The sequence below is a fragment of the Myotis daubentonii genome, chromosome 1 (assembly GCF_963259705.1).
Source record: "Myotis daubentonii chromosome 1, mMyoDau2.1, whole genome shotgun sequence".
NCBI lineage: Eukaryota > Metazoa > Chordata > Mammalia > Chiroptera > Vespertilionidae > Myotis > Myotis daubentonii.
Genome location: NC_081840.1, coordinates 120,679,873 through 120,751,961, shown reverse-complemented (window position 1 = coordinate 120,751,961; position 72,089 = coordinate 120,679,873). Strand labels below are relative to the sequence as shown.

The 72,089-nt window shown below is 39.3% G+C and overlaps 1 pseudogene; it reads right to left on the bottom strand.

Annotated features, from left to right (window-relative positions):
* Positions 1-48,423: 48,423 nt before the first annotated feature.
* Positions 48,424-49,983, bottom strand: LOC132213201 (succinyl-CoA:3-ketoacid coenzyme A transferase 1, mitochondrial-like; annotated as a pseudogene).
* Positions 49,984-72,089: the final 22,106 nt, after the last annotated feature.

Below are 72,089 nucleotides of genomic sequence, written 5' to 3'. Positions count from 1 at the left end.
CATTGTCCATATAGGACAAGGGCTTAGGGTATTTGGCAGGTGTGGATTGGTGGTCCAATGTATAGTCCATATAAGGTACCTGGTTAGTCACTCAGGTATTTCCTGGCTGTAGGCTACGTCATACTCCTCCCACCAGTTGTAGGGGAAGGGAGGATCTATCAATTTTAACTTTTTGTTAAATTGATAAAAAAAAAAAAAAAGAAATATATTTTGTAATGTTTCTACATTTTTCATTTTTTAGAAAATATTTATCATTCTACTTTAACTTCAAAAGACCTATTGGTTTTCTAAACCACTCCCAAAAGGCAGAACAGCACAGAGGTCTAACTTTTTTTAAATTGGAAAATAATCATTTATTCCTTGACTATTTTGATCCTGCAAACAGTGTAACTGAAGTGGTTATGATTCTAAGAGTAAAAATGCTAAGGATCCATATATATAGTATTTCCATTATCCCATTAAAAAAAAAACACCTTTATTGTTGGAAGTATTACGTATGTTTCCCTTCCCTCCCCCCTTAACTCTTTTTATCCCACCCCTGCTCCCTGCCCCAACCCTTCACATCCCTATTGTCTGTGTCTATGGGTTACAAATATATGCATACAAGTTCTTTGGTTGATCTTTTCCCACCCACCCACTCCCACTTTCCTCTGAGATTCCACAGACATGCTTCTATGTCTCTAGTTCTACTTTGTGCTCATGAGTTTATTTTGTTTATTAGATTCTGCATATGAGTGAAGTCATGTGATACTTGCCTTTCTTTGACTACCTTATTTTGCTGTGGACAAAAGGAGCCACATGCTAACCTGACAAGCTCAGGGGAGGCCTGCATGGCAGTCTTGCAAACTCAGAGACCTAGAATAACCACAAAAGATGGTCTGAAAATTAAATATTTAACTACAAACAGGTTATAGTGGGTAGTCATGTCCTAGGCTACCTGACAAAGATCAACTTAGATCTTTACTGAGCCATTTACCTTTTTGCCTCTAAGATAACATATCTGTGAGATATCTGAGTAACTTGTAACTTCCTTCCCCCCAGCCCCTTGCCTGACCCCTCAGGGCACAACAAATGGCACCAGGACATTCCCTCATTGTTATTGTTATCAACTGTTAATTATGTTAAACTATCCTGTACCCATCTATGTAAAAGAAGCACATGTCCCTCATTTCACTTTTTACCCTATCCCAGAGGTTTCCCCCCTTTGCTTTTTCCCACCTCATTAATTTATCACCAGTGGGTTTCATGTAACCCACCTACATTACATCCCTTTCTTTTGATTACATTGTATAAATACAGATGTAACCCGCCATCCCCTGGAGCATTATCTCAATTCATTGAGGTTCTGCTTCCTGGCATGAACATGTCGACAGTTTGGCTCAAATAAATTCACGAAAATTCTTTACAGGTCTGAATTCTCTTTTTACATTAACATTGCTTAGCATAATACTCTCCAGGTCCCTCCAGGCTGTCTCAAAGGAAAAGAGATCCTTCTTATTTACTGCTGCATAGTATCCTATGATGAAAATGTACCACAGCTTTGTTATTCACTCATTCATCTACTGATGGGCACTTGGGCTGTTTCCAGATCTTAGCTATAATAAATTGCACTGCTATGTATACACAGGTGCTTAGATTTTCTTCTCATTGGTGTTTCGGGTTTCTTAGGATATATTCCTAGAAGTGGGACTTCACCACACTTACTCAAGGTAGTACTGGAAGTCCTACCTACAGTGATCAGAGAAGAAGAAAACATAAAAGGCATCCAAATTGGAAAGGAGGAACTAAAACTCTCATTATTCACAGGTGACATATTATACATAGGAAATCCTAAAGACTTCACCAAAAACCGACTAGATTTAATAAGTGAACTTGGCAATGTAGCAGGATACAAAATTAACACCCAGAAGTCAATGGTATTTTTATACTGCAATAATGAATTCTCAGAAATAGAAACTAAAACACACACACACAATCACACACAATAATCCATTATCCCATTTTTAAAAGAAAGTTCCTGAACATTTAGCCAAATAGGGTTTCTTCCTGCTGTTACATGTCTCAATGATAAGTAGAGCATAATAAAAAAGGATGCATGCCAAAGAAGTCACCTGCTTTTCATGTCCAAGAACAAATATTGGTGTTATTTTATGGAATCTTTTACTATCTCATGTCATCTTGAGAATTTGGGAATTCCCTTGAAGACCACTGACTAAGTTAAAAGCAAGAAATCTTTAGTTCAAAATATCTTTCTTCTGGGTACTAAATACAGGTAATATATGTGCTTATATATAAGTTCTGACATTTGGTGGGAGGGGCAGTTTTAATAATGAAGCATCCATCTTTTATAAAAACTGCTGTTTGAAATTTTAACCTTGCTATTTCTGGCTACTGTAAATGCTTGCTGGCTTAAATAATAAGGAAAATAAGACTACTCCCATTTCAGAGAGGCCATTAAACCTTCCCCAGAGGAAGTTATCAGTGCTGGCACCAGGCAAAGCCTTTGGTTGAGGTCTCAAAGCCCCAGCACATAGGGGCCCTTTAAGAACTTGCAAAGGGAACTGGAATAACCCCATATTTGGGAGACAAAGAAGATAAAATATTATAAATATGGGAAAATTTGTGTGTGCTTACATTAACATTGCTTAGCATAATACTCTCCAAGTCCCTCCAGGCTGTCTCAAAGGAAAAGAGATCCTTCTTATTTACTGCTGCATAGTATCCTATGATGAAAATGTACCACAGCTTTGTTATTCACTCATCTATTGATGGGTAGTTGGGCTGTTTCCAGATCTTAGCTATAATAAAACCCAGAATTTGAGAGACATTTTCTTCTGGGCCCTTGCATAATAAATGTAACTCCATCTCTCTAAACATTGCTTAGTTCTTCTCTGGTTTTTCTGTAACAATAAAACTGAAAATTATTGATTTTGTATTTTTCATAAGTTGGTCTAGGCAACAAAAAAGGGGAGAGGTACAAAATAACAGCATGAAAGAGTCACTGGAAATTTCCTACAGTTAGCAAGATGTATAGGTTGGGCCACATTAAATTACCAATATTTACTAGTAATTGTTTTTAATCAGATAAAAATAATTTTATATTATTCAACCTAAAATATTAGTAGATATTTCTCTTAAGGAGATGATTATTAATGCCAACTATGTGGGCAGGGAATCTAATCTAATGAAAGAGAAACATGCAAATTGACCGCACCAACATTACACCCCAAGCAACGCCCACCAGCCAATCAGAGTGACTATATGCAAATTAAACCAAAAAAGATGGTGGCCGGAATCCACGGAGCTGGAGCAAGCAGGAGGCTTGGTTGCCCTGGCAATGAAGAAAGCCAAGCTTCCTGCCTGCCTTGCTGGCCCTGAGCTCTGCTCAAGGCTACAAACTTTCAATTATAGAAGATAAATAAATCCCAGATACCTGCTTACAGCCAGCCTCCACTGGGAGTTTGGGTGGCTGGGGGCCGTGGCCAACCAGAAAACAGCCATCAGCCCCTCACCCAGGCTGGCCAGGCACCCCAGCAGGACCCCCGGCCCTGAAGAAGGTGTGGTGAGCCTGAAAACAGCCTTCAGGCCCTCACCCAGGCTAGCCAGGTACCCCAATGGGGACCCCCACCCTGAAGGCGCAGTGGCCAGCCTGCAAACAGCCATCAGCCCCTCACTCAGGCTGGCCAGGAACCCCAGGGTGGACCCCCTCCCTGAAGGGGATGTGGCCAGCCTGCCAACAGCCATCAGCCCTTTACCCAGGCTGGCCACATCTTTATGGGGTAAGGGTCCCCACTGGGGGGCTTGGCCAGCCTGAAAACAGCCATCAGCCACTCACCCAGGCTGGCCAGGCACTCCAGCAGGACCCCCATCCCTGACGGGGGTGTGTCCAGCCTGAAATCGGCCCTCAGCCCCTCACCCAGGCTTGCCAGGCACTCCAGCAGGGACCCCCACCTTGAAGGGCATGTGGCCAGTCTGAAAACGGCCCTCAGCCCCTCACCCAGGCTGGCCAGGCACCCAAGCGGGACCTCCATACTGCTCCAGGACACCCTTCAGGGCAAACCAGCTGGCCCCCACCCATGCACCAGGCCTCTATCCTATATAATAAAAGGGTAATATGCAAATTGACCCTAACAGCAGAGCAACTGGGAATGACTGGTCACTATGACACACACTGACCACCAGGAGGCAGACGCTCAATGTAGGAGCTGCCCCCTGGTGGTCAGTGCACTCCCACAGGGGGAGATCTGCTCAGCCACAAGCCAGGCTGATGACTGCCAGTACAGTGGTGGTGGTGGGAGCCTCTCCTGCCTCCTCAGCAGCCCTAAGGATGTCTGACTGCAGCTTAGGCCTGCTCCCCGCTAGCAAGTGGACATCCCTCGAGGGCTCCCGGGCTGCCGGAGGGATGTCTGACTGCCAGCTTAGGCCCAATCCCCCAGGGAGTGTCCCAGACTTTGAGAGGGCACAGGCCGGATTGAGGGACCCACTGTGTGCACAAATTTTGTGCACCAGGCCTCTAGTCTACACTAATAAAAGAGAAACATGCAAATTGGTGTCACTCCACTACACCCACCAGCCAATCAGTTGAGTATGAAATTAACCCAACAAAGATGGTGGTTAATTTGCATATGCAGGCATGGAGTGAAGACTGAAGACTGTTGCCCGCCGCAGTGGAGAAGCCAAGCCTTTCTGCGGCCCGAGGTGAGAAGCCTAGCCTGGAGATTGGCTTCTCTGCTGCGTCCAGACCAAAGGCCTGGGTTCCGGGTGCCAGAGGAAAACCGGTGCTGGCAGCCGGGGAAAGAAGGCCTATTGCGTGAATATTTGTGCAACAGGCTTCTAGTCATTATATAACAGCAATATTATATGTTGCATCATTATCACTAGCAATTATTACTAACTATTGTATATTTAGAACTTTATAAAGTTAAAAGCACAGTTTTCAATAAAAGATAAACAAGTATTACTTCTAGTTTGATTCAACGTTTAACTGTCACCAAAAAAAAAAAATGATTATTGAAACTGTCCCTTCACTTATTCCCTGAGCCCTGGTCTTGGACATGCACCATTTGCTCTGTTAGGTGCTATATTTTCTTTTTTACCTGACTTTTTATTGCTCTTATCACTGTAAGCTCTGAGGACATGCCCAGGTCTTCCATGCCTCACACTTTCTCAAGTGACAATAAGGCTCAATTATTTTTTTTTTGAAAATTGATATGTTGATAGAAACTAGAGAAATAATTTTTTTGTCCTAAATTATTTTTTTGTACTATTTATTTTTATGGAGATAATTCATTCAGTTTAGAATAAAAAGACTTCAGTTGACAGAATGAAATCTAGGTTTCAGTTAAATATTAAATTATAGTATGCAACAATGTAGCATCTGTGATTCAATAAAATATGGCAAGTACAGTTAAAAAATTTTATTGTGATAAAAATGAATCCACCACACCCTTTTAGGTGCCTGAAGACACACTGTCTATTGATGTCATTTCCGAACAATCCTTAGTTATTTTTTTAAAATTGATTTTATAGAGAAAAGGAGAGGGGGAAAGAGAGAGTGAGAGAGAGAGAGAGATAGAGAGAAAGAGAGAGAAACACCAATCGATTGCCTCCCCTATGCACCCCAACAGGGGCCTGAACCTTCAACCTGGGCATGTGCCCTGATGAGGAATTGAACTGGCAACCCTTGGGTGCATGAGACAGGCTCAACCAACTGAGCCATTAGTTCTTTTAAACTCTCATACTTAGGCTGTTTGCAATAAGGCAATGGTGCTTTGTCTCTGCAAATGTGGAGAATTCCTATATTACAAAGAAATAAGCCAATATTTTTAGTCTCTTATTTCTATAGCATATTTTTGTTTTAAAAGATCTTTTCTGTTAGGCTATAACATCAGCAATGTCATGCGTATTAAATTTCTTAAACTAATCCAGTAACAAGAGTGAGTCAAAGAATTCTAATGATCACTTCTCTCAAGATTATTTATCAAATATGTACCTTTTTGTTTATTGTGGCACAAATGGTATGGATAGCATTTTCTTTGCTTAAGAGTGAAGCAGAAAAAAAAAAAGAGTGAAGCAGAAGGCTCCAGCTGAGCAGCTCAGTTGGCTAGAGCATCGTCCCCATACACCAAGGTTGTGGGTTCGATTCCCAGGGCACATACAAGAGTGAACCAATGAATGCATAAAGAAATGGAACAACAAATCAATGTTTCTCTTTTTCTCTCCCCTGTTCTCTCTCTCTCTCTCTCTCTCTCTCTCTCTCTCTCTCTCTCTCTCTCTCCTCTCATTAATTTAAAAATTTTTAAAAGAGACAAAATACCTCCTTGCTCTAAATATAAAATGAGTATTTAAATAAAAAACTCAGAAGAGCTAAACCTCCCCCAAATATCATTACTACACTATTATTTCTAGTTTTTATTGGGTTCTAGTTTTTATTTCTAGTTTTACTGTATTTTATAAAGAGTCATCAATCCTGTGTTGCAAAGAGAGTCACCTGTAGAATGAGATATGAGATCATATACTCTCTAAATTGTTAGTTCAGAATTTTCTTAATTCTGGTTTCTACATATCTGGTGAATATCACAAAGACAAAAAAACACCGAATTCTTGACTGAATGTTTTAGCTTTCAAATGTTTGCTACAAAGCTTTCGGTTCAAATATATGAGAAGATAGAATAAAAATGAAGGTTTGGAGTCTATAGCTTTCAATAATGTCTGATCATTTCCTGGGACAATTAACATTTTATTAAAGTGAAACAGTCATCATTTTGGATTCAAGAGTCATGGGTTAGAGTCATGGGTTAAAAGTAAAACTCTTGGTGTTTTCACACTCACTAGCTAAGTAAATTTAGGAAAGAGGGAGTAATTAGTTAAGCCTATTTCACAGGTAAAGAAAAGTGAGATTCATTGAAATTAAGGAACTTAATTACTCTATTATTTATTCAGAAATTTAGTAAATTAATTATGTCACTATAATAGTATCTATACATTAATGTAAATATTATTATTTGTTTTCTTTTACTTGTTATTTGTTTTTACATTGTTAATATAAATAATGTTAACTGTAAATATTGATATAAACATTATCAAACACACATGTGTGATTGCCTCCAGTGAAGTATAATCATTATTTAACTACACCTATACTAAGCTAAAATCAGATAACTGACCACTTTGAGAATCTGAGAATCAGATATAAGAAAAATTCTTAGTCCTGGCTGTTAATAAATGTTTATATGATTAGCATGTTACTATAGCTTTCTGCCCATGCATGACAATACATAAGATCACATTGCAAAGCTCCAGGAGGTGGTACTGAAAGACCCTCAATCCCATATCATTAAAGAAAAATAATAAAGAGCAGACATTAACTCCAAATAAATGCCATGAGCTTTCTAGAAAACTATTCCCACTCAAGAGATTTTTGAGAAAAATAAAAAGTGCAAATTTTACTGTTCCATCAAAATGTCTCTTAATAAAGTTCATTAACTGTAGAGACAATATTTATAAAAATAATTATTAAACATATTATTTTGCCTCAAATATTTTTTTCACCCTAAAATTTTTCACCTTATTATATTTTTCCTAGCATATTATCTGTTTACAACCTCAGGAAAATCTAGTTTAAGAGTTTTACTTCCTAGATATAATAAAAAGAGAAATCAGCAGCTGTGCAAATCTTGAGTTCATTTCCCCAAGCTATTCCTTTGGTATGACACATATCTTATTAAAATATTCCCCTAAAATTATATGTATTTATGGCAGTGAATAATATACATAGGAAATTCCAATGCACACACAGAAAAGCAGAAGTGAAAAAGATCTTATTGATATGGAAGATATATATTTTGGTAGTAACATCATATAGAGTGCCTCATCAGCAATGAACATCTGCTTTCTTTCATTATGATTATCTTTTACTAGAGGCCCAGTGCATGAGTTCGTGCATGGGTAGGGTCCAGCTGACCTGCCCTCAATGGGGGCCAATCTGGGCTGGACCTGCAGAGGGGAGGGGAAGTGGGAGATTGGCTGGCTGGCCCCACCTCCGATTGAGCCGGTTAGCCTGCCACAATGCTCCTCATAGCAACTGGTCATTCCAATCGCTTGGCTTTATATATATAGATAATTTCAAATCGCCATATGACAGTAATGCCATATATTGGAAATGCAAGTGTTCAAAAAATATTCATCAATGCTTTCTATAAAGGTATAGTCAAACAACTCTATAGGGATCGGGCCTAAACCGGCAGTCGGACATCCCTCTCACAATCTGAAACTGTTGGCTCCCAACAACTTGCCTGCCTGCCTGATTGCCCCCTAATCAACCCCTACCAGTCTGATCGACCTTCAACTGCTCCCCTGTCAGCTCAGTCGCCCCCAACTGCTCTCCCCTGTAGGCATGGTCCCCCCCCAACTGCCCTCTCCTGCAGGCCTGATTGCCCACACTGCCCTCCTCTGCCAGCCATCTTGTGGCTGTGGGTGCCGCCATCTTTGAGGGCGGGGCAGTCAATTAGCATATTCCCTCTTCATTAGATAGGATTTTTTATATTTTTATTGATTTCAAATAGGAAGGGAGAAAGACAGAAACATCAATGATGGGAGAGAATCATTGATTGGCTCCCTCTTGCGGCCCCCTCACTGGGTATTGGGCCAGGAACCCAGGCATTTGCCCTGACTGGGAATCAAACTGTGACCCCCTGGTTCATGCTAGCCAGGTTCCTTGGTTACGTTTATTCCTAATTGTCTTATTTTGTTTGTTGCAATGTTAAATGAGATTTCATTTTAGTTCTTTCTGATAGTTCATTATTGGTACATACAAAATGCCATTGAGTTCTGTATATTAATTGTGTATCATGCTACTTTGTCAAATTCATTGACTAAATTTAGTAGTCTTTTTGTTGGAGTTTTTAGGTTTTCTATGTACAATATCACGTCATCTGTGAAAAAAAGACAGTTTTAGTTCCTCCTTTCCTATTTGGATGCCTTTTATTTTTTTCTTCTTGACTGATCACTGTGGCTAGGATTTCCAGGACTAAGTTGAATAAGAGTGGTGAAAGCAGACAAACCTGCCTTATTCCTGTTTTAAAGGGAAAGCTTATTTTTGGCACATTGAGTATGATGTTGGCTGTGGGTTTGTCATATATGGCATTTGTTATGTTGAGGTATTATCCCTCTATTCCCACTCTGCTGAAAGTTTTGTCATAAGTGATGTCTGGGTTTTACCAAATGCTTTTTTCTGCACCTATTGATATGATCATGTGGTTTGTATCCTTCATTTTGTTAATGTCATAATCACATTTATTGATTTGCAAATATTGCACCAAACTTGCATCCCCAGAATAAATATTACTTAGTCAAGGTCTATGACCTTTCTAAGGTATTACTGGATCAAATTTTCTAATATTTTGTTGAGGATTTTGGCATCTACTAGTGGCCTGGTGCACAAATTCGTGCACATTAAAAGGAAATTAATTAGAAGAAATATTTTAATATTGCTATTCACCCTTTCTCTATAATAGAAGTGTCAACCAAAGTCATGACCGACAGTGACATATCGAAACACACATGTGTGATTGGCTCCAGCAAGAGCTTTCTATGTATCACACATATGTGAGTCAACATAGTCTTTTGTATATACAGAATACACTTGCTTAATTAGACCTGCTTTCTGATTTAGCTAAACTTTTTCCAGTGCAGTGAAGCACTGCAACTTCTCTTTCAGGTAATTGTCAGCAACACAGCAGTAAATATCAACATGAAGCAAATTATTATTGTAGATCATGCAGAGAGAACAAAGGGTAAAATATTTAACTGCAGCAGTTTTTGACTATATTCTGCGCACTGACAAAACCTGAAGTCATTTTCAAGGTCCACCATTTCTTACTTCTTTTCAGTTGGGTCAAGTTTCTAAGCTTTCTAAATTTCTTTTTTCTGGCTAATGAAAAGAAAATAGGATTCCACCAAGTCTTGTATCTACGTACTCCAGGACTTCTGTGAGAATCAAATGAGATAAGGTACAGGAAAATGCTTCACAGACATTTGGTTAAAGTGTAAAATGTTTCCAACTGGCTATAAAGCAAGTTGTGTTCCTGGGCTGATGAAACTGCAAGGAGGCTAGTTGCTAGGGAGAGGAAGCTGGGCATTGCTATATAACATCATTATTGGTGCCCACAGATACTGTTTCCAGGCTGGGCTGGGCTCTGGGCTGCATTTTGCACCATGGGGTCTCTGCAGCATTGGCTGTGATTTGGTGGGGTGTCACTCAGGGTGGTGGTGGCGCCCATGTCCCACTTGGGGGAAGCCGAGTGTAGCTTTGGGGGCATCAGCTCTGTGGAGCTGTTTCTTTGTAAATGATCATTGTGTGTCATGGCAGCTCCTGCATTGAGCATCTGTTCCTGGTGGTCAGTGTGCATCATAGTGACGAGTCCAATGATCAAACACTTAGCATATTAGCCTTTTATTATATAGACTAGGGGCCCGGTGCACGAAATTCGTGCACTGGGTGTGTGTGTGGCGGGGGGGAGTGTCCCTCAGCCCAGCCTGCCCCCTCTCACATACTGGGAGCCCTCAGGCATTGACCCTCATCACCCTCCAATCACAGGATCGGCCCCTTGCCCAGGCCTGACGCCTCCGGCTGAGGCGTCCGGCCCGGGCAGCTGGGACCCGCAGCTGCAGCGGCCCCGCGATCGTGGGCTTCGCTTTAGGCCCAGGCAAGGGACCCCTAGCTCCTGGGACTGCCAGCTTCTACCGTGCCCAGCTCCCATCGCTGGCTCCACCCCTACTTCCTGCTATCACTGGCCAGGGCGGAAAAGGCACCTGATTCTCCGATCATGGCTGGGGGGCAGGGCAAAGGCGGCCCCAGGGCCGCCTTTGCCCTGCCCTCCAGCTCTTAGCTCCCCCCTGGGTTTCCGATCACTGTCAGTGGCAGGGGGCTTCTTCCTGCTTTCCCTTTCGCCTCCCTGCATTGTGCCTACATATGCAAATTAACCGCCATCTTGTTGGCAGTTAACTGCCAATCTTAGTTGGCAGTTAATTTGCATATAGCTCTGATCAGCCAATGAAAAGGGTAGCTCGTACGCCAATTACCATTTTTCTCTTTTATTAGTGTTGATTTTCATCGGGGATATTGGCCTGTAATTTCTTTCTTTGCAGTGTCTTTATCTGGTTTTGGAAATTGGATAATGCTGGCATCACAAAAAGGGCTTAGAAATATTTTCTTCTCTTGAATTTTTCTGAATAGTTTGAGGAGGATAGGTGGTACTTCTTCACTGAATGTTTGGTAAAACTCTCCTGTAATTCCATTTGGTCAGGAACTGTTATTTGCTAGGAGTTTTTTAGCCCTGCTTCAATTTCATTAGCTATTATTGGCCTATTCAGGTTTCTCATTCTTCCTGAATAAGTTTTGTAAGATTGTTTCCAGGAATTTGTCTATCTGCCCATGTTGGCCAGTTTGTTGGCATATAGGTATTCAAAGTATTTTCTTAAAATCCTTTCTCTTTTTGTGTTGTCAGTTGTTACTTCAACTCTTTCATTTCTGTTATTATTCATTTGGCTCCTCTCTTTATTTCATCAATCTTGGTTATATTTTCAAAGAGCCATCTCTTGACTTCATTGATTTTTTGTGCTGTTGTGGTTTAATTGTTTTGTTTTTGTGTGTGTGTGCTTTAATTAAATTTTTAAAATATATTTTATTGATTTTTTTACAGAGAGGAAGGGAGAGGGATAGAGAGTCAGAAACATCGACGAGAGAGAAACATTGATCAGCTGCCTCCTGCACACTCCCCACTGGGGATGTGCCCGCAACCAAGGCACATGCCCTTGACTGAAATTGAACCTGGGACCCTTGAGTCTTCAGGCTGACTCTCTATCCACTGAGCCAAACCGGTCAGTGCATGTTTTTAAGTCTCTATGTCATTTATTTACACTGTATTGTTTCCTCTGATCTGTATTGTTTCTTTTTTTAGCTTACACTGGGCTTTTCTTATTTTTCTCTTTCTAATTATTTTAGTTGTTGGATTAGATCATTTATTTGAGTTATTTCTTGCTTCTTGAGGTAGGCCTATAATGCTATGAACTTTCCTCTCAGGACTACATTCACTTTGTCTCAGACACTTGGGGTTGTTGTGTGTTCACTTTTTTTTTTTTTCAGGAAGATTTTGGTCTCGGCAAGATTTTGATTTCTAAAGTCGATCTATAGCTTCATGCAATGGATATTATTTCAATCTTATTGAACTTGGAAAGACTTATTTTATGTCCTAACATGTGGTCTGTCTTTTAGAGTGTCTCCTCTTCATACAGTCTTCAGCTGGTATTTCAGGGTGAATATTCCCCAACTTAGTTCTAACTCCAGTTAGATTCTGGGAGTAAGTGGGAGAAAGATCCACCTAGTCTGCTGCCATCTTCCAATCTCCCCAAAGTGAACATTTTTGAGATAGAAATTCTATTTTTTTTTCCTTGAATCCCCAGAGTAACAGCTTCCACAACCCAATTTGAAGAGCCTTGCAAAGGTCAGAGGCAGAAGCCCCCAGAACCTTTCATGCTGCTGAGGCACCCCTCCTGGCCTCCTGCCTCCAGTTTACTCTCCTAGGACCCTGGAAAAAAACTGGCTGGAGTGAGCCTGGTCCCCCTTGACCATCACCCTGACCTCTGAATCTCTTCCCCTGTCAGACTCAGGGCCATCATGAACTGGTATCACCAAGTATCTGGTAGGGTTAAGAGAAAAGTCAGTGTAGATGGTGCATCCTCAATCACATAGAGCTCAAGTTCTAAGGTCTTTTTATTTGAGATTGGGGGTCAGAAGTCCTGGCACAAAGGACACTGTCCCAGGTGCCACAACAAGCCCCTGTCCCCTTCAAAAGTAATTACTTCTTTCTTTAACTTGGAGGATGCTACCTAATACGGAGAAAAAATGAATGTCATGCAGCCTAATATTAAAGAATAATTTTTATAAGATTGTCCTATCCTAAAGGTAAGATCAAATTCAATTAATATCATTAAAGATTCTTTAAGCACATTAAATTTTATAAAGCACCCTTTGGGTCACATTATATGCTGCTATATAAAATAGAAGAGGAATAAACTAAATTCAAGTCTAATCATAGAAGCCCAGGCAATGAAAATTGTTTTCAAATAATTTACAAATTTATGTACTGCATAGTTATTTTTTTCATGCATAAATACACAGTATTGAAATTGTAATAAAGACAAAATATCTGGTAAAATTAAATTAAAGAATAATTTTGGTTGTTCATAAGTATATCTTCCCTCCATAATTTATGTGTCAATATATAAGAATTTATTCCAAAAAGTCTCCTAAGAAATCACTTTTACTTCATTGTTGGTTATCTAGTGTGTGCAGGCCAAAGAAATTATAAATACCAATAATTAAGTGCTTCAAAAAATTACTTCACACATTATGAGAGAGAATTTTGCATATATTCCAACTAAATAGGAAGACAAAAATAGGCCCTGTCTAGATAGCTCAGTTGGTTAGAGCATCATTCTGATACACCAAAGTTGTGGGTTTGATCCCCAGACAGGGCACATATAAGAATCAACCAATGAATGCATAAATAAGTGCAACAACAAATTGATCTCTCTCTCTAAAATCAGTTTTTAAAAAGATAAAAATAACAAAAAACTTTCTTACCAATTGAGTAAAGTAGTTTTTACTTCATTAATAAAAAAAATAGATCATGTGTCAAAAAAGTATACACAGGTCTTGTCGAGGTAAATTTTATCCTGTCTGGCCAGGTGCTAGAGAGTGAGCCTCATAACCAGACACCTGGAGAGGAAACTCCATCCACAAACGGGTCAATAACACCCCAGACCCAACTACAGAGGCAGGAAGAAGGCGGCAGTGAGGGAGAGAGCGTGAGTCAGTGAGGGACCAAAAGAGGAGTGTGTGGTCATGTGGGATGTGTGTGTGTGTGTGTGTGTGTGTGTGTGTGTGTGTATGTGAGTGAGGCACAGATAGATCCCACAGGGCCTTCGGGGTCAGGCTAAACGGGCTCGCCTAACTAGGCAGCCTCTGCTAATGTGTAAGCAGTTCCAGGAGGCCGGCTCGTCCTCAGAAGCCTAGTGTTTTTAAGGGGAGAGCTGCTGTAACTGGGAGCCAGGCCTCACCCCCACCCAGGGAGCCCTCAGATAACACCTGGGACTCTACATACACCCCTGCCAAGGACCTGCTACCTCAGCTGGGTCCCACGGTCAACGAATCTCCAGCCACCCTGGGCACAGGCTCCTGTGAGTTCTGAAGCGTGCTCCCCCCTGACTGGCCCAACGCCTTAGACCGGGGAACTGCAACCACGCAAGCAGCAGACACGTGAGCAGCCCACTCCAGTCCAAGCAGCAGCAGCCCCATGAGCAGCCTGCCCCAGGCCTAAGAGCAGAAGCCTCATGTGGCCTGCCCCAGTCCAAGGAGCAGCAGCTGTCAGCTGTGTGAGCGGCCCACTCCCTTGTCCGAGGAGCAGCAACCACGTGAGCAGCCTGCCCCATCTGAGGAGCAGCAGCCACGCGAGCAGCCTTCCCACGATTGAGGAGTGGTAGCCCCACCCAACCTGCCCCATCCCAGGAGCAGCAGCAGGGTGAGCAGCCCATACCCATATGAGGAAGAGCATCACCGCGAGCAGCCTGCTCCCATTGAAGGAGCAGTAGCCGCCCGAGCAGCCTCCCCGAGTCTGAGGAGCAGCCGCCACACGAGCAGAGCAGACCACCCACATCTGAGGAGTGGCAGCCCTGCGCAGTTCACACTGGACGAGGAGCAGCAGGCACATGCAGCCTGCACCTGTCTGACTAGCAGCAGCTGGGTAAGCGGCCTGCCCCCATCCGAGGAGCAGCAGACACACGTGCAGCTTGCTCCCACCTGAAGAGAAGCAGCTATGCAAGCAGCCCATCCCCCGTCCGAGAAGCAGCAGCCATGTGAGCAGACAGCCCCCGTGTGAGGTGCAGCAGCTGCACGTGCAGCTCAATCTGGCCCAAGGAGCAGCAGCCGCCCGAGCAGCTCGCCCCCGCCCATGGTCATCTGAGGAGCGGCAGCCATGCACAGCCCACACTGGTCCAAGGAGCAGCAGCCAAACGCAGTCTGCACCTGCCCAACGAGCAGCAGCTGGGTGAGCATCCCTCCCCCATCTGAGGAACAGCAGCCACACAAGCAGCTCACCCCCACCCGAGGAGCAGCAACCACACAAGCCGCCCGCCCCCCATCTGAAGAGCAACAGCTGTATGAGCAGCCAGCACCATACGAGGAGCAGTAGCCCTGTAAGCAACCTGCCCCTGTCCAAAGAGCAGCAGCCTCATGAGCAGCCCGCCCCATCTGAGGAACAGCAGCAGCGTGTAGCCAGACCTGATCCAAGGAGCAGCAGCCACGTGAGCAGTCCGAGCCCATCCGAGGAACAGAAGCCACGTGAACAGCCCGCTCCTGTCCAAGGAGCAGCAGCCGCGCTCAGCCCACACAACCTGAAGAGCAGCAGCCTCATGATCAGCCCACCCCTGTCCAAGGAACAACAGCTGTGCAAGCAGCCTCACCTACCAACCAGAGGAGACACCACTACTGTGAACAGCACCCAGCAGAGGAGCCACTGCCAACTGAGAAGCAACCATTACTGTGACCAGTTGAGCAACTTCAGCCCGAGGAACCGCTGCCACCCAAGGAGCAGCCCCTGCACAACTTGACATCTAGATCAGTGGGTGAAACCAAAAATGGGTAGACAAAGAAAACCCCAAAGGAAAGAAAACAAGAAATCACCAGAAAAGTGGCTAAGTGAAAGAGGCACGCAATATGTCAGTAAAAGAGTTCACAATAAGGGTCCTAGAGTGCATAAACCGGTTGGAGGAAAAAATCAACAACGTATGTAAGAATCAAGAAGAAATGGATGAAAAAATCAATAACTTATATAAGAATCAAGAAGAAATAAAGAGTGATATAGCTGCAATAAAAAACACCATGGAAAGTTTCAAAAGTAGGCTAGGAGAAGTGGAGGACTGAATTAGCGAATTAGAAGACACACCCAAACTGAACTGCAATTAAACAAAAAAATAAATAAATAAAAGACAGGAGGAGAGCCTAAGGGAGCTATGGGACAACATGAAACAAAGAAACATATCAATAATAGGGGTGCCAGAACAACAGGAAGAGGAACAAGGACTGGAAAACCTATTTGAAGAAATAATGTCAGAAAACTTCCTTGTGATGGGGAAGAAAAAAAGTCACACAAGCACAGAGAGTCCCAAGCAAGATGAAACCGAAAAGACCCACACTGAGACATATCATAATTACCATGGCAAATGTTCAGGACAAAGAGAGAATCTTAAAGGCTGCAAGAGAGAGATGGAAAGTTACATACAAGGGATCTCCCATTAGATTATCAAATGATTTCTCAACAGAAACACATCAGGCCAGAATAGAATGGACAGAAATTTACAAAGTGATGCAAAGCTAAGGACTGAATCCAAGAATACTCTATCCAGCAAGGCTATCATTCAAAATTGAAGGGGAAGTAAGAAGCTTCACAGACAAAAAAAGGCTAAGGGAGCTTATCACCACCAAGCCAGCAATGCAAGAAATGCTAAAGGGACTGATGTAAAAAGAAGAAATAAAAAGCTAAGAAAGAAAACAGGCACAAAAATAAAAATGGCTACAAATAAGTACCTTTCAATAATAACTTTAAACGTAAATGGACTAAATGGTCCAATCAAAAGACATCGAGTGGCTGAATGGATAAAAAAACATGACCCATATATTTGCTGTCTACAAGAGACCCACCTCAGAAGAAGGGACTCACACAGACTGAAACTGAAGGGATGGAAAAATATCTTTCCGGCAAATGGAAATGAAAAAAAAGCTGGGGTAGTAATACTTATATCAGACAAAATAGACCTCAAAGTGAAGGCCATAACAAGAGATTTATCCCAGGGATGCAAGGATGGTACAATATCCACAAATCAATAAATGTGATACATCACATAAAATTGGACAAAAACTAATACCATTTCCCCTAAGAACAGGAACAAGACAGGGATGCCCACTCTCACCACTCCTGTTTGACAAAGTACTAGAAGTACTAGCCATTGCAATTAGACAAGAAGGAGAAATAAAAGGCATCCAAATTGGAAAAAAAAAAGAAGTAAAACTGTCCTTATTTGCAGATGACATGATATTGTACATAAAAAACCCTAAAGACTCCATCAAAAAACTATTAGACTTGATAAATGAATTCGGCAATGTAGCAGGTTACAAAATTAATGCCGAGAAATCTATGGCATTTCTATACACCAATAGTGAACCTGCAGAAAGAGAGACTAAAAAAACAATTCCATTTACCATCACACCAAAAAAATTAAAATACTTAGGAATCACTTAACTAAAGAGGTAAAAGACCTCTACTCAGAAAACTGCAGGACGTTGAAAAAAGAGATAGAGGAAGACATAAACAGATGGAAGAACATACCATGTTCATGGGTTGGTAGAATCAACATCATTAAAATGTCCATACTGCCCAAAGCAATGTATAAATTCAACGCACTTCCAATTAAAATACCAATGGCATTTTTCACATACCTAGAACAAACTCTCCAAAAATTCATCGGGAATAAAAAAAGGCCCCCAGTAGATGCAGCGATCCTGAGAAAGAAGAACAAAGTAGTAGGGATCTCAACACCTGATATCAAGCTCTATTACAAAGCCACTGTTCTCAAAACTGCCTGGTACTGGCACAAGAACAGACATATAGACCAATGGAATAGAATAGAGAACCCAGAATTCAACCTGAACCAATATGCTCAATTAATATTTGACAAAGGAGACAATAACATACAATGGAGTCAATACAATCTCTTCAATAAATGGTGTTGGGAAAATTGGACAGATACATGCAAAAAAATGAAACCAGACCACCAAATTATACCATACACAAAAATAAACTCAAAATGGTAAAAGGACTTAAACATAAGACAAGAAACCATAAAAATACTATAGGAATCCAAAGGCAAGAAAATCTCAGACATATGCCGAAGCAATTTCTTCACTGATACTGCTCCTAGGGCATTGGAAAATAAAGAGAAAATGAACAGATGGGACTACATCAATATAAAAAGCTTCTGCACAGCAAAAGAAACCATCAACAAAACAACAAGAAATCCCACTGTATGAGAGAACATATTTGCCAATGTTATCACTGATAAGGGTCTAATCTCCAACATTTATAGGGAACTCATACAATTTAACAAAAGGAAGATAAACAATCCAATCAAAAAATGGGCAAAGAACCTAAATAGACACCTTTCAAAAGAGGACATTCATAAAGCCAAGAGACATATGAAAACATGCTCAAAGTCACAAATAATCTGAGAGATGCAAATCAAAACAAGAATGAGGTATCATCTCACACCTGTCAGAACGGTTATCATCAACAAATCAACAAAGGACAGGTGCTGGAGAGGATGCGGAGAAAAGGAAACACTTGTTCACTGCTGGTGGGAATGCACACTTGTGCAGCCACTATGGAAGACAGTATGGAGATTCCTCAAAAAGTTAAAAATGGAACTCCCATTTGACCCAGTGATCCCACTTCTAGGAATATATCCCAAGAAACCAGAAACACCAATCAGAAAGGATATATGCACCCCTATATTCATAGCAGCACAATTTACCATAGCGAAGATCTGGAAACAGCCTAAGTGCCCATCAACAGATGAATGGATTAGAAAACTGTGGTACATCTACACAATGGAATACTATGCTGCTGTAAAAAAGAAGGAATTCTTACCATTTGCAACAGCATGGTTGGAACTGGAGAGCATTATGCTATGTGAAATAACCAGTCATTGAAAGAAAAATACCACATGATCTCACTCATTTATGGATAATAAAGACAATTATAAACTGATGAACAAAAATAGATAAAGAGGCAGAGCAGCATTGAACAGACTATCAAACTACAGCGGGAAGGCCGCGGAGGGTTGGGGGGGCAGGAGTGGGGGTAAGAGATCAACGAAATGACTTGTATGCATGCATATAAGCATAACCAATGGACACAAGCCACTTGGTGGTAGGGGAGGCTGGGGGAATGTCAAGGGGTGGGGGGGAAAGGAATCATATGTAATACTCTTTGTAATACTTTAAGCAATAAAATAAATTAATTAATTAAAAGCATACACACATATTCCACAATCAACCTACTGAGACATTTTTTATGAGACCTTTCTACCCTATAATTTAAATGTACTTAGTCAAATCTTGGGATCTTTTGCTCAAACTGTCACTATGTTCACATCAGATCATAACCAGAATGTATACTCTGTCACTAAGAATAAATATTTTCCTAAGCACAACTGCCACCATGTTACAGGTGAAGTGATAGCTAGAATCATTGGTTTAAACTAATATATGTAAACAAATAGGAAGAGTGTGAAATGACTGCACTTATTTACTTAAAAGATTTTTTTCTATAATAAAATAGTTTCTTTTAAAACCTAAGTGAAAATTTAGAGACCATTTTTTAAAATGAATAAAGTCTATTAATTAATCAATAAACAGAAGCAAAGAGTTGTTAGAAGAGTTCTATTTTCCTTATTTTTTGTGACAATGATTGTGCTAAAAGCATATCCAAGAGTTTCTGGTAGAAAATTATTCTGTGTGTGTTTTTATGTGTGAGAGAGTGTGTACATACACATACTACAAATGGCATATGGTGACTTAAACATATTTTCCTGCTTCTAAAAGGTTTCCATATTGCACAATTTTGCCCTACATTAGTTCTTCTGATAGTATTATTGATCTTGAGGTAAAATTTTTAATTAGTATCAGTTCACATTTTCTATGAGGACCCAGAGAGTAAATATTTTAAGATATGGTCTCTGTTAAGTATTCTTTGTTTTCTTAAAACATATGTCCAAACCAGGAAGAGCATCTTGAAGGATAACACTAAGAGTAGGGATTATGCAGAAGAAGGGAAGTGTAGGTAGGAAGGCAGAGACGGTGAAGGGGCTGGAATTCCTGGAAGAAGAAGATGACCCTGAATGCAGATGTTTAGTGGCTCTGAACCTAGAAGACAAAGAAAGAAATATTTAAAGGAGAGAATGGACAATAGTAGTTCGGTTTGGGGAAAAAAAGTTGAAAAGTACGCATTACATTTAAACAACAAAGATGTATTTGGTGATCTTGGTCAAAATAATTCCATATCTGGATGGACACAAAGCCAGAGTATGGCAAGCTAGAGAGTGTTTGGGGGCAAAGAAAGCAGAGTTAGCTATGCTATGCTTTGTGATGTGAGAGAGGAGACTGTTTATATTTGGGGGGGGGAGAAGGAAGTAGGGAGAAATGAAGAAACAGGAGAGGAATTAATTCAATAAGCTCCCTGAGGAAGGAGATATGAAACATAGAGGAACACTGGGAAGAGGCTTTTAGGAGATTCCTAGGTATATTTTATTATATCACGAAGGAAAGAATTAAAATTGAGTACACGCCGAAACCGGTTTGGCTCAGTGGATAGAGCGTCAGCCTGTGGACTGAAAGGTCCCAGGTTCGATTCCGGTCAAGGGCATGTACCTGGGTTGCGGGCATATCCCCAGTAGGAGATGTGCAGGAGGCAGCTGATCGATGTTTCTCTCTCATCGATGTTTCTAACTCTCTATCTCTCTCCCTTCCTCTCTGTAAAAAATCAATAAAATATATTTTTTTAAAAAAAATTGAGTACAGATTTAACCAAATCTGTGTTGTTGGTAGGAAAGTGAAGGAGTTCTTACCTGTGGCGTCTATGATCATTGGCAACTAGGAATTAGTGCCTCCCCTGTTCCAAGTCCTGAGGCCCGACATGCATACCCTATTCTCTGAGCCTAGACGCCCATACTATTGTTACAGTCCACAAATCAGCTCAGTTTGTTACACTCTATGGAACTTGTTTCTCATGTCTTCACATTACTCCATGTTTACTCTGTTCTATATCTCTATGTGTGAGTGCATGCGTGCACACACACAGATACACACACACACACACACACACACACACACACACACACACACGTCTAGGCTCAAAATTTTCCTGTTAGATAAAAATAGATATAAACTGCTATTCTTTTTTTTAAATATATTTTTATTGATTAAGATATTACATATGTGTCCTTGTCCCCACGTTACCCTCCACCCGCCCCCCGCTCGTGCCCTCACCCCCCCCCCCCCCCCGTTGTCCATGTCCATTGGTTAAGCCTATATGCCTGCATGTAAGTCCTTTGGTTGATCTTTCCCCCTTTCCCCCACCCTCCCCTACCCTCCCTCCAAAGCCCGACAGTCCAATCAATGCCTCTCCGTCTCTGGATCAGTCCTTGTTCATCAGTTTATGTTGTTCATTATATTCCACAAATGAGTGAGATCATGTGGTATTTATCGGCTCTCCAGTTCCATCCATGCTGTGGCAAATGGTAAGAGTTCCTTTTTCTTCTTCCTCTTCTTAAAGAATACCTTTCAGCATTTCATATAATGCTGGTTTGGTGGTGATGAACTCCTTTAGCTTTTTCTTATCCGTGAAGCTCTTTATCTGACCTTCTATTCTGAATGATAGCTTTGCTGGATAAAGTAATCTTGGTTGCAGGTTCTTGCTATTCATCACTTTGAATATTTCTTGCCACTTTCTTCTGGCCTGCATGGTTTCTGTTGAGAAATCAGCTGACAGTCGAATGGGTACTCCCTTGTAGGTCAGTTACCTAAACTGCTATTCTTATAGTCAAGGCTGTACTAAATGTCTCCTGGAGGAATCCCCAAAAAACATACTTACAAGGATGTTAAATATCCCCAAATATCCTTGACATTTAGATAAGGTTATACTTCTCCTTAGTGCAGAACCTACATATTTCCACTTACTCACTAGTGGCTGGCTAATGCAATCTCTAATAACCCAACTCAACTCTGTAGGAGAATTACAGATTATCGCATTTTCTTTACAATGCCTGCATCTCTCAAGAATCTAATGAAATCAGGCAAAGATGTATGAGTGACTTTTCTTTCTGAGAATAAAAACCTGGAGCTTGATTTCTGTTAACAAATATTGTTATAAAGCTACACAGGATAGAAAATTTTCTAGAATGGGTTATCTGAAAGAAATTAATTTGTGGAATGATCAGATTTCCTCTACCTGGATTAGCAGGGAAATGTGAGACAAGGGGAGGTCAATACAGTTCAATATCCAAACTGTTTTTGCAAAAGCAATATGGCACATTGGTTATGAAGGTGGTCCTTTGTGGCACCACCCTGACTGATTGTATTACTCAAGAAAATTAACCCCTATAAGCCTCAGATTGTTCCTCTAAAATGGTTATGTTATAATATCTACCTCGTGGGTTGTTGCAAGGATTAAGCATGGCATTCTATAAACCGTAGCCTCGGAGCAGTCTACCCTGGCGGGAGGTTTGTTTTATCATGAGCATTTAAAATAGCTCAAGCACTTGGTGATAACAAAAAGGCAACTGACTTTCACTTAATTTTATAATTGTTTTTCAACTCTCTACAGACCACTCCCGTTGTTTGTGCTTATAGGCCTTTGTCTAGAAACAGTATTTGTTACTGATACTGTTAATTACCTCCTTTTTCTTACCCCGAAAGGTTAAATTTGTCAGGGCCATTAGCTAGATACAATGTCTACTGCCCATGGATGATTGTTATTATATTTTAATGAAGTGTGTACCAGGTCCTAAAGTTGCATTCATAGAAAAATTAAAAGAATGAATAATGTTAATGACATCACATTTTAAAATATACATTTCTGAAAAATAACTATAGTTTATGCTCTGTAGCTGCTTTAGTTAATATTGAGTTAACTTAGGTCAGAGAACTGTGCTACTATGAAATGGAATTAAGTGTGTTTTTATCCTAAATTAAAAATATACCCCAATTCCTTGAATAGTTAGTTAATTCATTGACATGGATCAAGTTCAGTGATATCTAGGAAAGTTAGAAAGCTCCTTACATATTACAGAAGTGTAAAATTCTGGACATCTCTTTCATGTCATGAATATTTTGCATCCAGGCATTTCCCATGTTCTAGGGCACCCCGTTATCCAAACAAAATAGCTGAGCCCTGCACCTCTCTTTCAGCAAAGGAGAGTGTAACATCCCCTCCCGGCTATGAAACTGTACTCGAGATCTACTGAGTCCTAAGCCTCTGCTTCCCTTGATGGGTTTCTGCTTCCAGGAAACATGTTTAAACTGAACCTCCCAGAAAGGAAATCAATCAATCAATTTCTCCATCTCTCTGCCTCTCCCTCTCTGTCTCCCTCCCTTCATTCTTCTCTCCCCTTCTCTACCCCTCCTCCTCTCTGGCTTCACTCACATGCAGGGACACACACACACACACACACACACACACACACACACACACACACACAGTCATACTTGTGAATGCAGTTTGCTTTTCTTCTGATAAAATACATTTATTTAGCAAGCATCCATGTTTAACACCTAAAACATGAATATTTCTCTGAGGTAACTGTGGATAGCTGTGCTTTGCTTTTCACTTTCTTAACATGTGTTTTCCTGACACATCTATTGTTTTAGAAAGCTATATTTAGAAAACATACACCCACTATTCTTATTTTCCATCTGCCAGATGCCAAGTTGTCTTTAGAGTCTCTCACGGAATAGAAGCCAAGGGGCTCTTTTCATTTGCATTCTTGTTTACCAAAGTGGGTGATGGTGACAGCTGAAATGAACAGCCACAGCTTCGGAAAATGGTGATGTTTCTCAACTGTCACTGGGCTGTAATCAGGAAAAGCCCAGGGATAAAGCATAAACCAGTTTTCAAAAAATAATGGCTCACTGTTTAATTTTTCAGAATCTACAATGATGAATTTTAAGGTTTGTTTTGTCTTTTTTTTTTTTCAGTTACTGAAGGAAACTCACCTGAACTTAAGCTGTTCTCAGGCTATCAGTGAATGACTCTGAAGTTTAATACATCCTTTCAACAATTATCATTCCCTTTAGTAAAAAAAAAAAAAAATACTTGAAAATTATAACTTGAGAAAAATATGTTCCTTACAAGAGTCATTGAATGGATACAAATATATAACTTGGAGGTACACATCGAGGTGATAAAAATATAGGAAGAAAGAAATGATGTAATTTTCCAATTTGATAATCTATGCCTATATTATAGAGGATCAGCTAACCATTTAATTTCTCTATCCACCTCAGATACCTGGACTTACCACTTAGGACAAGAATATTGTAAAGTGAAGTAAGTTATTTTGAAATGTATTTCCATCAAGGGGAGGTAGGGTGGAGGTGGAAGAGGTCATAGAGTGGATACATGGTGATGGGGAAAAATAAATAAATTTGGCTTAAAATACAGTAAATAAATAAATGATAGTAATATTAGAATTCTAATCCAATATACTCTCTGGTTAACTCCCCATTCCATCTGTCCTAATCCCTTTGGATGGGCTGCTGGATGGCAGCAAGGAATAGGGAAAACAATCAAGACAAGTTTCATAATAATAACACAAGCCATTTCACAAAAACCACTACCGTCTAGCCTAGATTTCTTAGTGAAGCCTCTAGCTAAGCAATACCAAAAAAATTCATGAACCCCCAATTCAATACAATCATTTCCATTTATAACATATTCTCTTGTATTTCTACAACAATTTTTATTCTTTATTTATAGCCCTTGGGACCTCATTTTTGTGCACCATCCTTTTAAACTTCCCCCGTTAGTCATCCTCTAGTGCACGAGCCAGCTGGAACAATTATTACTTTATACCTAATTACAGTTTACATTATGTTCTTGTAACATGTATCATTATAGCATCACTAATGTGATAAGGAAATCCCATAACTTCGCCAAATAATATAAGAACTTCCCCAGATCAATGTTAGGTGGATTATCTCTTCCATATGATTACACTTCCTCAATGCTCTTGACTTTATTCTTATAGTAACAAGAATATAAATTCTGTACATTCTACTCATTCAACAAATATGTATTGAACACCTACTATGTATCAGGCACTGTTTTAAATTCTTTGGACAATGAATTGATCAAGAAAGTAAAGATTATAGCATCACTTGAAAAACTCACACTCTTTAGAGGGCAGAGAGACAACAAATACCAAAAATAATAATTATATAATTATAAATAATACTAGAGGCCCGGTGCACAAAAATTTGTGCACTGGCGGCGGGGGGGGGGGGGTTGTCCCTTAGCCTCACTTGTGCCCTCTCACAGTCTGGGACCCCTCGGGGGATAACGACCTGCTGGCTTAGGCCCACTTCCGGGTGGCAGAGGGCAGGCCCAATCCCTAGGTGCCTGACCTGCAGCCCCTGGTCAGGCTCAGAGCAGGGTGGATCGGGAGGTTGCGATGCCACCCCCAGTCACGCTAAGGGTAGGACCGATTGGGGGGTTGGGGCACCGCCTCCTGTCACACTCAAGGCAGGGCTGATGGGGAGGTTGTGGCACCATCCCTGTCACGCACAGAGCCAGCTGATCTGGGACTTGGGGCACTGCCCCCTGTCATGCACAGAGCCGGCAGATCAGGGGGTTGGTGCACTGCCCCCTGTCAGAAATAGAGCAGGGTCAAAGGGGGGTTGGGGTGCCACCCCCTGTCATGCACAGAGCAGGGCGGATCAGGGGGTTGGGGTGCCGCCCCTGTCACCCACAGAGCAGGGCCGATCTGAGGGTTGTGGTGTCACCCCCTGTCACACTGCTCCAGGGGACAGGAGGCCTCACGGCTCTGCTGATCCCAGGGCCCTGAGGCCTCGCCGCTCCGCTGATCCCAGGGCCCTGAGGCCTCGCTGCTCTGTTGATCCCAGGGCCCTGAGGCCTCGCTGCTCTGTTGATCCCAGGGCCCTGAGGCCTCGCTGCTCTGTTGATCCCAGGGCCCTGAGGCCTCGCTGCTTGGCGGCATTGGCTTCAGGGCTGTTTGGCTTCTCTCCACCGCTTGGAGCCTGCGTATGCAAATTAATAGCCATGTTTGTTGGCAGTTAATTTGCATATCACCCTGATTAACCAATGGGAAGTGTAGCAGAGGTACAGTTAATTACCCTTTTTGTCTTTTATTAGATAGGATGACAAAAGTAATGAAAGAGAATTAAAAAGCAGAGACTGACTGATAAAAGGGAAGCAATAGATAAGGCTGGGCAGAGGACCAGCTTTTCTTCCTAAAGTGGTCAGATAGGCTTCTTTGATAAAGTGACATTGGAATAAAACATCTATGTTTACCCTTAATTTCTGCTGTTGCTCACAACATTACACCATGATTCACTAATAAGCATGTACTATATATTCTCTATTAACAAAACTATTATATTTTCCTCTTTTGGTGTAACAGATTTACTCTGATTTACCCTTTCACAAAAGCAGGTCATTTTAGCACATAGAGTCTACCTCTACAACAGGAATTAATCAGATACAGGATTCTCTCAGACCTATCATTAAAATGTACCTTTCATTGCCATGTTATGTGTGAAGTGGAATGATAACACTCTGTTCAGTGCGCCTAAGCAATAAATCAGCTGAAAGGTGTTAAGAAAGACCTATGTCATACACATCAGTGGTTCTTAAACTTCACCCTACATCATAACCACTTGGAGGGCTTATTAAAACACAGATGGCTGGGCATGTATCGGAGAGGTTCTGATTCAATAGGTATGGGGTGGAGCCTGAGAATTTGCATTTCTAACAATTTCCAGGTGATGTTAATCAGAATACATTGAGAACCACTGCTTTGCATCAATCTTTGTAAAGTTATCATAATTTTCCAACTCAGTTGTGAAATGCTAAATGAAACAAATAATCTCAGTCTTAATTTTATACAACTGAATAAAAGGATGTTATTTAAATTGTATTATTTTAATATTTTCTCTCTCCAAGGAAAGGGGAGAAAAAGAACTATATTTTTCCTAACTCTAATATCTGTCAGATATAATATTATCTTCCAAAATAAATTAAACAAATCTTTTTTTTTCAAGACCCAAACAATACCCTACTTGGCTGAGGATTACATCCTATTCCTAAACTTATAACATTTCTTTCTAAGATATTCATAGTCATTTAAGCAAATTAGCTGTAAGCTCAGCAAAAGTTAACACTCCTCCTCCTTTTTCATATCAACTGTGGAAAATCAATATTTTTTTGTGTATATAAAAACCTAAAACACTCTAAATGAATTTAAATTGAGAGTTTACAGGTAGGAATCACAAAGAACTCCTTCTAAAGCACTGAAGACCCTGATTTCAAATTCTTCCATCTTGATCCCTAACCAATCTGGTGTTCCAGAAAAACATTGTACTCCAAATTGATGGGTGAATTGAGAAAATAACTAGAAGAAACAAGTGGTTTGGTGCTGCTTTCAGAAACCCAGTGAAGTGAGGCAAGGATATCAAGTTATGTTTTGGACTCGCAGTAAGACTGTCTCAGTTCATCTTTGTGGAACAGAAGCTTTACTTATAAATGTTTCTTAGGCAGAAGCAAAGCACCACTCCTATCACTACAAAAATAAGTGTTATGTGCTAGTATTTGTCAAGGTCTGCTGGATATGTCAGGAAGATAGCAGCATGAACATGGGCAGTGGTTGACCAGGAGTAAAGACTCGATTCCCTTGGTAAAGTGATAGTGTATACTTTATAAAACCATACATATTCTCCAAAATATAATGAGATCCTCATTATTATGTGTTAATTAATCACCCTCTTTAAATCAAAAAATAAATGAGAACAAAAGCCAAAGACCTGTTTCAAAAGACGCAGCCGTCTACTTGCTAGTTAAATAAAATTGTTAAGTGAATTATTCTCTACAACCCTAACGGTGTGTAACCTGGGTTACCCAAGCCATGCTTCAGTGCTAAGTGGAATAAGCCAGTCACAGAAAGGCAAATATCACATGAGCTCACTTATTTTTGGAATCTAATTAACAAAATTAATTCACCAATAAAATAAGTCCAGGGGCATGGATGCATGGGACAGATTGACAGATCTCAGAGGGGAGGGGTGTGGCAGGGATGGGAAGAGATAAACCAAATAACTTAAATGCTTATATTCATAGCCCATGGATACAGATAATAGTGTGGTAAAGGCCTGGGGCAGAGGGCAGGTTTGGGCTAGAAGGGGTTAATGGGGGAAAAGGAGACATATATAATACTTTCAAAAATAAAGATTTTAAATAAAAAAAATAGCATGGTGAAGGCTATGGGGGTGGGGAGGGGCTGAATGGAGAGGGACAAAGGGCAGTGAATGGGAGACATCTGTAATACTATCAAAAATTTAAATATATATATATTTAAAAATAAATATATAACCAAAGTAAGTACTGACTAGATTTCAAGGGCTTTGCTGTTTAATTGCTTCCTCCATAGGATCTCCAGTTTCCTGTAAAAAAATCTTGAATTATTTCAGAGACATTAGAAGTGGTCTCGTTTATATTCCTAAACTTCCATTTTACCCAGTGATCCCACTTCTGGGAATATATCCCAAGAAACCAGAAACACTAATCAGAAAGGACATATGCACCCCTATGTTCATAGCAGCACAAATTACAATAGCTAAGATTTGGAAACAGCCTAAATGCCCATCAGCAAATGAGTGGATTAGAAAACTGTGGTACATCTACACAATGGAATACTACAGTGCTATAAAAAAGAGGGAACTTTTACCATTTGCAATAGCATGGACAGACCTGGAGAGCATTATGCTAAGTGAAATAAGCTAGTAGGAGAAACATAAATATCATACGATCTCACTCATATGTGGGATATAATGAACAACACATGCTGAGGGACAAAAATAGATCCAGAGACAAAGAAACACTGAACAGAGCGTCCAACCTCAGAGAGAAGGCAGGGGATATGGGGGGAGGAGGTGGGTGGGCAATAAATCAATCAAAGTTCTTTTATACATGCATGCATTGGGCATAAGCAATGGGCACAGACACTGGGGTGGTGGGGGCTTGTCCTGGGGGATGGGATTGGCAGGGGGCGGGGACTTAATCGGGAAAAAGGGACATATGTAATACTTTAAACAATAAAAAAGAGGGAAAAGAAAGCCTGATAACCTGCCACCTCTAACCACTACTCTCCAAAAGGGCAAAAATTACAACCCTAGACTCAAATATTCAGCCAAGATGTCATTCACTTAGAAAAGGAAATAAAAAATATTTTCATTTTGGCAAAAAAACAACAGCAACAAAATATTAACAAACTAAACTTAACAATATATTTAAAAAAAACTATGCATTATGACCAAAATTGACTTATAACAGCTATGTAAGACTAGTTAAGATTTGAAAATTAACAATTATAATATACCACATTAATAACTGAAGAAAAAAGGATTTGGGAAATCCAATACCCATTCATGATAAAAACTTTTATCAAACTAGTAATAGAGAGGACCTTCCTCAACTTGATTTGTAGGTTTCCATCTACTGAAACCTACAGCTTATCATCATACTTAATGGTGAGTAATTAAATACTCCCCCCTAAGATAAGAAACAAAAGACATCTTACTAAAAGTCCTATCTTGTGCAGTTTTAAAAAAGATATACATATTGAGAAGGAAGAAGTAAAACGGTTTTAGTTCACAGATGACATTTTTGTCTATATAAAAAATCCCCAAATAATTAACCCAAAAGTACTCCTAGAATGCATAAGTGACTATAGCAAGGTTTCAGGATATAAAATTAAAACTAAAAGTCAATAGATCCCTATATACGAACAATAAACAATTGAAATTAAAAATGAAACATCATCCATAATAGCACCAAGAAAAAATAAAGTACTTAGGTATATATCTAACAAAATATGTACAGGATCTACATGAGGAAAATTACAAAATTCTAATGAAAGTAAGCAAAGATCTAAATAAATGGAAAGATATGACATGTTCATACATAGAAAAACTCAAGAATGTTAAGATGACATTTCTCCCCAACTTGATCTGTAGATGCAACAGAATCCCCCCAGAATCCCAGCTAGGTATTTTGTGGATGTCAGCAATCTGATTGCAAGGTTTATATGGAAAGGCAAAATATAACCAGGAATAGCCAGAATAATACTAAAGAAGAGTAACATTGGAGAACAGATACTATCTGACTTTAGGACTTACTATACCAAGACAGTGTGCTATTGGCAAAAGAATACACAAATAGATCAATGGAACAGAATGGAAAGCCAAGAAATAGATTCATACAAATGTAATCAACTAATCTTTTACGAAAGACAAATGGCAATACAATGGAGAAAGAATAATCTTTTCAATAAATCCTGCTGTAACAATTGAATGTCCATGTACAATAAGTGAACCTAGACATAGACTATACACCATTCACAAAAATTAACTCAAAATGGATCATACAATTAAGTGTAAAGTTCAATAGTACAAAACATTGAGAAGGAATCATAGAAGAAAATCTACGTGACCTTGGGTTTAGCAATGAGATATGGATATGATATCGAAAGCATCATCCATGAAATTAAAAAATTGATGTTAGACTTCATTAAAATTTAAAACTTCTGCTCTCTACAATACATTGTTAATAGTATCAAAAGACAAGCCACAGACTCAGAGAAAATGTTTTTAAAATACATATCTGATGAAGCACTGGCATACAAAATATACAAAAAGTACTTAAAACTCAAGCATAATAAAACAAAAACCCAATTTTTTTTTAATGGACAAAGATCTAAACAGATATCTCACCAAAGAAGATATGCAGATGGAAAAAAAACAAAAACAAAAAAGACCATGAGAAAATACTACCATCATTTGTCCTCAGGTATCTGCAAATTAACATAATAATGAGATAACACTACATACCCTATGCTGCTTGTCCTTGTGCAAAAGTATTTAAAGAAAGAGAACAAATTCCTCTGAATGGGTAGCAGACACCTCCCCAGATATCTCCTCTGATACCAGTGGCAAGTCTCCAGTGAACTGTATTGGCCACTGATGCAAAGGTTACAGGAGCTGTTCCATGGACCAAGAAATCCTCAGAAAATCCAGATCCCTGTTAGTGAATAACTACCCAACACAGCATTACTCTGAATTTGAGCCCCTGGTTTCTCTTTATTAGCAGTAAAGTTTTTCTGAGCCCCAACAAGGAAAGAGGATGGCATGGGATGAGGGAACAAATCAAGAAAGAAAGGGCTCCTCTCCAAGCCTCTGGTATAGTGGTCAGTCTAGATACCCCAGAGATGAGAGAGGTAGGTCACCCCAAACACTTCTACTGTAATCATTGAGTCAGTTTACCACTTTTAATTTAAAACACAGTATTTGCATTATGTTACATGTTGGTCAGAGGTATAGTAGTACAGAAATGAGAACTAGGCTCCCTCTGACATTGCTGTTCATTAGCATCTGCAGAATAACATGTGAGGCTTGGATTGTTTACATGATGGAGAAGCAAAGTTGGTAGTATTAAATGAAAGAATGTGTCTAGCATTGGAGGCAGTACATATGACCCCTAAACCAGCAGTCGGACATTTCTCTCGCAATTTGGGACTGCTGGCTCCTAACCACTCGCCTGCCTGCCGGCCTGGTCACCCCTAACTGCCCTCCCCTGCCAGCCTGGTCACCCCTAACTGCCAGCCTGATTGCCCCTAACCACCTCTGCATAGGCCCCCACCACCGTGGCTTTGTCTGGAAGGTAACTTAGCATATTTCCCTTTTATTAGTATAGATAATCCACTGGATCCTTATTTGAAAGTTCCACTTGTAATGGAACCACTTTATAGGATTAGGATGCCCACCCAAGAAAATTTTTTGCATACATAGAAGCCAGTGGTGATCCACAGAAACTGTACTATTTGCCAAACTCTTCAATACAAATCTAGAGAGGGCTAGCTGGTCTTGTACTTTTGGGTATTTCACAAGTAGCATACCCCATAGTACTGTGTTTTTCTCTGCTTTGTCTAAACTACTCAGAATCAATAAATCAGGGAAGTGGAGCATAAAGAATTTATGGAAGTTTTAAATGATACAAATTTAAGATTAAATAGTACAAATGTGTATTGCTTGTTGATTTTCATTTGCAACTAGCAGATGGGTAAACAAGTTGAACTGCTTAGAACAAGGACAACTGGATGGATGCAAACTTGGATGCTGACTTGGCCTCAGATGTTTTTACAGTCATCCTCTCCTATTCCCAGATATCACTATGATGACAAAACAGCAATTCCTGGCTCCTTCTTGAAAAAGGAAAGACAGCCAGCTTCATCACCAAGGGAGAATGGCAGATCTTGATTGTTTGTGTGAGAAGTCATCTGACCTCATAAAGTGTGTTGATGACTGAGGAAGAATTAATAACTCTGTCGCTGGTCATATTTCAGATTCATACTAGTTTCTCAATAGAAATTTAAAATGTTAGATTACTCACTCATTCATTTAGTAGATATTTTTTGAAAACCTACTATGTGCCAAAGTTCTTGATGTTAGAAATTCCCACTCTCATGGGGCTTATATCCAGTGGGAGGAATAGACAATAAACAAATAAACAGCACTATGTCCAGGTGGTGATGAATGATATTAACAAAATCAACATAAGTGAGAATAGAGAGCACTGGGGCAAGTGTAGGGAGAGATTAAAGGCACTAGACTATTTTAGATCAGATAGTAAGGAAAGATGTCAATGATTAGATGGTATTTGAGCAGAGATATGAAGGAAGTGAGGGACCGGGCAATGTGAATTGAGGTCAGAGAGGATGTCAGCAGGAGATAAGATCTGTAGGGAGTTATAGGCAACAGTAGAAGCACTGAATTTTATTTTGAATGAACAGAAAAAAAAAATCATTAGAAATTTTGAGCAGAGGAATAACTTGATCAGACTTAGATATTCCAAGTTTCACCAGAGCTACAAAAGAAGCCTTTACTTTAGGGAGAGTGCTGAGAGATGGGAATAGAGAAACAAGTTAGGAAAACTCGAGAAACAAAACTAATCAAATGAAATATAGCTGGTATTTATGAGGCAATCAGTAATAAAGTATTAGACATGGTTGGTTGGAGCATCACCCTGCCCACCAATGGGTCATGAGTTTGATTCCTAGTCAGGCACATACCCAGGATTCAGGTTTGATGGGAAGCATACAGAAAACAGCCAATTGATGTTTCTCTCCCTCTCCCTCCCTCTCCCTTCCTCTTTCTCTCTTCCCAAAATCAATAATAATAAAAATGTATAATTTACAAATATTGCTGTATAAAATATCTGTGCAGAAGAAAGGCCATGAAACTAGGTAGCCCATTGGATTGCTCTAACTTGAAAAGAAAATAAAGTATTATTTCCAATTTTTAAAGAAAATGCAAAAATATAAAAAAGACAGGTAAATAATAAAAACTACAAATCAAATCATCATTAGGAAGGCCATGTTTCCATAACCTCTCATCACACGATGCATAGAGTCCAACTCCAGTAGGATTACCTCCTTATCATTTCCCACACTTTAAAATGAAAGTCATTCCCACAGCTGTTACTTGAGGTGTTATTTACTTCCTGGAATGTCTTTCTAACTGTTTCTCTAATTAATGTCCACAACCTCATTTAAATGCCTGCTTAAGACTCATTCTTACCAGTGTATTTTCTGTGATTAATGTCACCCCCTGTTGAGCATAATCCCTACTTTGTGAGCATAAGCACTAAACGAAAACTCCATCTGTACATTTCACATTAGACGAGAGGTAGCAGTGAGCAAACTACAAGCTGTACAATGAGAAATCGGAATCTTAATCGACTTCAATTGTGTGATCTTGTGCAAGATGTCTAACCTTCTAACTTTGCTTTCCTTGTTTATACAATGAGAATAATAATGCCTACTCTATGTGGTTGTTGTGAAAATCAATTATATGATAATAATCACTATCATGTGTTAGACATTTAGGATCTGGTTCCAGAGCCCACACTGTTAATCATTACCTGATATTGCTTCTGCAATGACATTTGTAAACCATGGAGTCCAGCGTCTGATACATAGTAGACCTTAACACAAATACTAGTTATCTTTTCATGTTTGCTTGTCTTCCCTGATTGTTGTACTATTTATCACTTCCCTCTAAATACATGGACAATTGTGGCAGGCAGGAACTGCAATTTTTCTAGGCTCTCCCACTGGGACTGAGAAAGTACTGTATATATCATAGAAAATGGATAACTACCTAGAAAATAATAAATAAGAGAAAAAATATGTTTGGTTTGTTTTGTTTTTTTGTAATGGTCTGAAATTTTTATTTCATTGGTTTCACCATAAAACTGGTTTTTGTATGTTTTTTAATATATATTTTAAGTGGTTACAGTATTACAAATGTCCCTGATCCCCCTTCCTTAGCCCTCTTCCACCAAAACCCTGCCCCACTCCAGGCCTTCATCCCACTATTGCCTGTGTCTATGGGCTATGCAAATATATATAAAAGTTCTTTGTTTAATCTTTTCCTGTTAACTCCAACCCTTCCCCTCTGAGATCTGTCGGTCTGTTCCACGCATCCATGTCTCTGGACTTATTTTATTCATCAGTTTATTTTATTCATTAGATTCCACATATAACTGAGATCATGTGATATTTGTCTTTCTCTGACTGGCTTATTTCACTCAGCATAATACTCTCCAAGTCCATACATGCTGTTGCAAAGGTAAGAGATCCTCTTTTTTTTTTTTTTTACAGCTGTATGGTATTCCATTGAGTAAATGTACCACAGTTTTTTTATCCATTCATCTACTGATGGACACTTGGGCTATAGACCTTAGCTATTGTAAATAACACTGCTTTAACATAGTGGTGCATATATTCTTTCTAATTGGTGTTTCAGGATTCTTAGGAAATTTTCCTAGAAGTGGGATCACTGGGTCAAATTGGGAAAAGTAGGTACATGCAAAAAAAAAAAAAAATGAAACTAGGCCACCAACTTACACCATACACACGAATAAACTCAAAATGGATGAAAGACTTAAATGTAGGTCATGAAACCATAAAAAAAAAAAAATCCTAGAAAAAAACATAGGCAATAAAATTTCATACACCTCATGAAGCAGAATTTTTACCAATACAGCCCCTAAGGAAATAGAAACAAAGGATTTTATACAAATAGGACTACATTGAACTAAAAAGCTTCTGTACAGCAAAAGAAAACATCCTCAAAATGAAAAAGAACACACTTGTAGTAGAACATAATTGCCTATAATATATCTGATAAGAGGTTAATCTCCAAAATACATAAAGAACTCATACAACTCAACAAAAGGAAGACAATAAAATCCAATTAAAAATGTCCAAAGGACCTAAATAGACATTTCTCCAAATAGGACATACAGATGGCCAATAGACATATGAAAATATGCTCAACATCACTGATCATCAGATAGATGCAAATTAAAACTAGAATGAGGTATCACCTCACACCTGCCAGAATGGTTACTATAAATAAATCAAGAAACAACAAATGCTGGCTAGGATGTGGAGAGAGAGTACCCTCATGCACTGCTGGTGAGAATGCAGACTGGTGCGGCCACTATGGAAAACAGTATGGAGTTTCCTCAAAAAAATGGAACTGCAGTTTGAGAAAAAAAACAAAACATGTTTTCAATCAACTAATTAGGGATATATTTAGTAAATTGACAAGGTTTACCATCAAGTAAACATTGACAGTAACAATGATACAAAATATTCAACTTCATTTGTGAAAATTTTGCTAAGTGCCTATACTTCCTTAAACTCCCATTGCAAAATTGATCAGATGATTTAGCACATATACAGTAAAACTCACAATAAAAAAATTCCCTGCTGCCCTAGCCGGTTTTGCTCAGTGGATAGAGCGTCAGCCTGTGGACTCAAAGGTCCCAGGTTCAATTCCGGTCAAGGGCATGTACCTTGGTTGCGGGCACATACCCAGTAGGGAGTGTGCAGGAGGCAACTGATTGATGTTTCTCTCTCATCGATGTTTCCAACTCTCTATCCCTCTCCCTTCCTCTCTGTAAAAAATAAATAAAATATATATATTTTTAAAAATTCCCTGCTGAAGAAATAGTCAAATGAATCTATCATGCAATGCCTTTAACCTCAACTAATATGTTAGGGCTTCCCAGAAACCTTTCAATTTTCTCTTTCCATGTTTTTTTTTTTAATATTTCCAATAAGTTTTTCAAACTCCCAATACCCATAATTTATCCCTTTATTTTTAGCAAGACACATTGCTTTCACATGACAAGGAAATCCAAGTGGACCAGATAATAACACTTCAATTCTTGCCACTTTTATAAATAATCCCTCACTCATTGAACAATGAATCCCTCTTGCTCCCTTATCCAATGAAGGCTAAAGTTCCTTCCTCTGCTTCATCATCCCAGCTCCCAACATCACTTCAAATACTTCACCTCATTTGTTACTGACTTTCTAACCTGGGCCCCAACCTCTTCCTTTCTGTTTGCCCTTCCCACGGAGTCTACAAACATTCAAATTGCTTCTGGCATGCCAAAATAAACAAAAAATTTACCTTGACTATCTGTCTGCCAAATTCCTAGAAATAGAGTCTACATGTGATATTTCCATTTAAAAATTATTGAAGTTGCTCCTGTCAAGGGAACTAATAGCGTTCTTGTTGCAAACTGTTGTACATTTATGTAGGTTTGACATTAACTATTTCTTTCTTTAACATTTTCTGACTTTTATTATTTTCTCTGTCTTCATCTCCTTTGAAGGCTCTCTTCCTGTCCCAATCTCTACATTTATGTCTTAGACCCTCTTTTCCAATTTTACATATTCCCTTCTGGTGACATAATTTCTTCCATGCATAAACCTTTATCTATGCTAAAGATGGTTACTAACTCTGATCTCTGCTGAGCTCCAAAACACTTGCTTACAGGATGAAGCTCCAATCAGTGTATTCAAAAGTGACCTAGTTTTCTTCCAGTTCCAAACCTGTCCCACTTCCTCTATAACCAATCCTAATCATGGTGCCATAGTCACCCCATAATGCATACCTGAAACCGCCAAGTCACCCTTGGCTCACTTCAATCACAGTCCTAAGGTTCAGAGGAAGCAAAAGGATTCCATACTCTCTATGCTTCATCAATAATGCTGGCAACAGAACCTCCTGAGGCAATCATGAGCTGGTCAAGTCAGGAAAAACTACAGAAAACTCAGCAAACTTCCTTAAAATATGATGTTTTTCTCACAAATAACCCTCTGCTTTCCTCATCTTTCCTTCAAATCCCAAATGATTGTCTGTACTAATTCATAGCATTTATTTCAGGGGATTTGACATAATTGTAATTATTTCTGCAGAGATTTTTAAAATATCTATCTCCTATATTTCACTAAAGGTTCAAACAGGTAACATCTGACTTGCTTACACCTCATAATTTCTTAATAAATATTTTAAATGAATGTAGAATCCTCTGTCAATTTATGTCTAATTAACTATTGACTTCATCCAGTGAGTGTTTTTATTTCAATCATTGTGCTTTTCAGTTCTATAATTTTCCTCTTGTTCTTTTATTATAAGTTTTATATCTTGGCTGATATTTTTAATTTATTGTTTATCTAAAAAGAATTTATAACTGATTGTTGAATCATTTTCATAATGGCTGTTTTAAAATTCTTGTCAGAAAATTGCAGCATCTGACTCACCTTGGTGTTGACATCTGTGTATTTTCTTTGTTCATTCAAGTTGTGATTTTTAAAAAGAATTGCATCCTCGATACTTTTTCTTCTACGTTAGGAGACTCTGTCCTATTTCACTTTTTTATTTAGCAAGCAGTCAGCCTAGTTAGGTATAGCATATGGGTCTTGAGCTCTGGCTCCAACAGCAGTTCAATTTCAGCACCTTAGAAGTGTTATTATAGTTAGTTTGGTCTATCTGGTACCTCCAGGGCTTCCTCTGCTTATGAGCTGGTGCTGTTATCAGTGGAAGTGCAGTTTTTGTGGTACAGCAAGGAAAAGTATTTCCTGAGGCCTCCACGGGAGGATGGGGTTTGATGGAAAGCTCTATTGATTATGCAAAATTAAGGGGGTCTCCAAGGTCTCATCTCCATCCATTTTGCCATGGAAGAAGTCCAATCTTGTCTTCGGCAGGGCCAGAATTAAGGCCACTGCTGATAGTTTCTGTTCCATATTAAAATATAGTCCAATCCTGACTCCGGCTAGTTTGGCTTGCATTCCCAGCTGCAGTTCTCAATTGTGTGTGGGGTTCGTATGGCCATGGCCTTGCAGCTGCTTAAGGCTACATGGCTATCGGGAGAGAACAGGTGAGCACATGGGAGAGTGCAGGTCACAGAGCAAGAGAGAGCGAGTGAGAACAAGAAGAAGGGGAATTCTTTGGGGATTCTCAACCAAGGTTTTTGTGCTTGCAGTGGCTCCACCCTCCTAGCCAATGATCTTTTTCCCAGGCTAAATTGACAGGCAAGTAGCTTCACTACATCACCTCGACTTCACTGCATGTGTACCCCTCTTCTCCTTTGTTAGTTCCCTTCCCCCCATGACCTGCAGGGAATGGACTTGTGGTTCCCTGGAGCATGTGAAGCTGTAGCTTTCTGGTGAAGCTGCCCAGATAACCATGTTTATAATTTCTGACTTCTCCTTTGCTCTCTTTCTATTATTAATATTTATAAGCTAGCTATTACAATGATAACACACCCCCCCTAAATAACAGGAGGCTTTGTAATCTTACAGAGGTAAATGGGTGAAGGACTCATCTGTAACTGCTTCTTCCTGTCAGAGGGATGTAGTCCTGCTTACCTCAAGGCTCAGATGTTCTTTCTATCTGTTAAAAGAAGAAAGGAGCAAAAAGAAAGGGGAGTCTTCATACAGGGAAGAGGGATTTTTGCAAAATCCAGGTCACTCTACTGTCCCTGGGAGGCAGCATATGTGATGCCCAACAGATGATGTTGTCTAGAGGATGGCATTGCTAGAGAAACTGGCATCCTTGTTGAATTCTAGAAGTGACAAACTTGACAAGAAGGTAAAAAGGCATAGTCCAAAAATGAGGAGAATTAGAGTAACTAAAGGTCTGGGGAGAGGTAAAAATCAGGTGATGGAAGGAGGGACTACTTTATGGCGTCCAAGATTAGGTTGAAGGAGTGGCTTTCCTGGAAAAAGGTATGTCACTCCTATCTGAAGACCTTCATACCTAACTAAAATTAGGCTGTAGGAGGCCTATACTGTGTAAAAAAGTAATCAGTTAAATAAGGTCATAGGCATACATCCTAAGAAAACAGAAGGAAGAACACAAAATACAAAGGTTAATAAACACAGCAAATCATAAACCAGTTTCTGAATTTGTAAGACTTTTAGATGCAAGGCTTTTGCTGGAATGAAATTAAGCAGTAACAATCTGATAATTTTTCTTTGCAGATTAAACATTTCTGATGATGTCATCAGGTAATTAGGCAAATTCTGCCTAATATATGCAGACACAACCTTAGAAAACAAACTATGAAGACATTTATCTGCACTGGAGTTCAAAATTCACCATTGGGCATTGTGATTTCCATTGAAACACAATTTTTCTCTCTAAAGTTACCCTCATTTTTCATTAAAGAGACCACATTAAGTCCAGTTTTAATTTGACCTGAGTATTTGCATAAACACCATAAGAAAAGCAATTGATCATGCAGGCTTTTTCAAATCTGCCAAATCTGCTTTGCTGGAACCTCACAAGGAATCTTTACATTTTAGGCCTTCAGGGCAAAAAGCCAAGCCACAGTTGCCAACAGGCTTTGCCTTCAGTACCTATAGGTTTGGGTAGATTTCTCAAGCTTTTGAGGTTTCCAAAAATGTCTTGATGTTCCTTCTTTGCCATCTTTCAGGAAAACAACCTTTGTTCCTTACTGGAAAGATTGCCATGAAACAATTGATCAAACAGGGTACTAGGCTATTTCTGCAAGGGCTTCTATTAGTTTCAAAAGTTTAACTCAATTCTTTGTTTTTCTGGTGACATCCAAAGTCCAGGTATGTCAGCATGTCTCTCTCAGATATGGACTTCAAGTCAGTCTTGGTTAATACAACCATACAATTTCCAATTGTAGTTTTATTGGATTTGTGCAAAGAAATGTATTGCCATGTGTTAGTCCAGTGGTTCTCAACCTTCTTAATGCCACGACCCTTTAATACAGTTCCTCATGTTGTGGTGACCCCCAACCATAAAATTATTTTTGTTGTTACTTCATAACTGTAATTTTGCCACTGTTATGAATCATAATTTAAATATCTGATATGCAGGATGTATTTTCAGGGGTCACAACCCACAGGTTGAGAGCCGCTGTTAGTCATTAATAATTGCCAAATTCTGAAGGGACTAGGTAGGGAGAAAATCTTGTCCCTTTAACCAAACATTAACTCTGTATTAGACAGCTAAAAGCAAGTAATTAGTATTTCCTAGATTTGCATATATATATTCCACAGCTTCTAGAAAGTGTGCCTCTTGCAGCACACCAGTATGGTGCAGCACGCCAGGTGAAAATCAATGAGTTAGCTTCTAGTCTTCCAGCCTGAATGAGATTTTATATTTATCTTTAACACAATTTACTGAGTGCCAAGCAATAAGAAAGAGGTTGAGCTGCTTTGGTTCACTGGGAAGTAAGAAAAAGGGGGACTTGGAGATAGGGGGCTAGCCCAGGATGAGCTGCCGCTGCCCATTGCTCCCCTGGCTGTAAGTCTTGTGGGGTCCCTTGGAGTTTAGGAGATAAATGCCTGTCAAATACCTTGGTTATCATACGCTTTGTTTGGTTAACTAGCTTACAGTTAGTTTTATACTTTTGAACCTGTAATATGCAGGGTACTGTATGTACAAAAGAGTTGAGCATATGGACACATGAAAGATGTGGAAGACATTTTCCAAAAGTTTACCATCTAGAATGAAAAAAAAAATTACAAAACCTAAGTGTTAGACAGATATGAGCAGAGCAAGGATGATGGTCCAGGTACAGAAACTCCTCAGGGAAGAAAGCCCCAGATTCCTTGCAAGGGGCAAAACTGGGAAAATAAGAACCTCGCCCCCAGGGTAACCTATCCTCCCCTAGCATATCCCTGGTCATGCAATTTGGACGCCTGGTTTCCTCGTTTACTGAAAAAAAAAAAAATGTTAACAAATGAACTCAAGTTTAGGCCATAGGAAACATAGGAAATTATGGAAATCAATCTTGACTTGAGCAATCAAAAAACTGCTATGATTAAGTGCGCAAATGTACATAAACATAACATTAAAACTAAATAATTTTAGTGGGTTTACACACATTGTGAAGCTCACTCAGGAACTCTGTAGGAGTCAATATGTTTCCATGTTAAACACTCTTGTCTTCGAGATAGAGCAAGTTAACTACATTTCCAATCATTAATGTGAAAAAAAAATTTCTGATTATAAATTAGTATTTAATAAAGGTAATAAACTGGATACCAATTAAAGCACATGAAGAGAAAAGAGGTAATATGCAAACTAGCCGGGATGCCGTAACAGTCAGAATTGGCTCAGGAGGAGGTTGCACGCTCAGTTGGGCAGGAGGGGACTGCTTGCGCTGTGAGACAAGCCACAGATGGTGCAGCCCCAGAGCTGAGAGGCAGGGGTGCATGCCCAAGCCGCCACCGCCTCCCAGCCCCAGCAGGACAGCCTTGGCACATGAGCTGCAGAGGAAACACCTTTTCTGACCACTCATTGGCTAAGCTCCCGGTATGCCATTCGCATCATTCTTAATAACTTGGGTAATAAGAATCCAAGAAGGTGATCTAGGGTTTTTCCACCACACTCCTGGAGGAAAAAAACAAAGGTCTGCTGCTGGAGGAGATAAGAAATGTCATATCCTGCCCTAGCTTATTTGCCTTAGTGGATAGAGCCTCAGCCTGCAGACCACAGGGTCCAGGTTTGATTCTGGTCAAGGGCATGTACCTAGGTTGCAGGCTCCTCCCTGGCCAGGGCCCAGGTCAGGTCTCATGCAGAAGGCAACCAATCGAAGTGCGAAGTGTCCCTCTCCAATTGATGTTTCTCTCTGTCTTTCCCTTTCTCTTCCATGCTCTCTAAAAATCAATGGAAAAATATGCTCAGTTGAGGATAAAAAAAAAAAAAGAAAAAGCAAGAAAGAAATGTCATATCCTATGAAAGAGACATCTTAAAAATGCCTAAAGAAAAATGTCATTTTTTCATGGTGAAGGGACTGGAGTCCATGTTGATGAAAACACCTTGGTGGCTGGCAGTGGCAGCAGCAGCGGGGTGATGGAGGTGGCGCCTTCCCATGATCAGCCCTCAGAGGGAAGCCAGACTGTGGCTTAAGCTATCAGTAGGACATCCCCTTAGGGCTCCCGGACTCTGAGAGGGGGCAGGCTGGGCTGAGGGACCCCCCACCCGAGTGCGTGAATTTTATGTACCGGGACTCTAGTTAAATATAAATGTCTAGAACATATTTCTTAAGGCTTCATGTGTGACTGGGAGGGAGGAGGAGGTAGCCTTGCTCTAAAGGACAGCAACTGGAGGGAGGAAGGTGGTACTTTATTAAGTACTATTATGCAGCTAGGAGTAAGGTTTTCACAAATTTCATTTTGATCAGATAATACCCTTACTCAGCATTTATACCTTCCCACAAAAATCAAACCATTAAACTGAAAATCAGCACAACCTGAACAATTATAATGGCCCTTCGCTGGTCTTCTGCTACTATGCTTATTTTCCTCCAGCCTGTCCTTCACATTGTTAACATCATCTGTTTTTATCACACACCAAACATGTATGTCCTTACCCCAAGAATTGTTAATGACTTTCCCACTGTCTACAAAATGCAACCTAAACTCCTTGGCATGGTGTATAAGACTTTCCATAATCTGGCTTCTGTTATACATATACAGAATCCTCCTAATCACCATCTAATCACCACACACACATACACATACACCCCTAGTGTACAGACTAGCACCTGCATAGTTCCTGGAAAACAAATGCTTTCCCTGTTTCCATGCCAAGGTCGGTATTTCCTCTCCTTTCCTTCCCATGTATTTGCCTAGGACACTCATTCATTCTTCAACTCCAATTCTCCTCCTATTTACTCTTTAGACTTCAGGAAGTCTTAAGTTCAGCTTTCCTTATTTATCCCCTACCTTGGTATTTAATTAATTAAAGCAGCTTAGATATTATCCTTTAATTGTTTCCACATCTAATAACCTGCTAAATCCTTCTCTAAATGTGGTTCTTGGACCAGCAGCATCAGTATCCACTAGCAACTTGTTAGAAATTCTAATTTTGAGGATCCACCTCCAGATGTATTGAATCAGAAACTCTAGGATTGGGCCCAGAAATCTGTGTTTTAACAAGACCTCTAAGTAATTCTAATGCTTATTAAAGTTTTTAAACCACTGTGTTAGGCAAATTATCAGGACTTGAATCAAAGATACCCATAATAGAAACTCAACTAACAGTGTCTTAACCCAATAGGGGTTTATCCTATCTAATAAAAGAGTAATATGCAAATTAACTATCATTCCCTCACTTCGTCATTCCATCACAAAGATGGCGGCCGCCACAGAGCTGGAGCAAGCAGGATGCTTGGGTTGCCCAGGCGATGGAGAAAGCCAAGCGTCCTGCCTGCCCTGGCCAGCCCTGAGCTCCACTCAAGGCTACAAAGTTTCAATTATAGAAGATAAATAAATCCCAAATACCTGCTTCCAGCAGCCGTGACCTCCGCTCAAGGAGGGGCGTGGAGCCTTGGTTGCCAGGGGCAACCCAGGCTTTCAGCTGGACCAAGGCTACAAAGTTTCAATTATAGAAGTTAAATAAATACCAGATACTTGCTTCCAGCCCACAGGCGTGGAGAGCCTGAAAACAGCCATCAGCCCCTCAACCAGGCTGGCCAGGCACCCCACTAGGGCTCCCCACCCTGAAGAGGCTGTGGCCAGCCAGAAAATGGCCCTAAGCCCCTCACCCAGGCTGGCCAAACCCCAGTGGGGTGAGGATCCACACTGGGGGGCTTGGCCAGCCTGAAAACAGCCATCAGCCCCTTACCCAGGCTGGCCAGGCACTCCAAAAGGGACCCCCACCCTGAAGGGGGTATGGTTAGCCTGAAAACAGCCCTTAGCCCCTCACCCAGGCTGGCCACACTCCCATGAGGTGAGGGTCCAAACTGGGGGGCTTGTCAAGCCTGCAAACAGCCATCAGCCCCTCACCCAGGCTATCCAGGCACCCCAGTGGGACCCCCACCCTGATCCGGGACACGCTTCAGGGCAAACCAGCCAGCCCCCAACCATGCACCAGGCCTCTATCCTATATAATAAAAGGATAATATGCAAATTGACCCTAACAGCTGAATAACTGGGAATGACTGGTAATTATGACACACACTGACCACCAGGCGGCAGACGCTCAATGCAGGAGCTGCCCCCTGGTGGTCAGTGCGCTCCTACAGGGGGAGTTCTGCTCAGCCACAAGCCAGGCTGCCAGCTGCCAGCACAGCAGTGGTGGCGGGAGCTTCTCCCTCCTCCTCAGCAGCACTAAGGATGTCCAACTGCAGCTTAGGCCTGCTCCCTGCTGGCAAGTGGACATCCCCTGAGGGCTCCTGGGCTACCAGAGTGATTTCTGACTTCTCCCCTGAGGAGTGGACCTAAGCCAGCAGGTGGACATCCCCCGAGGGGTCCCAGATTGCAAGAGGACACAGGCCGGGCTGAGGGACTCCCCCTGAGTTCACAAATTTTTGTGCACAGAACCTCTAGTCTATAATAATAAAATGGAAATATGCTAATTAGATGGGACATCTTCTGGATGTCATTCCGAATGTCTTTCCTGATGAAGCCAGGGCCGGAGGGAAGCCAACCAGGGTCCTGGGTGCCTGTGAGTGTCCAGAGGAGGCAAGCAGCCTGGGTCCCGTGTCCCGGGTGCTGGAAGGAAGCCGGTGTTGGTAGCCAGGGGAAGGAAGGCCTACTCTTGCATGAATTTTCGTGCATCAGGCCTCTAGTTTTTTCATAAATGATGAAGTATGGAGGTAGGCAGTAGAAGGTAGCATACATAAGTTAATAAGGATGTAAATTCTCTGGAGCGTCCCAATTCACAACATGTAGTGTTCATCTTCAGGGTCACAACATGACTGCTTGCCAAGTGAATCTTTCCCTTTTATCAATAAAACTATAATTTTTCCCAGGCAACTTATTTGACTTCACTTATATCACAAAACTATGCCACATAACGATAACCAACTACAAAGGCTCTTGGAAAGCCAAGCTTTCTAACTGGATACTTTATTGATTTTTTTAAAAAATAGGGTTCTGATAGCAAAAATGTTTGGGTAAGAAATTAGCACATTTTCCATAATCTGGAATAAATTATTTGTATCATTTAACAACAAGAAAGTAAAGAGGCAGTTCATTTAAGAATGTGCTCCCAATTTTTGTTTTCCTTATAAGAATATTAATCACTATTTAATCATTAATCTTATAAATTAGGTTAAACTCAATGAATTTGCTGATGTGTGACCTTTTTAATTTACAAAGTAACCACTTTTATAAGGTTCTACTAAATAAAAACACATCACTTTGGAAACACACTGACTTATTAGTATACTTATAAGCTACAAAAAAACCTCATATACTTTTTAGTTGTTTGCTTTATCAAAGGAGAGAAAATGAATTCTAAAATATACTCAGAAAATTGAAGTCTATGATCTGAACTCCTTGGGCAATAAGAATCACAACATATAATATTACATGTGCCCTTTTTGGGAACTAGGTTAGAAAAGGTGACGAATCAATGAAACCATACTGCTCAGAAGATAACTCAAAGCACACTCTAACTTTTGGCCAGTCAGTATATTTATATTCAAATATGAAACTTTATTCTTTATCGGGCACCAAATTCAATATTTGGCTTGTAGCAATCGGCATGATTTTGAAGAAATGCATTTCCAAAAGTATGTTTTGTTTTCATCAGATTGCCATGTAGAATGACAACTCCAATTTGTTTTAAAGTTGTACAAGGAATGATTCATGAACTATGTTGGCATCAGATCTGTATTCTCATTGTAAAAAGTAACCCCTCAACAGCCCTGGCTGTGTAACTCAGTTAAAGCATTGTCCTAAAATGCCAAGGTTGTGTGTTCTATCCCTGGTCAGAGCATATACAAGAATAAACCAATTAATGCATAAATAAAGTGGAACAAATTGATGTTTCTCTCTTTCTCCCTTAAAATCAATAAATAAAAATTTTTGAAAAGATAACACTTCAGATTTTTAGCAAAGCCAGGTTTTTGTTATGTATTATGCAGTGATAATTGATAGCCAATTAGTTTTTCTTCATTGTCCCTGATTCTATATGTGGTCTTTGGCATTAATTTTTTGTAATGTGTATTCCTTTATAGTTCCCCACATAGAAATGAAGAAAATAACACTTTTACAAAAGGATTTGATTGAAATTTTTTTAAAAAGTGGAGAAAAAACAATCACACAATTCCTAAGTAGAATGATTACTAACACTGTAACACATTTATTTTAAGAACTGTGTATTTTTTTCTTGCACATTCATGCTCAGCATTTGTACAAAGAGTACATGTAGGGTTAGAATTTGGATCAACTCAGAGAGTCACTAGACCAGTAGTTCTCAACGTGTGTGTCGAGACCCCTTTGGGGGTCGAATGACCCTTTCACAGGGGTTGCCTAAGACCATCGGAAAACACATATATAATTACATATTGTTTGGTTTGATTTTTAAAATTTGAAATATTTATTGTATTTCTTATTGCATTTCTTAATATCCATAGCACTCTTTAATCAAGAATATAAAGTCATCTACTTAGGTTTTGCCATTTAAAGTTGAGAACATTCTTAGAAACACATTGTCTTAAAGTAATAGACTAGAGTGATAAGCAAATTAGCTTGCAAATAAAGCAATCATCAATACCACACATTTTTCCTGATCTTAACTCTAACATAGATATATATTATTCTCTAGGCCTCGCAAATTCTAAAGAATCCATTTTACCAGTACTGGAAGAGTATGCTTTCAACCATGAAGCTGGTAGAAAAGACTATTTTATATATGGAGTGTGCTTCTTTAAAAAAAAGCCTCTCTTCTCCCTCTACTACCGTGCATGACACCACAATAGCTGTATATGAAGAGAAAGTGACTTTCAATGACAACCATCACCCAAAAAACATGAATAAATCCCTATGTCTGGAGCCAGAAGAATAACACAGCGCCCTCTGCTATGCCTGCCTCTGTCTGGCGAACAGCAGTCTGGCATGTCTTTAGGGTACCCAGACTTCTCACCCCATATATTGCTGGGTAACCCCTGGGGCAACTGGTACTGAGGATACCTCTGAGAAGTTATTCCTTACAAAACCTAATCCACTATGTTTATTTTTTAACAATAGAAATCCAATCACCGCTCTTCAAATCCTAGATTTGCTCATCCTTACTTCCCCTATTTGCATAGAGTTGAATTAAAAGTACTTTGTTCAAGGAAGTAGTCTGGTCAGAAGAAAACATTTTTCTGTAGGAAAAAGCACTCAAATTTAGAAACTTTCCTGACCAGAAATAAGAGAGCCTGAAAAGAATAAAAAACAAACAGAAAAACAAAAAACACACCTGTGTGTTCACTGTGACTATGGATTCATGATAAATTATTCCACAGCCCTTCTTGGCTGAAGAGCAGGTATTGTTCAAATTGCCCACTGGTCCTCAATAACATAGAGAAAGACTCTTAAGGACCGTCTGGATATATACGAATACTGCACTGCTTAACAATGAGGAAACTGACTAGATGAGTGAGGCACTGGCAAAGAACAGATGGTTGGTTGGTTGGTTGGTTGGTTGGTTGGTTGGTTGGTCAAGGCAACTTAGGTAGGATGTCAGCACCAACAGGCCCTGCACCGAGTCTCCCTCCTGCACAGTTACTCCTCCCACACAGACATGCTCCTGCCTCCCTTCTTAAGCATCTATTTAGTTACAGAAAGTGTGGGAGGAAGAGAGGTGCTCTAGGAAAACAAGATGGAATCACACAATCGGAGGCTCCCCCCAAAAAGTCAGAGGATGCCTAAGGAAAATCAATTGTTAAGACAGCATTCCTCCCAATCAAAATTCACTTGCATGTTATCTTCAGGACCCAGTACAATGCTGCCTTGTTTACTCTGGGGGGGGTGGGGGGGGGTCTCTTTTCTCCCTCATTCTTTTTCTTCACAATTTCTTTAGGAGGAAGAGTACATCAATGAAACTCTTCCTACAGGCCCATCTTGATGCAAACTGCATGCAGTTCAGTGTACATACCACAGAAGATGGAGAAAAATTCAATGCGAGCACCAATTGTAAAGACATCCTTCTAAGCACTCATAAAACAAATATTATAATCATATATGTATTTTTTCTTTTTGTTCATCAAAATGTCATAGCACGCTTGAGAACAGGCTGTATAAAGCATAAAATGCTAAAAAAAAAAAAAACCTAGTCAAAAACTGCTTGTTCAGTATACAGTTATGATTACTGAAACTATGTGGTTAAAATGAAAAACACACAGCCTGTGATAAATGTTTATTCCACGTTTCAAATTGTGATCTGCTACATTGGCATGAGTTTTGGTGAAACTGCGAAGTCATACCCGGTGCTCTTTTTGATGTCGTCCACTGTCAGGCCTTTCCAGAGTTCAATCAGAGTCAGCCCCTTCTTGCTGTTCATGTCAAACACAGCCTTTTCAGTGATGATGCGGTTGACACACTGCTTTCCAGTTAATGGCAATGTACATTTCTCCATGATTTTATGCGTATTTCCCTTTGCAGAATGCTCCATGGTGACCACCACCTTGGTTTTGGCACTGGACACCAGATTCATAGCACCTCCCATTCCTTTCACCATCTTCCCAGGGATCATCCAGTTAGCCAGGTCACCATATTTGGAAACCTGCATGGCTCCTAGCATGGACAGGTTGACATGTCTTCCTCTAATCATCGCGAATGACTCATCGCTGGAGAAGTAAGAGGCTCCTGGAAGAACAGTAACTGTTTCCTTGCCTGCATTGATTAGATCTGCATCAACTTCATTTTCAAATGGAGATGGACCCAAACCCAGGATTCCATTTTCACTCTGCAGATGGATAGTCATATTTGGGCTGATAAAGTTGCTGGCCAGAAGTGGGATTCCTGTGCCCAAATTAGCATACCCGCCATCCTGAAATTCAAGAGCTGCCCGCTTGATGATGCGCTCCCTCACATTATCTCCAGGTTTTCCAGATTTGGCTTTTACATCTTCCTGTTTCCGGGTTGATAAACGCTCAATTCTTTTCTCATATTTTTCTCCCTTTGTAAGGCAATGCACATAAATCTTAGGAATATGGATGTCTTCTGGGGCAAAGGATCCAACATCCACAATTTCTTCAACCTCCACCACTGTAGTTCCCACAGCTTTGCACATGGGCAGGTTGAAATTCCGTGCACTTTTCCTGAAAATGATGTTTCCTGCCCTGTCTGCCTTCCAGGCTTTCACCAAGGCAAAATCCCCTGTAATCGCTTCCTCCAAAATAAAATGTTGACCATTGAACTCCCTCACCTCTCATGGCTTACTGGCAATGGCGATCCTTGTACTTGATCGGTGCCCCTCCTTCTTGCACCAGCGTCCGATAGCCTGTGCTGGTGTAAAAGGCAGGAACTCCAGCGCCGCCAGCACGAATCCTCTCTGCCAGTGTGCCCTGAGGTGTCAGCTCTACCTCTCATTCACCAGATAAGTACTGTTGCTCAAATTCTGCATTTTCTCCCATGCGCTTTATCTGCTTGCTTCGAAGCAAAGGGCCCAAGCCAAAGCTGTCAACCCCTGCACTGTTGCTGACTGCAGTGAGCCCCTTGACTCCGGCCTTCAGTAGAGCTCCGACGAGATTCTTGGAATGCCACACAGCCCGAAGCTACCAACCAGGACCTTTGCACCAGGAAGGATATCTTTTACAGCTTCCACTGGATCTTTGTAAAATTTGGAATGGCGACATGTGCTGGTTGAAAAATGGCAAACACCTCCCTTGGATCGGGGCCCCAGGAGCCGCGCAGCGAGGCGCAGAGACGTGGCCAGGAGCAGAGGAATCGGAGAGGTGCCATGATGAGCCCGGCAGGGAGGCAGCGGCAATTACATATTGTTTTTGTGATTAATCACTATGCTTTAATTATGTTCAATTTGTAACAATGAAAACACATCCTGCATATCAGATATTTACATTACGATTCATAGCAGTAGCAAAATTACAGTTATGAAGTAGCAACAAAATAATTTTATGGTTGGGGGTCACCACAACATGAGGAACTGTATTAAAGGGTCGTGGCATTAGGAAGGTTGAGAACCACTGCAGTAGACGAATAAATGGTCACTCTAGTGAAATCACTTAAAACATGTCTTAGATTTAAGGCTTCTCTGAATAACCTTTAGAATATTTTCTCAATGGTGAAACACTGGGGTCTCTGAAAGTAAGAAATAATAGGGTCAATGTTTTTAACTTTTAAAGGAGGGTTCTAAAATAAATTCTAAATGAATCCAATGTAAAAAAATATAAGATTAAAAAAAAAAAAACTAAAGAAAATATGAGGAAACATTTAACATCTGAAGTTTAGGAAGGACTTTCTGAATATAAAATGGAATTAATTGATTAATTAATTAATATGAAATGCAGTTCCTCACTGGCTGTTGGTCACAGACCTTTCTCAGTTCCTTGTCACAGGGTATGCATCTGGCTTTACCAGAGTAAGCAAGCAAGAAGAACCAGCAAGACAAAGTTGTTCCAAGACCTAAATCATAGTCTTTTGGGGATCTAGTTTCAGAAATGACATCCCATCATTTCTTTTTACATAGTCTACTACTTCGATGAAAGTCACCAAGTCCACCGTTTAAGAGGAGAGTATTTCAAAAGAGCCCGAGTACCAAAGGGTAGATATTATGGGGAACCATCTTGGAAACTTCCTATCACAGTTCCCAAATTGGGTTTGTTTATTAGTATTTAAAATCATTCTTTAAAAAAAGATGTATTTTTATTCATTTTAGAAAAAGGAAGGAAGAGGGAGAGACAGAAAAACATCAATTGGTTGCCTCCTTCACGCATCCCTTCCCAGGATGGAACTCGCAACCTGGGCATATGTCCTGATCAGGAATTCAACCAGCAACCTTTCTGTGCATGGGACGACACTCAACCAACTAAGCCACAACAGCCAGGGTGTTAAAATCATTTTTGTTTTGTTTTGTTTTTATCTTTTATTTTTTTCTTCTTTATTGATTAAGGTATTACATATGTGTCCTTATCCCCTCTTTCCCCCCAAGCCCCCACTCATGCCCTCACCCCACTGTTGTCTGTGTCTATCGGTTAGGCTTATATGCATGCATAAAAGTCCTTTGGTTGATCTCTTCCCCTTACCCCCACCCTTCCCTACCTTCCCTCTGAGGTTTCATGGTCTGATCGATGCTTCTCTGTTTCTGGATCTGTTTTTGTTCATCAGTTTATGTTGTTCATTATATTCCATAAATGAATGAGATCATGTGATATTTATCTTTCTCTGACTGGCTTATTTCACTTAGCATAATTCTCTCCAGTTCCATCCATGCTGTTGCAAATGGTAAGAATTCCTTCTTTTTACCACAGCGTAGTATTTCATTGTGTAGATGTACCACAGTTTTTTAATCCACTCATCTGCTGATGGGCACTTAGGCTTTTTCCAAATCTTAGTTTAAAATAATCAGCTCAAACACTCACTTGTAAACTCAATATTCTTCCTAATACTAAAAATCATAACTACAAATTGTCCATCTCCAACCATTGATCTGATGAACAATCCCAGTTCCAAATACTGTATTAAATGGGAATCATGAAGACATTCATACTATATCTTGCCTTAAAATTTTGCAAAGTATTGCATGTAGTTGCGTTTATTGTATTTAATAAGATGTTTTAGTTGTTATTTCCAGTCCCAAGATTCCATAAAATATTTGAGGTATTTTCTTATATTACTTCTACTAGTATTACTTACTTTCTTATATCCTATGATTATAAAACATAGTGATTTACTATTTGTAAAAACATTTACACAGTGTGAAGCTTTTCTAAGTCTGTATCAAATGATATAGGTTATGTTATGAGGTGAGTTTCAGAATGGCTTCCAGGCTAGCATTTCAAAACCAGCCACTTGGGTGCTTCTGGCGAAATTCTGAGTTCACTTCTCTGACCTTCAAAGGCAGCTCCCCTAACTTTCAGCAGCAGTTTTCCTGATGACCATCCCAAGTTTCTTCCAAAAGTCCTGTAATCCAGAAATGTAAATCAAAATACATGGAGTAGCTTGTTTTCTTGAATAAACTCTCACTAAACCCTGCATGGTGCACTTCTCTGTGCTCTCCCAGAAGACTAACTGGAAACAAACCTGAAGCAAAAACCCTCATCAATGACATTTACTTTTCTTTATATCAAAAGTTTTCTGTCCCTGAAATAATCAGAATAACAATGCTCTATCACTATAAATACTTTTAAATTTCTGATTCACCCACTGTGAATTATTTCCATATTACCAATAGAAGAATCAAGGTCCTAAGAGGTTACATGAATGATCAATATTTCATTACTAGTTAGTAAAAAGATAAGAACTTGAACTCTCAGGCCTGCTCACACTAAGACTATAGTTCTTTCTCCTATATCAAAGCCAATACCATAAAAATACACACATTCAAGTTGTGTTCAATAATGCTCTCAAATGATGACACGTATGGGTCCAAAAAATCAAGAGTGAAGAACAAATTCCTTACCCTAATCATATAAAGCTCCTCCAAAACATGGCTCCTCCCTATTTTTGAAGCTTCTTGCGACTCTCTCCTCCTACTACTCCCTCCCCTTCAGTTCTAAATTCCCGGGATTTCTGTGCAATTTATTCTTCTGTTGTCTCTGCCTGGAGTTTCTTGCCCCTTTCAACCATCATGATCCCTTCAAGAGCATCTTCTCATTGTCCAGAACTCAATGTAGAGGCTACTGCCACCATGATGACTTTCTGTCTTCCTCCTTCCCACTTCTACTTGCTTTGTAGCTGCACACAGTATTATAGTTGCATAGTTTTACATGCATATTTATAGCACCTGTATGTTTAAATTGCATTTAATTGAATATTTTGACTATGTATACTATACTTTGCAAATAACAGAGAACTTTAATGTTATTTCCATTCATCATCAACATCACCTTTATAAGAAAAGACCATATTATAATTCACCCTTTTATTCTCAACTCCCAGTATTATGACTAGAATAAATTACCTTTTAAATGAATATTGGTTGACCAAATAAAGGATAAAAGAATGTAGATATAAACCTGCTACCTGTTGCATTTGGAAAAGCAAAGATGCCATGTAAATTGGCAGCATAATCAGCAACATCAATATCACCTGGAAACTTGCTCGCTATGCTGAGTAAAGCAATCGCTCCACTTTTCTTCACCTGCAGAACACCTCGTATATCTTAGAAGGAACAAATGATAGATTTGGAATTAAGGAGGAAGGGCTATTTATTTAATTAAAAGACTGATGTTACAGCAGTCTAGTTTTTCTGCCAGAATTGACAAAAACTTCAACTATTTATAAGCACTTATTATAATGTAAAGTACATTATAAAATGTACTTTGCCACTACTGCTTGCCACTACTAATTAGCTAAGTAAAACTGAAGAACTCTTTTAACACCTCCAGCTTTACCTTTCTCTCTTATAAAATGAAGAAGTAAGGCCAGCTTATTCCTAAAATTATTGGCAGCAGTCAACAATCTCATACATTTTTATATCTTCTCTTTTCATTAACACGATTACATAAAATTACTTTTGCCTACCACTTCATGAAAGTCACCAGCAAGATACAGGATCTATAATTGTCCTGGGGCCTAGTATCTTATAGAATCTTATTTTCCTATTCAAATTTCCAGAAGCAGGTCACATTTGAATACAAATTTATTGTGTATAATTTAAAATTTTTTCTTTAGCTTTGGTTCTCAAATATAACCTTTGAGAAACTGCAATTGCTTAAGAGTGCCATCTATTTTATCCTGTGTACTTTATTTTATGAAAAAGTTTCCCAGGCAGGCCCAGCTCCACACTGTCACAGTGACTATTTATAATGCCTAGGATACATAAACCCCTAATTCTAGGTCTTTGAAGGAATTGAAGGAATACAATAATTTCTGCTCTCATGGAATATGTAATCTCTTTTAGTTCACCTTTTGATTCTAATTTGAACATTAAAATGATCCAAACTGTAATCCATGTACATTGTTTAGTAGGTTAAAATGATTGGTACAAGGTGCTATCTCAAGAAAAATATACATATGCATGCAATTACTATCTGGCATTATAATTGCCTAATTTGTATATTTTATGTATTTGCATTATATTATTTTTGTATTTGTATATATATATTTATATATTTTGCTGTATTTCTCCCTCAGTAGAATGCATACTATACAATATATAGAAGCCATGGCAGGAGATAAGTCCATCTAGGAATGTGAACATGTAGAGAAGAGAGAAGACAAAAAGAGAGAAAGAAAGAAGCTATTCTGGAATCCTGAAATTCATGAGTAGCCTCAGTTATAGGAGCCTGTGAAGGTGCCTGAGAAGGAATATTCAAACAGACAAAAAGAGAAGCAGGAGTGAGTGGGAGCATGGGAGCCATAAGAGAAAAACACTTGAATGCCTATTTAGTGCTACAAAGAGGAAAGGAATGAAAGTACTTGAAACAGACTATTCAATCACAACGTTGTGAGTGCCCCTGAGAAGAACAGCTAAGAAAAGAAGCAAAATCAAATCTCAAATTATAGTGGGTTGTGGTTTAAACTGATGGTGAGGAAATGGAAACAATGTTGGATATTCTGTCAAGACGTTTAATATTAAAAGTAACAGAGATGAGCTTCAAGTTGAATGAAAGTATTTTGGGGGAAGTAAAATAACATTTTAGGATGGAAATTTTTAGCCTTTATTTAAAACTGAGGTGAAGAAACTAATAAAAAGAAGAAAACTAAAGGCATAAGAGAGGAAATATTTACTGAAATAAAGCTTGGAAAAGAGAGAAATCCCCTCTTGTTGAGGAGCAGGGATGTTTGAACCTGTAATGTATTCAGAGATGGGAAAGAAGGCAAGATAGAGGGCTCAGGAAAGTGCTGAGAGTGAGGAACCCCGTATGAATTTAGAAAATTTGAAAAGTAGTAAAAGTTTACAGCAGTTTCTATGGGGAATCAGAAAGGGAAAGAAATAAAGAAGAATAGAAACAAAGGAGCAACAAAGCACCATTCTGAATGTAGAACACATCATGTTGCATAAGACATTTTCTATTCAGATGGATATAAACACGCTTGAAATGTAATACTTTGCATTATTTAGAAATAGATTCCAATAGGTAACTGGGAGAGAGCTGGGAGTCAATTGAAAAATATGCACATCAGGTTTCAGGAGTTGAAAGAAAGCAACAGCACAGACAGGAGATAAAAGCACAATAACTTATGGCATCTTTGGAAGACCTTACTCTCAGTCAGAGCAGTCAATACATAGATAGATGAGAGCCTTGCTCCCTATGCTTCCCCAAGGATTGAAAAGGGCACTGTTTGAGATGAAGGGTTCTGACATTTAGAGAGGCAGGCTTCAGGTTTTCTCCAGAGATTGCAAGAACCAGAGATAAGAGAGTCCAAGGGCAACACTATAAAGTACCTTTTCAAGGACTGATTTTTCAAGCAAGAAATTCCATGTTTTCCAGATGATTGGCTTCAGGCAGTCATTTAGCAAGCTCAACAAATGTAAACAAATTATTTGCAAGAGATGCTTTAAGTCATGTATTGACAAAATTTTGCTCTTCAAGAGTACTAAGTTAAACTGGCTTTAGGAGAATGTTTGCTTTAGGATGATGCAATAAATACCACTGTTGGACTTGTTGCTTGAAATGCCCTCCTCCAGAAAAAGAAGTACCTAATTATTTGAATTCATTGTTACACGGTGCATTTAATATATACAAAACTGAGTAACTCTCTCTATAGCCTACGATACAGCTGCGACTGCTTTGTGGAAAGGCATCAGTTACTATAATAAAAGCCTGTCACTAAAGAGCTGCAATCCAAGGGTTCCACCACTGCTAAGAAGAAAGAAAATAACCAATACCTCTGAGTCTCAGACTTCCAGGATCATCACTGCCCCTTCCTACCTGCTGCACAGACATCAGCTACATGGCAGAAATGTGTTTTATCAAAAGAAAAATGAAGATTGCCAAAAACTTTTGAAAAATTCAGTCTAACTAGGAGTAAGAAAAAAAGTTACTTATAAAATTGCAGTAATATATTTTACCTGTTACAATGGCAAAGATTAAAAATATGAATGAAACTAATATAGGTGAGTGTGCAGTGAAATAAAGTCTCTTTTAAAGTTGATGAGAGTGTACATTCATACTCACATTGAAAAAAAAAATGGAAGTTTATATCAAGAGCCTAAAATGACTGAACATAGTAACTCATGAATTTCACTTTAGGAATTTAGACTAAGGTTAAATCAATAGATATGCCCAAGAAAGTGTTAAGAAAACAGTTCATTGAAGAATTATTTATAATAGAAAAATATGCAAACAACCTAAATATTTAAAAATTAGTGGTATTGTTCTGCAAACTTTTATGTGTCTATTTAATCAGTATATAATATTGTTATTTAATGATATTATTTTCCCCAAAAAAATCTCCAGGGTGAACATTTCCTGCAACTAAGTAGAAAATCCAATAAAACATTTGCATTAAAGTTTTTTATGGGGTGGGGTTGGGCAATGCATATAAAAATTTAGAACTAGGAAAGAGAAACTTTTACTTGTGCTCATCCCCATGGTGATATAAGGCATTTGTTGTCTGACTTAAAAAGGCAAATATGGCTAACTTTTAAAAGACTTTACAAGACTATATTCCTTATTTGGTGAATGTGTCTTGGTCCCTTTACTTGAAAGATAGAAATCAGATTGTGTTGGCACACTGTAAACAGATACCTTTTTCACAAGCAGAAATTCACACAAACTGAATTCATCAGACTATGAGATAAACTCAAAGTTATTTTTATTAATTCACAACAAAAATAAATGTCAAAGAAACAAGAATACTTGTAAGTCCATGTGACAAGGCATACCTACACAAGAAGCTGGTTGGTAAGCAGAAAATTGTTAGATGGGCCGGAAATCTGAAGAGAGAATTAGATGAATACAATGTTTAATGGTATTAGGGGGAAACAATCTGATGCATTCTAACCACTGGGATGGTCTCTCCAATAGGACCAGAATATTCAACTATCACTCCCTTCCTTTATCTTCAAGCCAGAAATGGCCTTGCTGTGCCATAGTGTTGCTGAGAAGCAAAGCTAGAGGGTATCCCTGTCCCCTAGATGCGGAGGTCTTCATACAAGGCATAGTCTTACAGAAGTGAACAAAACAAAGACAGTTCTCATGCAGCCTCCAAAGACCCGGTAGGAAAGAAAAGGAAGCCTGGCTGAAGGGAGAGGTGAGGGTTACAGTTTGTCATCACTACAGACAGCTGCGCCTGGAGGCAGATTTGTCCCCATACCCGCCAGTCCTTGAGGAAGCTGAGTCCTTTTGTGTCTGGCAAGGGCAGTAGTAACACTCACACTAACCACACAACGGGCTGCAAGGGCAGGATGTGTCCTATGATTGCATTTGCACTTGGCCTGCCTGCTGGAGTCTTCTCTCTCTGACATGTGGTCAGCCAAGCAGAGCCAGGCAACTGAGTCCTATGGAGCCCAACCAGGTACTCAAGTTTGGCTGCCCAGGTTTTCAACTAAACCATGTGATATGGCCAATAACAGACCATTTTTACCTACTAAAATGGTAATTTCATATGATTAAAACTATAAATCAAAGACTCTGTCCTCATAAAAGCAATTCCTTTTAAGAATATAGTCAAACAAATCCAATTAGATTTTAAGTCCAGCAAAGGAAACTAAATCCCAACTGCTCTATGAAAAAGTTAGTCAGCCAAGTTCCCCCTAAAAGCTTGAGCTACTTAAGAGAACTTTCTGGTGATCAACAATCAAAGAATAAAAACAGTTTTCTCTTCAGGTCTAAGTGTCCAGGGCATCTGTTCCTGGGACTCCGACTGAAACAGAGTGGACACTGGGCTAAGTTAGCAGGCTAAGACCCCCCTCCCTCCTGAGAGTCTTTGGACAGGAAGTACCGACATTTATTCTGTAGTTCTGTTTTCTCTATACCCCTAGGAATAACAGAGCTTGCATCTGATTGACAGTTTAATTTTTTATATATATCAATCTATACAAAAAGTTACAATACAGTCCTTTTGCCCTGGAAAACCATCTTTTGTTTTGGAGACAATTTGTATGTGTCTACTCTGTTGTATTGATTTTGCAATTGAACAGTGAAAACAATCTTATTTCCAGGTTTTCAGAGGATTCCTCAATGTAGTCCCTTGTCAAGTAATAATAAAAGTAACATATTACTCTTACTATATGCTGAGCTCTATTGTAAGTCCTTTTCAAGAGTTAACTCATTTAATCTCCTTATTAGTATTTCAGCTGGGAGAGACAGACTTAAGCCTAGGAAGTCTGGTTTTAGACTTCCTTAACCAGCAGTAAGCTTTTCTTAACACTGTTATATCAACATATAAAAGAAGAAAATAACAAAAACCTATGCATTTATTTTTCTACTAGAGGCCTGCTGCATGAAATTCATGCACTGGGGGGTGTCCCTCAGCCCAACCTGCCCCTTCTCACAGTCCGGGAACCCTCAGGGGAGGTCCTACTGATAGGGATGTCCTCTGCAGGAGGTGACTGGCCAATCAGGAAAAGGCACTGTCCCCATCAGCCTCTCGCTGCTACTGCCTCTGGCCTCCCTCTATGGGAGGCGACCCTGTGATCAGGGGAAGATGACGCCCCCATCACGCCTCTGCTGCTGCCACTGCTGGCCATGAGGCTGCCTGAGCCTGGGCCATCACAGCCACTGCAGCTTACCTGAGCCTCTCCTGGCCCTCATTGCCTGAGCCTCAGCCCTAGCAGCAACCAGACCTGGGCAAGCAGCAGCGGCCATCAGCCACAAGCCTCCCCAAGCTTAACCAACTGGCTGTGCTCATCTGGTGATGGACAGACCATGTCTTCCAAGGTTCTCCTGGCTGCAGGAGAGGGTGCTGGTCTCCCTCCAGCCCTGGGAAACTGGGTCCAGCTGCTAGAGGAAATTCCCTACATTGGTTGCCTGGATACCTGGAGGCCTCCACCGATTCCCGACCTTGATCCAAGGAGTGTTGAGGGGCGATGGAGGTGGCCTGGGAGTTTGAGGAGCTGAAGGAAGGAGCTGTCTTTCTCAGAACCCCTGACCCGCGGTGCCTGAGGCCAAGGTGGGGCATGGCTGGGCCAAGAGCTCTTAGCTGTGGAGCTCAGACTTTCTCTCACCTGCCTTCACTGCTGGGCTGTCCCTCACTCACCTGCCTTCACTGCTGGGCTGTCCCTCACTCACCTGCCTTCACTGCTGGGCTTTCCCTCACTCACCTGACTTTGCTGCCGGTGCGGAGGTTTCCCAGGCCAACCCTGGGCAAGCGACAGCCGCCATCATGTCCCCAATGCTGTAAGTGCCCGCCCAGATCCCTGACACTGCAAGTTCCCGCCCACCCGCGCTGGTTGTTACTGTGACGGCGTCCTGACCAATTTGCATATTACCCTTTTATTAGTATAGATAATAAATATATTAATTTACAGAACCAGAAAATTTTGCTTTAAAAGTTAACTGTTAATTGCTTATTACCTGTCACTCCTTACTCCAAATGAAAGCTTCTTGAGGGTAGAGACTTTGGTTGTTTTGTCACTTCTGTATCTCTGGTGTCTAGAACAGACATAGAAAGCACTCATTTAATACAATGATCATCCTTTTGACTCTTCCTATTTTCCATTTTATTTATTTCCAGAAAAAAAAGAGTGTTATAATTTGTACAATAAAGTATATGCAAACCCATTCACATATATTTGTTGAGTAAATAAATTATCTGAAAAAATATTTGACATTTTAATTTTTCAAATACTGACATGGTCTATGCCATTCCTCAAATGCCATCAATTCAAGGGATACTATATAAATGGAAATCAGTACTTACAAAAGAAGGCAGAAAGCAATTGAAGAGCAGGACCCCATGACTTAACCCCAACTCAGTGGGTCAGGGTATACAAAGAGCAAGCCAGCAAGCTCTGGACCATGAAGTTACCCTGCCTCTACCTATGCCTTAGATATTGATGGTGGCCTTTGATGCAGCCTGAATGATGGCTATTCATTGGAAATAAGCATCTCATCAGACCTCAGAGGTGGAGAAGTGTGGCTACCAAATATTGCAAAATCAGCTGTGATTGATAGGATCTCATAAAATGAGGAAAAATATGTATTAAATAACAAAAATATCCCCCCAGAAGTATATTACTCATATGGGATACAGGCAAAGAGAAAAGAGCATTTAAAATGTTCTGGGCAGTATAATAAGAAGAAAAGAATGGCTGCCAACATAATTGAGATGTGGAAAAAGACCCAATTACATTAATTTGCAGATAAGTTAAGATAATAGTTGAATTTAGTGGCATCAAGTTCTCCAAAAAGATTAAAATGGACACGACCTCTCCAGGTCACAGTCTGATAAACAGAGTCCTTCATTCATATCAGAATTAGAAAATCTCCATGCAAATAAAATAAGCAGGAATCAGGTACACAATTGCATGAGTGTTAGCCAGCTTGAACATCGAAAAATGTCTGGTAAGAAATTTGGAAGCATTTAAGGGACAGTGTAATCCTGGGAGATTGTATAGAACCTAATGAGCCTTCATGTTGGGGATTCTTAAGTAATACAGAATTAAACCTGCTATTTCATTCACTAACTTCACCAGTTAAATTAAATAAACTATAAATGTTTCATGTGGTCAATACCACATAGTTGGAAGACCAGGACTGGTAAATCTTATTCTTCTATTCTGGTGGCTTTGGGTATTGACTTTAAAAATTGAAGAAAACTGGAATGCTGGAACTGCCTGATGCCTAGATTTCTTATCCTGATTGCTGTCATCAAGTCCTAACCAAAAAGGTTATAACCTAATGGTCAAATCAGGCCTGTCACTTGCTTTTGTAAATTAAGTTTTAATTTAAGTACAGTCAAATCCATTTATTTACAAATTATCTATGCTATTTTCACACTATAAGGGCAAAACTGAGTAATGGAGTAACTACAAACAAAAGTAAGGCCCCCAAACTAAAAATATTTACTGCCTGGCCTTTCTCAGAAACAGTTTAATGACCGCCTGAAGAAAAAGAGAACAGGGAGTTTATTATTAGGTTATTTTAAATGCTGTCATTACACACTTAAGGCACTCTCTTTCCAATGTTTGAATCACTTTTTGGTTATATGATAACTATTTTCAATTTTCCAGGATTTTAGACCCAGGCACCACCATTGCTCACGAGGTAAGTAGTAGGTAATGATCTGAAAGAGTTACCTCATTAAATAATCAAAGGAGAAAATCTAGCTCATCTCAGAATAAAGTTCCATAAAATATAGTGATTACTCTGTTTAGTATTCCATCAAACTGCTGAATTTTATAGGACTCTCATAAAACTTTAACGAGCAAAGCCATATATTAACACAGACCACTTCTGGTTATATAACATATTAAGATTTTAAAAAATTATGTTCAATCTGCAATCTGAAAGCAACAGGATGTTGTATAGTTAATGGTTACAGCTAAATCTGTCATAAAGTATGTTATTGTTTTTAAATCTGAATACAATTTCACTGATAAAAAATGGTTTCTGCTAAGCCATTAATGTGAACAGGCAGTATGAGTCAACTATAATGTATTAAACCAATCACAGCTGTGAACTGTTTATTAAGTAATTTATTTCATGCCATGTTTATCTCTGTTACTCATCAAGATATTTTTACCTCATGAGTGGTATTTTGTTTTCTTTCATTTAAATGAAAATATATACAGAGGAAAGGTTTTTTTAATCTTGCTAGATTATTCAATGTAAATAAAATATTTTGAAATATGAAAAGATTTACATTTTTATAAAAACAAGAAGTCAGTTTCAAAGAGGTTTCTCAAAGAACAATGACAGAACAAAGAGATTCCTTTCTCTCATTTAAACAATTTGTCAGTGCTTTCAATTGAAAGACAAAAATAGGACCTTGTATTTTTATGCCATGCAGCATGAAAATAGTTTATAAAACAGTTATTAAAGCAACATTATGAAAGGGGTGGGTGTAATATCGTTTTAGTTTACTTTGCTTCACCAGAATCCTATATAATAAAAGTGTAATATGTTAAGTGTTCGACCAATCAGTCAACCATTTGGTTGACCACTCATCCAGTTGCTATGATGCGCACTGACCACCAGGGGGAAGATGCTCCAACTGGCAGGTTAGCTTGCTGCTGGGATCCAGCTGATTGGGACTGGGTGAGAAGGCTGGACAAGCCCTGGAGCCCTACCACAGTCCCTCCCCAGCCAGCCAGCCCCCATTGGCCCCAATCAGGACTGGGTGATACACCTCAATCAGCCCCAATCACCGGCCAGGCCGAGGGACCCCAACAGTGCATGAATTCATGCACCGGCCCTCCAGTTGAATTATAAGGATGGGAAAATGAATTCAATATTTGCTTTTAGCAAAATCAGGAGAGTTTCTTTAGCTGCTAAGGTTAAAAGATTTTTCCACAATGATTAAACACTCTGGAGTAAGACTGAAGCTAATAAGCACAAATTCTTTAATTATAACACATTGGGAGGAGGGATTTAATATAAACTGATGAAAAACCTTAAGCCACTATAACTACTCTGGTTGGATCCAGATTCTATGGCTCTCTCCTTGTACTTCCTCTTCTAAGTATCCTACATAGGTTTTCTATTCTATATTTTCTATAGAAAGCTTTTGTTTTTGTTTTGGTTATTTTGTTTTGTTTTTTTGGCAATATACAGATGAATTTTATTACCTTTTAGTTTATCACTGGGCTAGCATCAATTGTAATTTCTTTTTTTTTCTTTTCTATTTCTTTTTCTTAATTATTGATTAAGTTATTACATATGTGTCCTTATCCCCACATTCCCCCCCTATTCCCCCACTCATGCCCTCACCCCCCTGTTGTCTGTGTCCATTGGTTAGGCCTATATGCATACATATAAGTCCTTTGGTTGATCTCTCCCCCTTACCCCCACCTTCCCCTACCTTCCTTCTGAGGTTTGACAGTCTGTTCAATGTTTCTCTGTCTCTGGATCTGTTCTTGTTCATCAGTTTATGTTGTTCATTATATTCTACTAATGAGTGAGATCATGTGATATTTATCTTTCTCTGACTGGCTTATTTCACTTAGCATAATGCTCTCCAGTTCCATACATGCTGTGGCAAATGATAAGAACTTCTTTTTTACCGCAACATAGTATTCCATTGTGTAGATGTACCACAGTTTTTTAATACACTCATCTACTGATGGGCATTTAAGTTGTTTCCAAATCTTAGACAGCTTTTGACCTGGGACATTCAAGAATACAACTTTATCCTCTGCTTATTATAACTGGCTCTTTTGTATTCTCTGGGTATTTTCTGTTACTATGAAGAAAAAAAATCTTCCTAATTTCTTGATTAGGAAGAAATCATGTTCCTTGATCTCTTCTCCTAGGGAATTATATTCCTATATCATGCAATTAAAAAAAATAATATCATTCAGGGAAGTGAGATTTCTGTATAACATGTCAGAATCAGGAATGTGAGATCTACATCTGTATCCCAACCATTCACTTATGATAGATTAAAGAATAAAACTAAACAATTTTATTACATTTTTTTGTTTATTGTTAAGCCCTCTCTGAATAGGATGAGTAGACTTCAAGTAAAGCAAATAACCTTATTTCTGTGAAAGAGAATTTCCAAAAGGAGCTAGAAATATATTATTTTTTTACTTAAAATATTTTTATTATTTTTAATATATATATTTATTGTTGGAAATATTATAGATGCCTCCCATCCCCCGCCCCACCCAGTGCTTTCCTCTGCCTAGACCCTATCCACATCCCAGGTCTTCACTACTGTATTCACCCTGTCAATGGGATATGCATATAAGTATATAAGTTCTTTGGGTTTTTTTTTCCTTATAACCTCAACCCCACATTGAGGTATGTCAGTCCGTTTCATGTCTCCATGCTTCAGGTCTTATTTTGTTGGTGTGGTGTATTCGTTTTGTTCATATGTTCCAAAAATAAATGAGATCATATAAAATTTGTCTTCCTCATATTGGCTTATTTCACTTAGCATGATACTCTCCAGGTCCCGCCATACTCTTCCAAAGGGTTGGAGATACCTCTTTTTTTACAGCTGCATAATATTCCATTGTGTAAATGCCCCACAGCTTTTTTATCCATTCATGTACTACTGGGCACTTTGGCTGTTTCCAGATTTTAGCTATTGTAAATAACTCGTTATGAACATAGGAATGCATGTATTCTTTCTGATAGGTGTCTCAAAGTTTTTAGAATATATTCCCAGAAGTGGGATTGCTGGGTCAAATGGCAGTTCTATTTTTAATTTTTTGAGGAAACTCCATACTGTTTTCCATAATGGCTTCACCAATCTGCATTCCTACCAGCAGTGAACTAAGTGTTCCCTTTTCTCTTCATTCTCACGGGGACTTGTTGCTTGTTGATTTTTTTTTATGACAACCTTTCTGAGGTTGTGAGGTTATATCTCATTGTGGTTTTAATTTGCATTTCTCTCATCATTAGTGACTTTGAACATTTTTTCATATGTTTCTTGGCCATTTGTATGTCATCTTTGGAAAAGTATCTATTTGGGTCCTCAGCCCATTTTTAAGTTAGATTGTTTGTCTCCTTTTTGTTGAGCTGTATGAATACTTTATATATTTTTAATATTAACTCCATATGAGATGCATCATAAGCAAATATGTTCTCCCATACAGTAAGTTCCCTTTTCAATTTAATGGTGGTTTATTTAGCTGTGCATAAGTTTTTATTTTTATGTAGTCCCAGTTGTTTGTTTTTTTTTCTTTGTTACTCTTGACCTAGGAGAGGTATAAGAAAAATTCTGCTATGGGAGATGTTTGAGATTTTTACTGCCTATTATTTCTTCTATGATTTTTATGGTTTCATGGCTTACATTTAAGTCTTTTATCCATTTTTAGTTTATTCTTATGATTGTTATCAGTTAGAGATATAATTACAGCTTTTGCATATGTCTGTCCAATTTTCTCAACACCATTTGCTGAAGAGACTATCTTTACTTCATTGTATGCTCTTGCCTGTGTTTTCAAATATTAATTGACCATAATGGTGTGGGTCAATTTCTGGAGTCTCTGTTCTATTCCATTGATCTATGTGCTATTCTTGTACCTGTACCAGGCTGTTCTGATTGCAGTGGCTTTGTACTATAACTTGATATCTGGTATTGTGATCCCTCCAACTTTGTTCTTCTTCCTCAAGATTGCTACAGCTATTCAGGGTCACTTTTATTTTTTGGTTCCATATAAATTGTTGCAGTATTTTTTTCTAGTTCTGTGAAGTACGCCATTGGTATTTTAATAATGATTGCATTGAATCTATAGATTGCTTTGGGTAGTATGGACATTTTAATGATGTTAATTCTTCCAATCCATGAACATGGTATATATTTCCATTTGTTTGTATCTCCCTCTATTTTTTTTTTTTTTTTACCAAAGTCCTATAGTTTTTCAAGTATAGGTCTTTAACTACCTTGGTTAAGTTTATATCTAGATATCTTATTGTTCTTATTGTAATATTAAATGGGATTACCCAGCAGGCATGGATCCATGGTTGAACATTGACCTATGAACTAAGAGGTCACAGCTCAATTCCTGATCAAGGCATATACCCAGGTTATGGACAGGATCCCTAGTGTGGAGCAGGCAGGAGACAACAGGTCAATAATTCTCTGTCATCATTTATGTTTCTATATCTCTCCCTCTCCCTTCCTTTCTCTGAAATCAATAAAAATATATATTTTAAAAAATATTAAATAAGATTAATTTTTTAGTTTCTCTTTCTTTTTTCTTTTTAATTTCATAGAAGAAGGGAAAAAAAGAGAGAATTAGAAACATCAATGATTAGAGAGAATCATTAATCAATTGCCTCCTGCATGCCCCCTAATGGGGATCAAGCCCAAAACCCATATGCCCTTGTCTAGAATCAAACCCTGAACCTTTCAGTCCACAGGTCAATGCCCTATCCACTGAGCCAAACAAGCTAGGGCTAATTTCTCTTTCTCAGGCTTTATGATTGGTGTATAAAAATGCCATTGAGGCATAATATTAGAAATCAACTACAAAAAATAAACAATAAAAAATTCAAACACTTGGAGTCTGAATAGCATGCTATTAAACAATGATTGGGTTACCAAAAGATCAAGAAGAAATTAAAAATATCCTGGAAACAAATTACAATGAATACACAACAACCCAAAACCTATGGGACACAGTGAAATCATTCCTGAGAGGAAAGTTCATAACTCTCCAGGCCTACCTCAAAAAAAAAAAAAATGGCAATAAATTATCTAACTCTAGAACTTAAAGAATTAGGAAGAGAGCAACAAGAAAAGCCCAGACTGAGCAGAAGGAAGGAGATAAGATAATGAAGATCAGAGCAGAAATAAATGACATAGAGACCAAAAAAAATTCATAAAGATCAATGAAAAGCTCTTTGAAAGGATAAGCAAGATTGATGAATCTCTATGCAGGCTTATCAAGAAGCAAAGAGAGAGGACCCAAATAAACAAAATCAGAAACGAAAGGGGCAAATAACAACAGACCCCACAGAAATACAAAGGATTATAACAAAAATACTATGAACAACTCTAATCCAACAAACTAAACAACCTAGAGCAGCAGTTCTCAACCTGTGGGTGGCAACCCCTTTGGCGGTCGAAGGATCTTTTCACAGGGGTCGCCTAAGACCATCCTTCATATCAGATATTTACATTATGATTCATAACAGTAGCAACATTACAGATATGAAGTAGCAACGAAAATAATTTTATGGTTGGGTCACAACCTGAGAACTGTATTTAAAGGGCCAGAAGGTTGAGAACCACTGACCTAGAGGAAATGGACATATTCCTAGTAAAATATGATCTTCCAAAACACAACCAAGAAGAATAAAAAAACTCAACAGGCCAGTAACTAAGGAGGAAATTGAAGCAGTCATCAAAAAGCTTCCAGGAAACAAAAGCCCGAGGCCAGACAACTTCACAGGGGACTTTTACCAAACATTCAAAGAAGAACCAAAACTTATCGTTCTCAGACTATTCCAAAAAATTCAACAGGAAGGCACACTTCCAAGCTCTTTCTATGAAGCCAGCATTACCCTAATGCCAAAACCAAAATACTACAAAGAAAGAGAATTACAGGCCAATATCCCTGATGAACGTAGATGCTAAAACCCTCAACAAAAATCTAACAAATCAAATCCAGCATTACATTAGAAAGATCATACACCATGACCAAGTGGGATTTATTCCAGGGATGCAAGGCTGGTACAATATCCGCAAATCAATAAACGTGATACATCACATAAACAAACTGAGAGACAAAAATTATATGATCACATCAATTGATGCAGAAAAGGCATTTGACAAATCCAACACCCTTTTCTGATAAAAACTCTCAGCAAAGTGGGAATTGAGGGATCATATCTCAACATAATAAAAGCCTTATATGACAAACCTACAGCTAACATTGTACTCAATGGGCAAAAACTAAAACCATTTGCCCTAAGAACAGGAACAAGACACAGATACCCACTCTCACCACTCTTGTTCAACAGTACTAGAAGTGCTAGCCATAGTGATCAGACAAGAAGAAGAAAAAAAAGGCATCCAAATTGGAAAAGAAGGAGTAAAACTGTCATTATTCACAGATGACATGATATTGTACGTAAAAAAAACCTAAGGACCCCATCAAAAAACTACTAGAATCAATACATGATTTCAGCAATGTAACAGGATACAAAATTAGCACCCAGAAATCTATGGCTTTTTAGACACCAATAATGAACTCACAGAAGGAAAAACTAAAAAACAAACAAACAAACAAAAATCTAACTTACCATTATAACAAAAAAAATTAAGATACCTAGGAATAAATTTAACCAAGGAGGTAAAAGACCTGTGCTCAGAAAATTACAGGATGCTGAAAAAAGAGATAGAGGAAGACATAAACATATGGAAGAATATACTGTGTTCTTGGATTGGTAGAATCAACATCATTAAAATGTCCATATTACCCAAAGCAATTTATAGATTCAATGCAATATCCATTAAAATACCAACAGCATACTTCAAAGACCTAGAACAAACTCTCCAAAAATTCTTATGGAATAAAAAAAGACCCCAAAAAGCTGCAGCAATCTTGAGAAGAACAAAGTTGGAGGGATTACAATGTCAGATACCAAGCTATACTACAAAGCCACTGTTCTTAAATCTGCCTGGTACTGGCACAAAAACAGACATACAGACCAAAGGAACAAAACAGAGAACCCAGAAATCAACCCAAGCCATTATGCTAAGTTAATATTTGACAAAGGAGGCAAGAGGATACAATGGAGTCAAGATAGTCTCTATAATAAATGGTTTGGGTAAAATTGGTCAGATAAATGCAAAAAAATGAAGCTAGACCAGCAACTTACACCATACACAAAAATACACTCAAAATGGATAAAGGACTTAAACATAAGAGGGGAAACCATAAAAATCTTAGAAGAAGCCATGCTAAGACATTTGTCATAGCCATATATTCACCAATACAGCTCCTAGGACAATGGGAACTAAGGAGAAAATAAACAAATGGGACTATCAAAATAAAAAGCTTCTGCACAGCAAAAGAAACCATCAACAAAACAACAAGAAAGCCCACTGCATGGGAGAACATATTTGCCAATGTTATATCACTCCCACACACAAGATGGCCTCCCCGATGTGGACACAAGATGGCCAGCAGGGTAGGGCAGTTTTGGGCAATCAGGCCTGCAGGGGAGGGCAGTTGAGAGGGACTTGGCCTGCAAGGGAGGACGGTTGGGGGTGTTCAGGCCTGCAGGGGAGGATAGTTAGGGGTGACCAGGCTAGCTGGGAAGGGAAGTTAGGGGTGACCAGGACAGCAGGGAAGGGCAGTTAGGCATCGATCAGGCTGCCAGGGGAGTGGTTAGGGGGTGATCATGCTGGCAGGCAGAAGCAGTTAGGGGCAATAAGTCAGGCAGGCAGGCAGGCGAGCAGTTGTGAGCCAGCAGTTCTAGATTGTGAGAGGGATGTCCATCAGGCCTAAACGGGCAGTCGGACATCCCTCGAGGGGTCCCAGATTGGAGAGTGCAGGCTGGGCTGAGGCACACCCTCCCCCCCCTCTGTGCATGAATTTTGTGCACCAGGCCTCTAGTATAAAAACTATTTACAAAAATTTAGCAAGAGTTAAGAAAAACTATTAAGGCACCTTATTTGACAAAAAAGGAAGAGATTATAAGCACCTCTAGAAGATCTGAAAAGGCAAAGAAAGGTGAAGTTACCACAATCCAGAGAAAAGCTGTAACTATGGGAGAGAGCCACCTGGCAGGTGCTGTGGCCTTAAACAGAGGAGAGCAATCACCAACAATCTATGAGGCAGAAAGGAGAGGAAAAATGCCCTCTCTCTCTTCTGCTCCTTCCAATACTAGCCATTAGTCAAATCAAGGAAAATGCAAAGGAAAGGACACAGAGCAGGATGCAGAATGGAGAAAAGCAGATTTGGAAGAACAAATGAAGAATATTTAACACCATACAACACGAGCAATACCATAGAATTATCTTTGTAGCAAATATTTGTATCCAATGTTTATTTCTGAGCATGAGGAGGAATGAAAGATATGAAATATAGTAGCTTTTTAAATCTCCAAATGTTTTAATTCATGAGAAATAAATTACCTTAATTCATTTTTATCAAGGCCTATAGACTGATAAAGAGTATTTAACTACAAATATAAAGAATTTGTGTTATAAATTAAAAGAAAAATGCTTCCACTATAAACACTGAAATAATTTTTTTTTTAATTTTTTTTTTTAAATATATTTTATTGATTTTTCACAGAGAGGAAGGGAGAGAGATAGAGAGAGTTAGAAACATCGATGAGAGAGAAACATCGATCAGCTGCCTCCTGCACATCCCCCACCGGGGATGTGCCCGCAACCCAGGTACATGCCCCTGACCGGAATCGAACCTGGGACCTCTCAGTCCACAGGCTGACGCTCTATCCACTGAGCCAAACCGGTTTCGGCTGAAATAAATTTTTTATAGAGCATTGACTTTGGTTTTCAAATATAAAGCTAACATGTACAAGTAATATAAAAATTGACTTTATATAAATAGTTACTATCTCCAAAATGTATTTAACATTACTTAGAAGTGTATGTAGTTACTCATTTTTAAGTTATTTTGACATCTTGATTATTTTAGAATCGTAAAAGTACCAGTGTGGAGTAATGATATTTTCTGGTTAAGTCATTTCAAACTTCACAATCCTCATTTTTGTCCCCAAGCTAATAGCTGGTATTGGAGTCAAACTTTAAAATATGTCCACTATAATGACATTAACTACTCTACCTTAAAACTTCATTTTAGTATTTGTAGTTCAATACAATTAGTGTTTGTACAATCAGCTGATATGATGAGTTTAAACAATATGAAGTATGGACTAGTTGATATGTTATATAAATTTTGTTCCCAGTACTTCCAATTCCTAAGTTTAAAAACTTCCCCACCAACTGAGAGAGAGTCAAACAAATAATGTGAAACTGTGAACAAGGGGAGGACAGCTACAAAGATAGTTTCCAGAGATAGCTTCTCAGCTGCAGATATGTGACGATGCAGACTCAGGTGGAGAAAAAATATTTACATAGGGAGCTTTGTCAGCCACAACCAGGAATTATGGCCCCTAGACCACTGTCAAAAAAGAACTAAAGAGAGAAAAAGAATGAAGATCAATGCTTTCTGCAGAGAACACATTGCAAAGAGTGACTTCCCGCCAGACTAGATCTTGAACATTCTATTCCAAAAACAAAGAAAGAGCTTTTATCAAGCCAGCAAGAAGAGACGGCACATCGAGTGCCATTCCTTTGCCTCATTTATCTTAACTGAAAGATGTTGCAAGTAAGAAAGGAAAATCTATTTGAAAGTCTTAAAGTGAGAGAAACAAATGAACATAACTTTGGAAACAGACAATTAAACAGCATATAAAAAATTGGGCTTTTCTTAAACTTAGCAAGGAAAAAATATCCATGAATATATTTCTGAGAGTAACAGAACAATGAAGCCACAGGGACTGGGTTCATGATCATTGCTGCTTCAGCTGGACACCCCTCCAGGGTCTACAGGAATCAGGGACTTGTTACCACTCTTGCCCCTTGACCTGTGCCATGTTTATAGCAATAAGGCACCTCAAACCAAAACTATGGACATAAATATATTCTCAATTTCAACTCAGAACAGAAGTTGAGCAACAGAAACACTCTAAATAAAAAAATAAAATAAACATTTCATAGTCTATCTTTTTTGTCCCTTGGAGGAAAATTGACAGTGTACCATGGGCCTATCAGTCAATACCATGTGTAGTAAGACAAAATGTAGAAAATATGATATCAGGAAAAAGCAATCCAGTAGACCCCACTAGACATAAAGGATTTAAGATTCAACAGGAGCACCTTAATGGGCCCTTGGCAGAACCAGCCAACTTTAAATACATTGCATTTCCAAGTCGAAGTGCCCTCAGGCATAGAGACAATTACGAAACTGAAGGCTCAGAAGAGAGCCCAGAGCTATTCCGGTGTGCAGGCTAAGGAAGCAGGCTTAAGGCACTATTCCAGGTCCAGTGGAAATTTGATGTCCATTTTCAATTTCCTCAATTCTAAGAGGCAACTGAACTCATCTCCAATTTGTTAGATATGTAGTAATCTCTCTGACTCATTTTATTTTTGTTTACCATTTTTCTGGCAACATACTTTAATTTGATTCCAAATACTCAAAACTTAGTTAATCCATGAACCATAAATTTAATTTTATAATAATATGTAAGACACAGTTCAAACTTGGATTGATAAGATTTGGAAAAACTCCTATAAAATCAGTAGCAAATAATTACATCAAACTTTAAAACAAAATGGAT